The sequence below is a fragment of the Nelusetta ayraudi genome, unplaced genomic scaffold (genome assembly GCF_046127955.1).
Source record: "Nelusetta ayraudi isolate G7.1 ecotype Tasmania unplaced genomic scaffold, CSIRO-AGI_Nayr_v1 ptg000141l, whole genome shotgun sequence".
Taxonomy (NCBI): domain Eukaryota; kingdom Metazoa; phylum Chordata; class Actinopteri; order Tetraodontiformes; family Monacanthidae; genus Nelusetta; species Nelusetta ayraudi.
Genome location: NW_027466191.1, coordinates 230,595 through 300,190, shown reverse-complemented (window position 1 = coordinate 300,190; position 69,596 = coordinate 230,595). Strand labels below are relative to the sequence as shown.

The 69,596-nt window shown below is 53.4% G+C and overlaps 2 protein-coding genes across 4 annotated transcripts; both read left to right on the top strand.

Moving 5' to 3' along the window:
• Nucleotides 1–26,918: 26,918 nt before the first annotated feature.
• On the top strand, nt 26,919–35,606 carry LOC142879691 (serine/threonine-protein kinase H1-like). The gene is made up of 3 exons (XM_076013092.1): nt 26,919–27,275; nt 28,115–28,805; nt 34,281–35,606. The coding sequence occupies exons 1-3, from the start codon at nt 27,007–27,009 to the stop codon at nt 34,680–34,682; spliced, it is 1,362 nt and encodes a 453-aa protein (XP_075869207.1). The 5' UTR covers nt 26,919–27,006; the 3' UTR covers nt 34,683–35,606.
• Nucleotides 35,607–45,246: 9,640 nt separating this feature from the next.
• On the top strand, nt 45,247–64,058 carry LOC142879700 (enhancer of polycomb homolog 1-like). 3 transcript variants are annotated; one of them, XM_076013110.1, is made up of 15 exons: nt 45,248–45,578; nt 46,573–46,717; nt 51,889–52,048; nt 52,706–52,851; nt 52,950–53,156; nt 53,246–53,394; nt 54,373–54,526; nt 55,280–55,438; nt 55,524–55,613; nt 55,751–55,899; nt 56,768–57,183; nt 59,201–59,439; nt 59,827–59,968; nt 60,814–61,219; nt 62,241–64,058. In XM_076013110.1, the coding sequence occupies exons 3-15, from the start codon at nt 51,949–51,951 to the stop codon at nt 62,311–62,313; spliced, it is 2,430 nt and encodes an 809-aa protein (XP_075869225.1). In that variant the 5' UTR covers nt 45,248–45,578; nt 46,573–46,717; nt 51,889–51,948; the 3' UTR covers nt 62,314–64,058. The 3 variants fall into 3 exon arrangements, with proteins under 3 accessions (XP_075869224.1, XP_075869225.1, XP_075869223.1); XM_076013109.1 differs by lacking the exon at nt 46,573–46,717 and having other exon boundaries at nt 45,247–45,578; XM_076013108.1 differs by lacking the exons at nt 45,248–45,578; nt 46,573–46,717 and adding an exon at nt 47,705–48,500.
• The last annotated feature ends 5,538 nt before the right edge of the window (nt 64,059–69,596 follow it).

Genomic DNA, 69,596 nt, shown 5'->3' with positions numbered 1-69,596 from the left:
AGAGAGAGAGAGAGAGAGAGAGAGAGAGAGAGGGAGGGCCTCACGCAGGTCTGGATCGTCACGGCCCAGCGGGAACATTCAGCATGTAAGTTGCAAGTCTCTCTGAAAGCACTGAAGTGTGTCTGTTTTGTCCGCATTTGTCTCCTCCATCCTCCAGTTTGTTTTGCTGGGCGTTTGTGCCTTTAATGTGAGGTGTGATGTAGGACTCGCACGTCAAGAAGGCAAAAACAGCCGAGAAAACAAAAAGCATCCCCCAACCTTGGCCAAGAAGCTTTTCCCTGTGTGAAATCCTTTCGAAAGGCAAATAAAGGAACTGAGGGAAAAAATGTGATGAGAATCTTAAGAGGCGTCCCTGCCGATCCGGCTGCTGCAGGGGTCCTGGTGGTTCCCAGTGCGTTGCTGCGTGGTTTCCATCTGCTGTCCAGCATGGAGGTGGTGGCCGATGACCCTCAGATTGATTACAGATCAACTGCAGCTAATACTAATCCAAGACACTGTGGGTGAAAGCAATCGATCCACTATCCAGTGTGTGTGTGTCTGTGTGTGTGTGTGTGTGTGTGTGTGTGTGTGTGTGTGTGTGTGTGTAATTATGATCATGGTTGGCTCGTTTTGGCTTGTTCAAACATGGACAAACATGCAAAAGGAAAAAGACTTTGCAGTAGAAGAGCTTCAGAAGAGCCAAACATGCATTCCCTGCAAGGCTGCTCGGTGATATGCTAACTAGCATTCAGGGGGTCGGCGGGTGGGCTGGGGGTCAAACCTACCGACATACAAGCCTGGCTGTCATTAGCAAAGAGTGGATGCTCAGTCAATGCTCCACAATCATTGCGCCATTGCAGGTTGTTAACGATGTTGCTGCCGGGCAGAGAGGATTCATCGCTGCAGCAGGCAACAACAACTGGACGCAGTGATGTGAAGACGGCTTTCACGTGGAGGCCTCAGGCAGACGCATCATTGTGTGGGCGGCCGCTGCAACACGACAAACACACACTCCATCCTCAACCTGATAAGAAAGTCCAAAAAAAAAAATAAAATCTTAATTGCGGTCACGCACACATTGTGCTTGTATCCTTCATATTGTGAGATTGAGATTGACTGCGTGCTCTGAGCCAGCCAGGTGTGTTCAATAGATGGAGGGAGCAAGGTGTGAGTGATCAGGTGCTTGACGGGCTGCAGGTGCAGGTGCTTGGTGTTGTTGCTCCTCAGACTCTCAGGGAGAGCAGCATGGACATGTTCAACAGTTTCAAGGGAAGGTTATTCCGAGACGTAGCTTTCACGCCATAACCACGTGACTTCAGAACATTATTTCGGTCTTTCGGAGGGACGGGAGCCAGAAATCAGCACTATCAGAGGTCATTGACCTCTGATAGTGCTGGACGGAGGAGGCTGAGTGGAAGCTGTGGGACCAGCAGAGGTCTTCCAGTGGACGTCGCAGGGGAGGCTGCAGACCCCCGCAGCCGGTGTCGAGGTAGGAAAACAAAGACTGAGAACACAGCTGGCCTGTTTGCTTGTGCCACTCTAAATGTCAGTCAGAGGATGAAGAGAATCGCTGCCGCGGCGCCAGAGTGCACACTGCTCAGAATGCTGGTTGGGGTGGGCTGTTGGTGCCGCCGCTGCTGCCCCCTGCTGCTGCTGCCGCCGCCTGGGGTCACGGCTGGAGGGTTAACACGAGTCACAGAAAGGCCTCAAGCCATAACATGGGTGAACTGTCCCTTTTAAGAGCTGATAATTGTGATGGTGTGCGACCGACCACTCGTTCAATATCCAGACCGTTGGAACGCTGCCACAAATACACACAATGCACACACACACATGCACACTCACATTGATTTTTTTTTTTTTTTTTTTTCTGAAAGTCACGCAGGCCGATCGATGCAGCAGCAGCAGCAGCAGCAGCAGCAGCACAAACAGCAATAAACTCTTTTGGCCTGCGGCTGCTCCTGCTGGCCAGCGCTGGGAAAGGCCAACTTTATTCAAACCACTTTTCTCACCTTCTCTTTTTCCCACTTTAGTATTATTTTTCCCATCCACCAGCAGGACTCAGTGAGTGGTCGGGAAAGGTCTCCTCGGGCCGCAGTCTGTCTCCGTCCTGTCAGCCGCTGACCTCTGTGCTTCCCTGAAGTTTGCGGCTGTGTGTCGCCGTGCTGTAAGGACGCCAATAGCAGAGCGCTGAGCAGACGAGAGTGACGGCCGTGAATCACACGGCAGCGAGGGGGAGGAGTCAGTGGAGGGCGGTGTGTGCCGTTGAAGGACGCCCAGCCAACACTGATTGGCTGCAGCCTGGTGTCCTTGTGCATTCATGGAATTGTGACACGCAAGATTTTTGAGCCTAAATGTGCATTTTACATTTTATTTAAATGACTTTACTCATAATTTACATTCATGAAGGTCAATCTTCTGTCAATGTGGTTTATTTCAAGTAAAATCCTAACTTTAAGAGGAAGGCTTTTATTTTGAAAGGTGATCCTTGGTTATTTCGGGGGCGTGCTGGGTGACCCTGGTGGTGGTCGTGTGGAGCCCAACATTCTTTTGACCTGGTTCTGTTACCCTGAATCAGCGTCTTCGTGGTGCCGGTCGGAATCTTTCCCTCGAAGCCGGACTGGATCCAACGCATCGACGTTGAAGCGACGCACAGGCGAGCGTGGAGAAGTAGTGGGCAACTATGTGAGTGAATATGATGGAGCTACACTAACCCCCCTCCCACCTACCCCCCCCCCCCCTCTCTTCCTTTGATGAAGAGCGAGGGCGGCGGCGTGCAGGGATGGGCGTTAACCTCTTGCCACGAGTGCAGCTCGCCGTCAGGCTCGGCAAACGTCGTCGTCCTGACTGGTTTATTAGGGCCGCATTAATCTCTCCCCCCCTTACCCTCCCTCCTCCTCCCCCCTCTCGTCGGAGGTCAAACATGGCCAACCCCGACCTTGGCGGCGGAGCGGCGGCATCAATCACAGGCTGACGGGGAGGAGATGATGCCGACGACGACGGCTCAGCCACCGGCACCTGGGAGAGGGAGGGCGGGAGAGAGGGAGAGGGGGAGAGGGGGAGGGACTTCCTGAGGATTCATTCCACACATCCGTCCTGGAAAGAGCCCAGAGGAAGCGTTTGCACCGTGGTGGAGGCTGAGCTGATTGGACCGAGCCTCAGCTGTTGTGATGACGGGCAGGTCAGCTGTTCAGTGAGGATGCTGCTGGTGTTTCACACTGGTCCAGTGTGTGTGTGTGGACTGGGGGCGGGGCTTAGTGAGTGCCTCTGACAGGCAGGCAGAGCTGTGCCTTGCCACAAACACTCTGCGCTGTCCTTGCCAGACACTCCGCAGCCTCATTTCACTTTTTTTCATTCCCGCACTGAGGCTGCGTTTCTTTTCTTTTTTTCTCCTCCTATGCTGCTTTTTTTTTTTTTTCCCCCCCTGAAAGCTGTTTTGTCGCTCTCCTCCCCATCCGCCTACTTCTTCATCCGTCCTTTAAGCGGGCCTGGCACGCACATATCCGCTGAAGCAGAGGCATGTCACACATTTGCAGACTTGCGCCCGGAGGAGCGCCTGATAGAAATGATCGGCTGCGGCATTTCTGCGTGTCTGGCTGCCTCGCGCCGTCCCGGGGCGTGTGCATGAACCACACACACACACACACACACACACACACACACACACACACACACACACAGAGGAGCTGCCCACCACATTAGCTCTCTGTGTCTCTCTCTCTCTCTCTCCTGTGCATCCACATGTGTACGTGCAAATTAAAAAAGCACTAACATATGCACACTGGCGCACACGTTGAAAGACGTTAGGCGCCGACTTGCATGCGTGAGCACATCCCTCCATCCCGGCGTGAGCCCTTCACACCACAACACGTCCTCTGAGTCACAAACAAACTGCAGTGGGATCGATTCCTCCGCGTGGCCCACCAGGCGGCTTCGGGCCCACTGGGGGCCGACAGGGATCGCACCACAGCAAGCTGACACTTCACGTGGACCGGAAGTCATGTTTCAGCGAAAGGTGTGCAGCGGGTCCGCGTCAGGACGATCCAAGCAGCTCTCGGCCGTGTTGACGAAGCCAGAGGTGAGCGGCGTCACTCGGCAGGTCGGGTCAAGTCACCCTTGGTGACCTCATGAAAAGCTCAGTGGCTGAGCGGAGAACCAGCCGGTTCAAATCAGTGAGCGTCATGAACTCGGCTGTTGTAATGATTCTTCTTAGGGGAGAGAAAGCGGCGCAGATTGTTTGACTGGCATGTAATTAACAGGAAGTGTGTGTGTGGGACGACTGCACTTCCTCTTGTTTTCTCAAAATATGTTGACAGGAAGAGAGTGAGAGAGGGAGAATTGTGATGATTGCCACTTGAGCCGTGTTTCTTTTTGCCGCTTTCTTTCTGTCTTGATGGCGGCGCTATTTCTGGGGGGAGATTGCTTTCGGCGCGTCGGCAGCATTTTAATGAGCTGAATTACCAAGTGTGAGTCTGGGCGCCCACTGAGATACATCAGGCGGCCACAGCAGCTCCTGTGAGGTCGCTGCCGTCCCGATGCCTGCTCTTTATTATCATCGTTGTAATTATTATCATTGCACCACAGAGGGTGTGGAGTTGGTTTGGAGTCCTGTCGACTGCGTCACTCATACCCCAGTGAGGACATACTCTTCTCATTAGCATCATTATCCTACTTATGGCCTGGTTGCTCGTGTTGTAGTTCAACCTGCTGCGGTTGCTGCTTGGCGGAGTGAGACCTGCGGCCGGTGCGTTGACTTGATTTGGAGGGATGAATGTTCACGACTCGTCGCCGGCCCGTCTTCTCATGCCATTAAACTCTGCAGGAATCCTGCGGAAACTCAGCAGCTGCTGCACTTGATCTGCATTTCATTTCCCCCTGTACCTTCTCCGCAGTGACAGCCAGCGACTCCGGCACTCACTCCGCTGGAAAAGTACATCGTCACACTTGGATTATTGTGTCGCATCACTTTATGCAGATGAGCTGCGGTGATTTGTGTTAAAAGTGGTGGAATGCAGGCGGAACGCCGGGACTAAGAGCTGGGATTGAGCTTGATTGCCTTTGGATGTGCTCGGTTAATTTGAAAGTGTTGTTTACATCATCGGCATCATCATCAACACCACCATCACCATCATCATCATCATCAGAAAAGCCAAAACAAAAGTGTCTCTGCTTCCAAGTGGCTCATCTTCTTTTGTATAAATAGCAGCCGTGAGCATCATCAGGCGACATGGAGCGCAGGGTGGGCGGGTGGAGTGGTGGGTGGAGGGTGGAGTGGTGATTCATTTGGCAGGGCGCTGCAGCGGCGGCGGGGAAGTGAATCACCACTCGTCAGTCATTAACGCTGACAGACCAGTGTTGCTGCAGTGTACAAACGTGTCCCTCAGTGCCACCCGATGAAAGATGAGCCTCTGGCTTTGAACTTGAACTGTACTTGGCCCTTCCTCCTCCTCCTCCTCCTGCTCCTGCTCCTCTCCCACTTGCTCCTCCTCCTCCCTCGCCTCCTCATTTGAGAGTGGTGCTAAATTGCCCGGGCTTTTTTCGTCGATGCTAATTTGCGAAGCGACCCGCAGTTTGTTGCGGGGGCCGAGTGTGAGTGCGTGCACGACCTTCGCCGCGCCCGTCATACATGGGCTCCATCTCCACAATTCCACACTGTAATCTGCGCTAATGGTTATGGATTGATGAAACTGCCCGTCCCTTATTGACACGCTGGGGCGCCGTGACGATCACAGTATTTTCCTCTTCCTCGCGCTGCGGTCTTCCCTCCGAGACGGCACGCACGCGGCCTTTACCATCAGCCACGCCGGGCTAACGAGGCTACGCTAATCAAGTCCGAGGCTTCTGCCATTGGAGGACACGCCCACTGTCGGGGCTTCGGCACCAGCTGAAATGACTCACCTCTTCTCGCCCAGCTGCCGAGCGGCTGCAGTTTGTCCACTGCCACCACTGCCACTTCCTCTTGATGTTTGCTGAGGTCGGAGCTGCTCTGCAAACAAACAGTCCACCTACCGCCCGCTGGTGAGGAATGAGTGCTGAGGTGCATCAATCACACTAACCACAAAATTGTGATGGGTTGTCAGAGAGACGGTCAGACGTGGGAGGAGCTGCTGACACAGTCAAAGTCGTGTGTGTGTGTGTGTGTGTATTTCTACTGAGACTCACAAAGTGATCTTCTGCTTTAATCAGATCATCCTGATATGGACACTCTCTGATGCACCGGCTGGACTTTAAAAGCCAACGCAGAGATGTTCTGTCGTTCTTCTCACTCTGCTTCTTTCACCTCCTCTTTATTGACTTTTTTTCTCTCTTTTTTTTTATGACTCATATTCCTATTGCTTTGCTGTATTTTTAAAGTGCTCTGTTGTTGGGAAGAAACTTCTCGGTGGCTGGAGCCGATGGAACTGCTCTGCTGTGGATGTGACAGAGTGGATCTTTCTCCAGTCACCACCGAGCCGCAATGCAAATATTCTGTCTGTCCCAGTCTGACGTGTCCGCTGACAAAGACTCCGGGAATCAAAACACTTTGCGGAAACATTACTGAATATTGAGTTTTTTTTGGTTGTTTTTTTTTTATCATAAACAACAACAACCTTCAGCATGAAGGAAAAAAAACCCAACAGATTAGCACAGTTTGCTTTGCCAGCTGTCACTCGCAGTCCTCCGGGAGTCCAGAAGCAGGAAATTCAATAGAAGTGTGAGTCAAAGTTGACAGGCTGACTGACGGTGGAGTGCAGGACGAGGTTAGCGCAGCGTCGCCCTCCGCTGCTCCTCCCTGGAAATTACCCTCTTCGCGTGTAATTGCCTTGCCAGGATTGATGTCTGAATTTAGCTGGCAGTGGCACAAAAAAAACAAACACACACACACGCACGCGCGTGCACGCACGCACGCCCTCACACACCCTGCCGACAAACACAAAACGGCTTCCCGACACATCTGAAAAACACAGACGACGACAACAGCGGCGGCAGCAACAACAACACCACCACCAACAACACGGCATCTGGCAACCGAGACGGTTTGGCAGTTTGGGTGAGAGGTGGTAAGTGGCGACTTTAATGAAGATGCATGGAGCCCCGGGGCGGATCTATCTGCCGTCGTATGGCCCCGGCAGATGCTAATGTAGCGTGCGTCTCTGCACGCACACACACACACACACATACACACACACGCACACACACCGGGAGTTGTGTGCTGGGAGTTCACTCTCAACAACCCCGGCTGGGTGTGTGTCTGCTGCACCGTCTTCTCGGCAGCAGATGGTCCTGGATGTTGTTGTTGTTGTCGTCGTCGTTGCAAAGGCTTCAGTCACCTTATCACACGCGGGGCTCTGCACATTCCCTTCCACAGTGTGTCGTACGGCCCATTCGGAGGAGGGATCGCCCTTGTTTCATTTCCATTCTGCAGCAGTGACCCTCGAAGCCCTCAGCCTGAAGAAGTAGCGGCGAGCTCCAGTTCAGACGCGGCCCGTCGCTGGAGATCCAACTTCCATCTGCAGCAGCGAGAGCGAGGGAACGGGTTCTGATGGGAGCATCCGCACAGTCTCCTCCACCTCTGAACCGGCAAACACTCTCCACATCCAAACTCTTCCTCGTGTCAGAGACTGCAGAGCTGCCACGCCGTCGCTGATCTCTCCCAACGCACGCAGCTGACCTCCCTCCCGCCGGCCACCGGGGGCGCATCGGTCACACTCGCACGGCGACCGAGTGCAAATTGGCTGTCAGAGAGGCCCGGAGGAAAGCGAGTGGGAAAACCTGTGAACATATTCCATCTCCAAGGGACGTTTTTCTGTCTCCCGGGCCGGCGGGAGTTTTGCTTTGCGTTCCTGCTGTTTCCCTCTTCTCAAACTCCTCCACTTTGGTGCCTTCCGCTCCCCAGAGTGACACGGCCTTCTGTCATCCGCCGCCAAACTGCTGGTCGCACTCTGGAAAGTTGTTTTTTTTTTTTTTTTGTCCTGCCTTCCTGCCTTCCTGGCTGCGGGTGAATCTTCCTCGCTGAGATCTGCTCAGACTCCCAGCGCTCGTCGGCTCGCATGCAGATGACAGCAGGCTGTGCAGCGAGCGCCGCCGTGTTGGTTACCTTCATTTTTCTCCTTTAGAGTCGGGAAATAAAGGAAAGGAAGATTTAAAAAAAAAAAAAAATCGTTTTTCTTTCAAAAAATTCCTTTCAAATCCAACATCAACCGCCGTCGTCCGACGTGGCCGAGCGACATCAGAGCCGAGCTGGCGCCACCAATCAGAGTGCAGCGAGGCGCGTTGAGCTGCCGGAGCCCCCGTGTTGCTCCACGCATCTTCAAACAACTCCTCGGAGGCTGCCGATTGTATCCCACGCCTGATTTCAGCCGCTAATTCAGGCCTCGCAAGCAATATCGTCGGCGCCGATGCGGAGGTGAGGCGGCGGCGGCGGTCTCAAAGGGACCCTCCAGTCAGTGGGCGCTTGCATATGCTTCTGCTTTGAGCCAATTTATGCCGGCCGTCTCTCTTTAACCTCCCTGTTATCTGCAGCTCGCAGGCATGAAGGACAGAGGATGAAATGAAACGTTTATTGAGTTGTAAATATTGTAAATGGAACGGTGATGCTGTAGATCCCCCCCCACACACACACACACACACAAACACACACCGACCCTCTTCCTCCTTCCAATTATGAAAGGGTAATAGGACTCCAGTCGTCGGGTCAAGAGCGCCACCTGGTTGGTGCGGCGGCGAGCGGCGTGCCGTCGATGAAACGCAGGCGATCCAGTTGTCTGTCCTTTGCAACGTGGTGGTGAGCAGGTGGGCGAAGCCACTTCCTATTCTGGAGGCTCGTCAACGGGCAGCGGCGGCGCCGTCGTGTCGCTCCGGAACGGAGAGATCGCAGAGAGGTTGATTAGCGGCTAGCGCCACCAGCGGCTGCGCCGCAGAGTGCACTTGTGTGTGTTGTGTAGCGTCTCCTCCGCAGAGCACCGCCCACTTTGGGCTCCACACCTGTAGGACAGGATGTGAACAGCAGTATTCATTAGCTTGATTTAATTAACCTTGCAGTAATACGTGTGTGTGTGTGTGTGTGTGTATATATATATATATATATATATATATATATATATATATATATATATATATACATAATAACAAAAGCAAAAAGACTGTTGAGTACTTATGACCTTTAATCAGACGCTTACTGCAGCGTCTCAGACAAGAAATAAAAACTTCATCCCTTCTCTTCTCTGTTTTCTTTCTTTTTCTTTATGCAGACCTACAAAGAAAGTAAAAAAGAACAAATATTTGTTTGCGTCTGGGAAATATTCAATTGGAAACAGTTCAGGTAAAAATCTTTTGCATAGCAAAAAGGTGTTTTTCCACCTGAGATTTAAGATTAAGATAAACTTTGTCGTGTCGTGGGCTCCTCGTCCAAACCTCCAGCAGCCAGCAGGAAAAACTCTTGCGTTATTATTTTGTCATCACGCAAGCAGAGACTCACACTTCAGGCTTGACGGACTGTGGAGGCGGCTGACGGACGCACTGAGAGCTCAATCACCACGGCCAGCGAGCCAGCGAGCCAGCGAGCGGCCGTCCAGCCACCGGCGCCGCCGCACAGCCGCGGGGTCAGTTTGCTTAATGGGCGCTTGTCTCTCGTCCAGTCTGGTCCAGTCCGGCCTCGTCAGCCACGCTGCCGTGTGAGCGGCCCAGCGTGACAGGCGACGGTGTGGGAGGCGCCCTGCTGCACTGACTGTGTGTCACACAGGATGAAAGACTCGCTGCGCCGCCGCTAACAACTAGCCAGGCCGTGTCAGAGATGCAAATCCATTCTGCACAGCGCCAGCGTGAAGGCGGGGGGGGGGGCGTGAACGAGCGCGTGTGCTCCGAGCGGATCTCTCTTCACCTCTGTGGAAGGAAAGAAGGAGAGAAAGGGAAGCGGCAACTGTGTGCCGCAGCGACCGGACCCAGAGAGCCGCTGGTGTCGGGGCGAGGCGCTGTGTCGTGGGGTGGGGCGGTCCTAGGGGGCGCCGTGTTATTCACCCAGCTCCCCGGTAATGAAGTGTAATTTGAATGAGCGCGTGCTGCAGCGCCGCTGCTCTCCTCCACCGGCCCAGATGCAACTGATTTGCAGCTCATTACCCACCGCCAAAAACACGCACGCCGCACTTGCGTAACCGTGTTGACCATAAACACAATACTGCAGCGTATCGAGGGCATGTCCTAATGAAAAGCCCCCTTTTCCAGGGCGGGTGGGTTACTTTTTGATAACTATTTGCCTGTTTTTGTGTATTTGGTGGTGGGTGACAGAGCAGCTGTCTGTCTCAGCAGCCCTGGACCGCTGGCTTCATTATTTCCACGCCACTGCGTGGGGGGTGCGGGTCCGATGCTGCCGCTCCTTTTCTTGTGCGGCTCATCGGCTTGTTAAGTCACTGCTGCGGGGGGGCAGGTGTGAGGTCGCCAGGGTGCAGGTCACACAGCTGCTGCTGCTGCCTGTGGGAGGAGCCTGATCCCCCCAGAAAAAATCCCAAAAAGTTGATGTCCACTCTTTGACTGTCTTTGAAAAGGCTTGGCAAGCTTTCACTAAAAATGCCTTGGTAATGATAAAAATGTAAAAAAAAAAAAAAAAAAAAAAGAAAACTGATTGGAGGTTTGGTTTAAAATAATAAAATCTAATTCAGAAATTAAGAATGTGGCCAATAATAGTACAGCACATAAGTGGTGTATGAAATACTACGAAGGAAGCGGGAGCCAGGAGGACTTGTGCAGTGGACCTTCCCCAGCAGGGCGCAGATCCACGAGGCAGAGGAGCAGCTGGGAGGAGCGTTAGCCGGAGATGTCGGTGAGGGAGCGGCACCGTTAAAAATAACCCTCGGCTGAGTCCAGACATGAAGCGGCGAGTCGGGAGGATCTCCGCAGGCTCAGCGCCGCTGTTCCAGGCGCCGGGAGGAGAAGTCACACGTCTCGTCTCCGCAGCTCGAGACTGGCAGCCCGGGCCGGGACTATAGGTGGCGCCGTCTTACGTGGGCTCGGTCTAAAGCCTCCGTCCACCCGCCCCTCGTGGTTGAGATGCAGCGCACGTGTTGGCGCTGGCGCTCCTGCAGGCCTTCACTTGTCACCACACACGCAGGCCACCACTGCATGCACGCCCGCGCTCATGTTTCCTGCAGCGTAACGCCGCACACTTTGGCACATGGCTGGAATATTGGAGAGTGTCGAGCGCGACAGGATCTGATTTGGAGATTGTCGCAGCCTTTTGCCAATTTCAAAATGCGTTTTGGGTTTTGTTTTTTTTTTGCTGCCGCCGGGTTGGTTGTAAATCTGCAGCTGCAGGGAGATTTGGTGGAGATGAGTGAGGAGAGATCATTCAACCCAGCGGTCCGAGCCAAAGCCGCCTCTCAGAGTCCAGCGGCTACAAGACTCACGCTGTCGTAATGATGTCGTATCTTTATGTAAACCTCGTCGCTCCGACGTTCTTCCTTCATCTGTTTCCTTCTCCTCCCTCTGACTGACTTTCATTTTCTTTGTCAAAGAGGAGAGCAGACAGCCTCTCCCTCTCTCTCTCTCCTTTTCTCTCTCTCCCTCTCTCTGCCTGTCTCTCTCTCTCTCTCTCTCTCCCTCTCTCTCTTTCTCTCCCTCTCTCTCTCTCTCTCTCTCCCCCCCTCTCTCTCTCCCTCTTACCCCCTCTCCCTCTCTCTCCCTCTCTCTGCCTGTCTCTCTCTCTCTCTCTCTCTCTCCCCCTCTCCCTCTCTCTCCCTCTCTCTCTCTCCCTCTCTCCCTCTCTCTGATGCGACGGCGGGTCAGTAGACGTACTTAGTGAAAGATGTATGAGCTGGGCTTGGCAGACAGGAGCCTCGGGGAGCCAAATGTAAAGTGGGAGGAAAATCATTAGCTTTGTTTGCATGTTCGCTCTCAATTACGCTTCTCCCGAGTCTGGCAGAGTGGCGAGGGAGGGAGCGAGAGAGAGGCAGGGGGAGAGAGAGGGAGAGCAGAAGATTCCTGGATAACAAACCATCACTGAGAGTCTGAGCCCAACTTCAAACACCATCCCTCCGTCCCTCTGTCCCTCCGTCCGTCCGTCCATCCAGTGTTGCGGCTGTGTGCTCAGCCCACCTCTCAATATTTTTTAATACTGCACCCCAGGCCACGCCTCCCGACATGGTCCGTTTCACCTGGACAGCAGGAGACGTGAAGTGAGGGATGGATGGATGGATGGATGGGAGTGGGAGGGGCCAGAGGGGGGTTGGTCTCGCTCTATCTACACATCAAAGCAGCGACGGCGCCTGGCAGGTATTTCCGCCAAGGCTCATTTGTAATGTTTTGCGCCGGTGTCCGGCCTTGGTGCTGCCGGTGGCGGTGGGCGGTCCCAGTCCGCCGCATGATCAATGCAGCGACGGGGGCCAAGTTGCATCTCGCCATTAAATGCCTGTGACTGCTGGTATGCAGAGCGCCACCTGGCGTCGTGACGGACGCCTTCTTCCTTGTTTTCTCTTTTGGCACTGGCAGGGGGGGAGGAGCTGCGACTCGCTCCCCTTGCAACAGGAAGGGGGCGCTCTGCCGCCGCCCTGCGTGCAAAGAGAAACCCGCAGCGCCGCCCTGGTGGCGAGGTGGCTTGGTCGCAGCTTGTTATCCATCCACTCGCGTGGCTTCGCAGACTCGCCGTTAATGATTCCGACCTCATCATCAAGTGCCTGGCGGGCGCCGAGCGCTGCCCCCAACGTTTAAATCAGGGTCTAATTGGCCGAGCCGGTCATTTATAGATTGGGAATAAAGAAGTGGCTTTGTACTCGGGCGCTTTATTGTGCCGCTCGGTCCTCGGTCCTGGTCGTCGACGCACTCAGCCTCCTCCTGTGGGTGACCAAATCGAGCCAAACACAATTAGCGCGGCGCTCATCACGATTATTACAGGCTTATTGAATCTTCCCAGGGATTCCCAGGGAGGCGGCGCCATGCTGGGACGTTATTAAAAATTCCACAAGACGAATGGAGTCTGTCAAAGCGTAATGATCAATTACCCACGTTTCCTAATCTGCTCTGACCTGCTCCTTCAACGCCACTCCGACGGGGCTGATGACAGGCGACCTGCACGCGCAACACGTCCACGTCGTGAGCAGGTCTTTCATTTAGCAGCGTGCAGACGTTGGTAGATTATGAGCTGATGATTGGTTGCCTCGTCAAGCCGGAGAGGGAAGGAGACAATCTCATTAGCCGAGCATTTACACCACGTTGATCACGACGTCCTCCACACGCTCAGAAGTTTGCTTTTACGCGGGTAGATAGACACTGGACGGCGGTTGAAAGCTGCAGAGTGGCGTCCTGCGTGGTCGCTGGCAGCAGCCGTCCACTCCTGGCTCTGATTGAGCTCGTCGCGGTGGGCAAATGAAAAGACTCTTTCCATCAGCGGGAGGCAGGTGCCTTCTAATCAGCACACGCAGAGACACTTCAACTACATCTCAAACAGCCGAGCGTGTCGTCATTGTTCGCCGCACAACTCTCTCCCCGCCACCAGGGGTCGGAGCCCCAGCGGTAATCTTAGTCTGATTCAGTCCCATATTTCCCCCTGTCACAAACGTTTTGCCAACAATGGGCCCGTAATTAGGAAAGCCTGTTTACTCCGGTAGGATGATGGTGCAAATGAGGTCGCCGGTGAGTTGCGACTCTGCACTGTTGACTGAGAGCCAGTCTGTTAGTCCTCCAGTCCTCCAGTCCCCCAGTCCCCCAGTCCCCCAGCCCTCCAGTCCCCCAGCCCTCCAGTCCCCCTGCCCTCCAGTCCCCCTGCCCTCCAGTCCTCCAGTCCCCCAGCCCTCCAGCCCTCCAGTCCTCCAGTCCCCCAGTCCTCCAGTCCACCAGTCCCCCAGCCCTCCAGCCCTCCAGTCCCCCTGCCCTCCAGTCCCCCAGTCCTCCAGTCCCCCAGCCCTCCAGTCATCCAGTCCCCCAGTCCTCCAGTCCTCCAGTCCCCCAGCCCTCCAGCCCTCCAGTCCCCCAGTCTTCCAGTCCCCCAGTCCTCCAGCCCTCCAGTCCCCCAGCCCTCCAGCCCTCCAGTCCCCCAGCCCTCCAGTCCCCCAGCCCTCCAGTCCTCCAGTCCTCCAGTCCCCCAGCCCTCCAGTCCTCCAGCCCTCCAGTCCTCCAGTCCTCCAGTCCCCCAGCCCTCCAGTCCCCCTGCCCTCCAGTCCTCCAGTCCTCCAGCCCTCCAGTCCTCCAGTCCCCCAGTCCTCCAGTCCTCCAGCCCTCCAGTCCTCCAGTCCCCCAGTCTTCCAGTCCCCCAGTCCTCCAGTCCACCAGTCATCCAGCCCTCCAGTCCACCAGTCATCCAGTCCCCCAGTCCTCCAGTCCACCAGTCCCCCAGCCCTCCAGTCATCCAGTCCCCCAGCCCTCCAGTCCTCCAGTCATCCAGCCCTCCAGTCATCCAGCCCTCCAGTCCACCAGTCATCCAGTCCACCAGTCCCCCAGCCCTCCAGTCCCCCAGCCCTCCAGTCCTCCAGTCCACTAGTCCTCCAGTCCCCCAGCCCTCCAGTCCACCAGTCCTCCAGCCCTCCAGTCCACTAGTCCTCCAGTCCTCCAGCCCTCCAGTCCACCAGTCCACTAGTCCTCCAGTCCTCCAGTCCTCCAGCCCTCCAGTCCACTAGTCTTCCAGTCCTCCAGTCCTCCAGCCCTCCAGTCCTCCAGTCCCCCAGTCTTCCAGTCCCCCAGTCCTCCAGTCATCCAGCCCTCCAGTCCACCAGTCATCCAGTCCCCCAGTCCTCCAGTCCACCAGTCCCCCAGCCCTCCAGTCATCCAGTCCCCCAGCCCTCCAGTCCTCCAGTCATCCAGCCCTCCAGTCATCCAGCCCTCCAGTCCACCAGTCATCCAGTCCACCAGTCCCCCAGCCCTCCAGTCCCCCAGCCCTCCAGTCCTCCAGTCCACTAGTCCTCCAGTCCCCCAGCCCTCCAGTCCACCAGTCCTCCAGCCCTCCAGTCCACTAGTCCTCCAGTCCTCCAGCCCTCCAGTCCACCAGTCCACTAGTCCTCCAGTCCTCCAGTCCTCCAGCCCTCCAGTCCACTAGTCTTCCAGTCCTCCAGTCCTCCAGCCCTCCAGTCCTCCAGTCCCCCAGTCTTCCAGTCCCCCAGTCCTCCAGTCATCCAGCCCTCCAGTCCACCAGTCATCCAGTCCCCCAGTCCTCCAGTCCACCAGTCCCCCAGCCCTCCAGTCATCCAGTCCCCCAGCCCTCCAGTCCTCCAGTCATCCAGCCCTCCAGTCATCCAGCCCTCCAGTCCACCAGTCATCCAGTCCACCAGTCCCCCAGCCCTCCAGTCCCCCAGCCCTCCAGCCCTCCAGTCCACTAGTCCTCCAGTCCCCCAGCCCTCCAGTCCACCAGTCCTCCAGCCCTCCAGTCCACTAGTCCTCCAGTCCTCCAGCCCTCCAGTCCACCAGTCCACTAGTCCTCCAGTCCTCCAGTCCTCCAGCCCTCCAGTCCACTAGTCTTCCAGTCCACTAGTCCTCCAGTCCTCCAGTCCCCCAGCCCTCCAGTCCTCCAGCCCTCCAGTCCACCAGTCCTCTGCTAGAACTCACTGTGGGCCAGCGGGAGCGCCGAGGCTGAGCCCTCGGTGAAGCTGTCTATTGATGCTGGGAGGGGGGAGTTTTCCCTGCTTGGCCTTCCACAGGGAGACCCCGCTGCCACAGACGGTCACCACTGACACTCATCACACAGCCGTCGGCCCGCAAGGTCACTTTTCACACGGGAGCTTTTCAGCAGCGTGGCTGAAAGGAAGAGCGAGGCAGAGTGTGTGAATCCACACGCGGTTCAGACAGACAGAAATGCTCTTTGTGGTGCCGTGACCTGTGAGTGATGTGGTCTCTCGAGATGCTTGCAAAGATGTCCAAGCTCAGAAAAAAAATTAATTTTGTCGTCTTAAACTTGACTTGTCTGGCAGCTGCAGCGGCTTGAGAAGGTTTTAGTGCTCAAAGGCCGAAGCCAAAACAACATTTTCAGCGGAGCCGGTCGACAAAAAGTCTCTCCAACCTACCTGCTTTTTTAGCACTTGCAATATTGCTTTTATTATTATTATTATTTTTCTCAAGCATTATCAGCGGAGCAGCTCAAAGCTAATGGCGTGAATAGCTTTTCCACCCCGCAATCTGAAGCATGTGGCCTAATGAAATTCAACACTTTTAAGAGTCTTCTTACCACGGATGGTTGCACCGCTTCATTGGAAATCAATCTGTTGTTCTTGTTGTCGGGTTATTTTAATAGAAATACTTTCTGGAGGCGATGACAGTTCACTGTTGTCATTTATTTCTTCAATTCCAATCGCAGACGCAGCTCACGGTTTAAGATAATCACTTCAAGGTCCTGGCAGTCGCACTTTACTTGAACGCTCCAAATGGAACGCCATTAAACACTCAGCTCTGAGCTCCCAGCTTGATTCCTCTCATTCCCCTCCAGTTATATTTTTGATGCCGCGAACCGGCACCAGTCTGCCTGTGCCAAATTGAAAACCAGTTAACATATGTTATTGCAATCAGGCCGATGAATCACACTGCGCTTCAGCAGAGGAGGCCTGCTTCATGCCACTGCCCAGACAGATTGGACTGTTTCTGCTGCGAGGAGGAGGAGGAGGAGGAGGAGGAGGCGGCGCCGAGGCTCCAGCCGCTCTCGGCTTTGGCTGAGCCAATGTTTGCGTTGCGACTCCTGCTGGTGTCTTATCTCCACATGTAAGCGTTAATTAATTGATGATAATCGGCGAAGAGAATTAACGTTGCCTTCCTTCTCGACTTAATTAATTACCTATAAGCCGGGACACTTGGGAAACGCCCAAGAGACCCCCCCCACTACCCCCCAACCCCCTCCACCCCCACCCCCACTCCCACTCCCCACCTTTCACCCTGTGCTTCCCAGATATGAGGGTTTGTCCTGCAGCCAAAGAGGGAGGAAAATATGCGTGGGATGGCAAATGTCTGCGAGGCCGAACGCGTTGAAGTCATCGGCATGCGCGACTCGCACCTGCAGCTGTGATCTCTGCCGTCCGTTCATTTCATTGGTCCTGACGGGAGGGAAAAAAGTCAAAGTAATTGTGTCCTTTGTCAGCGGAACGTCGTCCGGATGGGGAAAACTATTAACTGAATGTGAGCGGCCGAGGTGTCGACCTGCTGCCGTTTAATATCACGCTGTTCTACTGTAAATGTCTGGGGATGAAAAGTGTGTGTGTGGGGGGGGGGGGCAGATTAAATCAGACACTGATCTTTCCACCACACTCCTCCACGTGCCTCCCTGTTTCTCCCCCTCTTTCCTTGCCTGCCCCCCCACCCCCACCCCCACCCCCGCCCACTCAACAGTTGCCTTCCCGAGGCTTCTATCAGCGTCATCACGCTCCGACGAGCCGCACTTGTCATACCGATCCCAAACTAATCAAGACTAATGAATTCGTTTAACTGTGATGATAATAATGTTATTAAAATGCAAATTGTTAATTTCTTTTAATTGCTCGACATCGCATGTAATCAATCACAACAACTTTGCCGCCGCAATTTTTCATTTTTTTTCCCCCTCTCCCCGCCTCCCCTGCCGCTGTCTCTCAGGAGCTTTCTCTCGGCTCGGCTCGGCTCGGCTCGGCTCCGAGACTCCACGCCTGGCGCAGCGCTGCTCCAGTTGGAGACGGCACCGGCCCTTGTATCGTTCATCCCTAATCTCCTTGTTTTGCGTCCGCAGCGGCGAGGATGGGAAAGGGCCGATTGTCAGACTGTAATTGGAAAATGCATGAGTGATATGCGAAGGTGCTGCAAAACGTGGAGGACGGTGGATTATTTCATTTTATTCCATTTTATTTATTTTTTTTTTCTATTTTCCCAGAGCAGCCAAACACCAAAACGACGCTGCAAACGTGACAGCAGCCAGCGTGGCTATTATTAGCCGGGTCCTGGTGGAAGCTAATAAAGCAGTCTGCGGGAATTATCTCCATGACTTATTGGGCGCAACTTCATTAATCACCTTAATCATGTCTGCTAACCTCATATTGCCAGTCAGCGAGCAAGAAGCCGTTTTGTTGCGTCAAATTAAAGTGATGGAAAAGGAGGAGAAGTGGCAGAGCCGGCGTTGGTAAATAACAGAACATTTCCCCGCGACCGGCCGGAGCGGCTCCTTATTTCATTCAGTTTCTTTTTTTGTCCAAGTCGTAATCAGAATCCAGCCAGAGAGTCAGAGCTGCCTGTTTAACTGTAGGCTGACATGCCGTGCATTTGATATCTTTGGGGGGAAAGTTTTTGGAAAAGCTCTTTAAACATCCTGCGTTAGTATGCACAATATTTAAGCTGAGATAAACAACTAGCACTGGCGCTGCATCTCAACAGCCTTCCCAGCTCCTCGGCTCCTCCCTCAAAGCAGCAGCACCTGCTGCAGTTGTGTGTGAGTGTGTGTGTGTGAGTGTGTTGTATGTCAGAAAGAAAAATAGCCACGACGGAGAATCAATCAGCAGACACAATGTGGTGCGCATTAAATCCTGCGGGTCTGCGACCTTCATCCTGGAATATCAATTTATCTCAAACTTACTTTCAGCACTCCGTCCCGGCCCCGCTGTTGTGTTACCGTGCCTTGTCGCACAGTCTCGACAACCCCCTCAGAATTGACCCCTAGACAGAGATGAATTTGGTTCCTATAAGCTGCGGCCCCACATCATTTTACCTCCTATACATCTGATATCGACTTCCACAGCAGCGGGAGAGCAGCGGGAGAGCACTGATCACTGGGGGGGACAAAAACTGCTTCAGCCTTGAAACCGCGTGTGTTCAGAGTCTGAAGCCAGCTTCTGCTCACATTTCTATTGCCAGGCCGTCTTTTTGTCGCGCCATCTTCTCCAAAAGCTGCCGAAAAACACACTTCTTGTGGGATTGTACACAGGCGGAACTCGCTGGGCTAAAAATCCATCAATTGTGCAATGCAATGCGGGGGTGGTCCACGTCTGTCGGTGCTGCTGATTAATGGGGAAAGTTGCGCAGTGGAATAAAACTCTTGTCAGTGGAATTTGCCAGTGACAGAAATGAACCTTTTTTTAAAAACTTCAGTGCTCTGCAACGGCCCTTGGAGAGTGGGGGGGGGAGGAAAAAAAAGGGTTTAATTGAAAAGATGAAAAATGCCCTCCGGTCGAAGCCAATCCTTGTCTTAAATTATCTTTCACATTTCAAAGAGGAAAAGAGGACACTCTTTGGCATCTGGCCATATTGAGGAAACATGTTTTTGCTCTTTTTCTGTGGCTTGTAGCTTCTCTCGTCCTTCCATCCCCAGCGGCATTGTTTTTCTCTTTCTCTTTTTTTTTTTTTTTAAACCAGTGGCAGGAGAGGATCTTCCATCTCCATCCTCCATCCCCTGTGGTCCTGCCATCCTTAAAGGTTAGTGCTCGCCCCCCTGACTCTCTGAACGGTGGATTGCTGGTGTGGTGCGGTGGCTTTGAAAAGGTCGCGGCCTGACAGTGCTTCAGGTCGCCGCCGAGCGCTGCTTTTCTTCTTCTTCTTCTTCTTCTTCTTCTCGTTTTCAGCGGTTCTGCCACCGCTCCACACGTGAACTCATCTTCCAGCCTGCCTGAGAAGCGGCAAAAGCTCAACGCTTGGACAGCTTGCGGCACCTGGGGGAGGGACTTCAGCCGCACCAGCTGCTGCCGGGGAGTGGCGCGCGTGGCAAATGAGCGCGTGTCCGAGCGGAGCCGGTGACCTGGCAAACGATGCCACCTTGACTCTGCTCTGAACCGCCGCTCTCGCGCTGACCCAGATGGACGACTCGTCTCTGCGGTCCGTCAGCTGCCTGCACGGGCGACGAGGCTCAGCAGTCGGTCGCAATCTTTTGTGGCTTCAAGAGACTCATTCAAACTTTCAGACGCCTGATTGGAACTCGTTTGGGAAAAAAAATCACTTGAATAAAAAAAAATAAAAAAAGACTTTTAGGTTTTAGGCACACAGATGTGTGCTGTGCTTAAACCCACCAACAGGGGGAGTTATTTGGGGGGGGGGAACCACTTTGAAATGACTTGTCCAAGTTACACCTCGGACTTTGTACTTTGTCCGGTGACATCTTCGGGAGCGTCGCCGTGGCAACGCAGTCGAGAGGAGTTTGAAACTGGTTTTTCAGAAGCAACACCCTACTGTTGTTGTTGCTTCTGAGCAACTCACAAAACAAGGAAAGAAAGCGAGGAGCCGGCGCACAGATGTGCCAGTCGTTCCCGACGTGCACGCCCGTCAAACGTGGCAGCTTCCATTCATCGGCATGTCAGCCGAGGCGCCGCCCGACCCACCGATCCAATTGTGAAGCAACAGAGGGGAGGAAGACGAGCGCTAATTCCTCCGATAGCTCCAGACGCTGCCAATTAGCGGCTCCCGACACGTCAATCATGGCCATTATCAATCAACTGGCTGCCAATCGCCTTTATCTTCCCCAACAATTGGGGAGAAGCGCCGGGTGTTTGACGGGCGGTGCGGGACGCGACGGCAGCTTCGGAGGGACGGTGAAATAAGTCTCTCAGCCACTCGGTGCCGCTCGGCAGGATTCAAACATCGTGCCGGACGCCGCGTCCTTCCAGCGTTCAACTCCTGCAACATTCCGGACGCCTGCATCCTGCATTCCTGCTGAACAAGCAGCCGAACAAGCACCACGTGCCAGGGTCGCTCGCCGCTGGAGGTGGCGAGAGGGGTGGAGCCAAAGGAGCGGTTTTGCTCTTCACAGGAGTCAAAGGGAAAAGGGTGACGATGGCGAATTCATAAAGTCCTGACTGGCAGAATCAGGAGGAGGAACCCCTCCGCAGCTTTCTGCTGTGTCACCTTGACCATGTGGCGCACTGGAACATATGGCCAGTAGAAAACAGCGACGAGACGGCGGAGAGGACTTTATTTTCTAAAGTGATCATCAAAGGTTCCCTTGAAGCGGGATCCTTCTTGATCTTTTCAATTCTCAGCTGCACTGCAGAGTTTTGCAGACGATGTTGTAATGCTTTCAGTTCTTGGAACAGAGAAACTTTGAATTTGGTCAAAGGCAAAAACATTTGCATAATTTGTGCGGTGTTGCTGCATATATTCAGTGTTCTTCTTAGGATACAAAACGCGAGTTGCTCTTGCAGATTTTCCAGAAGGTGTTTTTGGCCCCTCGGGGCACAGCAGGTGCAGGAGCCGCTGCACTGGCTGCTCTGCTCGCTGCCTCAATGAACTCTTTTATTGTTCCTTAGATGCTTATTTTCTGGACCCAACAATATTTGGAATATGTTTCTCTTGACAATTACACAATTGGAACATGGAAAGAAACTGAAAACAAAGAGAGAATAACTATTTTATGCAAATGTTTTTTTTCCCCCTTGTTGCACATCCATGCTCATTTTGAATAGAAACATTGAAAAGTTACTTTGCCAAACACAACGCTATTGTTTCGACATCAACGACATGCGGACCGTCCTGTCGTGTATTCTGGGACTGGAAATCATTTTTGCATCCTCACAGAGGCGCCTCTGGACAATCAGATGCAATCTGCTGCATGACTCGCACTTTCAATCCTCTTTAAACCCACTCATGGTGGCTCCGCCCCAGCAACGGGCCGGTGGGCAGCAACAGATAAGCAAATGATGGAATTAACGAGATCATAAAAAATGTAACGTTTGCAGCGCTGAAAACGTCCCGCGCGGCTCCGCCGTGCGCCTCCGGAGAGGCGAGCGTGCGCTCACTGGTAATTTTCTCCCGCCGGGGAAATACAGCGGGCGAGAGCGATTAGCGAGTGGCCCTGCGCTCGTCGTCACCACGGCAACGCTGAGGCGGCTCCTCGTGTTGACGCGTCTTCATCTCGCAGACACGTGCGTCCAGGGGAATCTTGAGTGTGCAAACGGGGTTGTGGGGTAAAAAGGAGTGCACACCCAGAGTGAACTAACGGCAGGACAGCGGCAGGACAGCGGCAGGACAGCGGGGCGAGAAGCCGCCGGCCCCCTGCCGCTCCTGCTCCTCCTGCCAGGAGTTTCAGGAGGAAGGGAAGCGGTTTGTGACGCCGCACCTTCAGCCGCGCGCCTGTCTGCTTGTGCGTACGCAGCACACAGTTGCCTCTGGTCTTGTCGAGCTGAAGCTTCTTGCGATGGCTTCAGGATGTGGCGCACAAATCAAACGTGTCATTACACCTTTTCCTGTGACTGCGTTGCCTTTTTTTCTTTTTTTTTTCTTTTTTTTTTCACTTTGTAAGAGGACCCACTCTTGTTGCTGCACTTTGAATGAGTGGTAAATGAAGACGGCTGTAATTTCACCCATTGACCATGTTTGTGTTATTAACTGCAGCTAATAAAAGCTATGAATGTTGGCTTGATTAAACTCCTGAGCGGTGGCTGTCTGAGTGGGGCTGGGGGGGGGTGGTGGAAAAAAAGAAAAAGGCCGAGCTCTCCCCTGGTGCCCCGCCATGTAATTGCAGCCACTCGCACATTTCTGTCTGTCATTTAAAAATGAGTGTCTGGGAGCGGGATAATGGAAATAATCCTTCTGCCCATTTTCAAATTAAATTTCGCCGTCCACAGCGGCGGCGGTGGGGCCCCGTCTCTGCGACGAGCCAATCCCGCGTCACAGTTAGTCTCCCCTCAAGGCTTGATGGATGCGATACAGATATTAGGCCTCCATCACTCCAAAGTCGGAAGTTTGCGCCACCGGGTCGCTAAATAATTGACGACCGCTGCCATAAAAACGCAATATATATCTCTTCAAGAAAAATGTTGCGGCGTCAAATTTATCAGTCAATATTTCAGCGGTGGCGGCGGCGGCGGCGGCCGACTGTGTCTCTCCCCAGCAGCGCTCGCCAGGCTCGCCCAGCACCGGCCCTAAAAACGGAGACGCTGGATTCAGAGCTGCCAGCCACGGTGGTTTTACCGCGGTAATAAAGCTCTTTATTCACATTGTTACGGCTCTATCTGTTATTTCCTTGGCTAATATTTGTTCCCCATATGAAACTTAAATAATTGATTTTCTACTAAAGTTAAAGAGTAATTGCTGTTTTTTTTGTTTTTTTCCCCTCCCTAATTCTGCTCAGCACTGCCTCGTGAGGAAAGATCACCAAACAATGTTGTGTTGTTTGGTTGTTGGACACACACTGACTGATATAATATAACACATTTTCCTTCATCCTTCATTTGCAAATGATCTGATTGATTTGCCCAAATGTGACGCTTGTTTTGTCTCGTCACCTTGCCAGCGATGTGAAGGTCGCGGGCGCCCAGGTGCCGCCAGCCACTTCCACACCATTTACCTGCTGTGTCCGTCCGTCCGTCCGTCCGTCCGTCCGCCTGGAGGAGAGTAATTAGGACTCCAGTTCATCCATCACTCCTGAGAGCGTGTGGCCCGACATCAGAGGAGGGGCTCGACGGCAGGTGACTGTCTGTCAGCTCAACCCTCCTCCTCCTCCTCCTCCTCCTCCTTCTTCTTTTTCTTCTTCTTCTTTTTTGTGATTTGTTCAATTAAGACGTCTGAGGCAATTTGTCCGCTGGGTCTCGTCCTCTTCCTCCGCCGCCACCTGGCAGCAGATCCGACACAAAAGAAAATGAAGAGAATCCGTCAGCCGTCCCACCGGCTGCCCGCCCCACCCCCCCACGCCCCCCCCTCTTCCTCCACCCACCCTGCCACCACCCCCACACCCCTCCGCCCCTTCCCGTGTGGACGGACCTGCCACCTGCCTTCATCGTCACTGTAATTGGTTCAGTTTGGCGGCCATTGTGCTCCAGCAGCCCTGCTTTATTGCAGCCGTGCAGCTTCTTCCATGGCGCTGAAACCCATCTGAAAACGAGAGGGCGGGGCCTTGAAAAGCCACGACGTGGGGGACGAAGCGGCGTTCCCAGGATTTGCGAGTGGGATGAGTGTGAAAGTTGTCTGAGCAGGGCAGGGCTGCTCTCTGGTGTCGGTCTTCTTGTTTGTTGTGGACAGTCAGTAATTCCACGGAAGCTCCGAGCCGGCCCAGAGGTTTTTAGCGGCATGAAAAAAGGGAATGGTGCCCATGATTCCTTGCAGGACGTAGGAACTGTGCAGTTCTTGGACATAAGTGGCCTGCTGCCCCCAGTTGATGCACTGCAGCTCTAGAAGCCAAAGCCAAAAAGCAAGGCAGCTGAAAGGAGTCTTCAGACGCCTCCCCTCCTCCATTCAATCCACCTCTGGCTCCCCCTGGGGAGTCACAAGTACCTTTGATTAGCTCTTTATTTCCAATTTCCTAAGACCTTTTATAGCAGCTAAAAATCCAGGGCTCTTTCATGGTGTTCCATTCAGCACTCTTATTTCACTTTCAAGTGGATGTTGCTTATTGTGAAGGAACAGGATGTGAAAAGCCTCTTTACCGTCGCACTCACGCTTTCCGTTCAGTGTGGAATCATTTCCGGTCTACCAAATTCACACCGACATCCAAGAGCAGCAGCGTCTCAGTGAGTCGGCGATCTGTCGCCCAGTGTGTCTGTGCAACAAGCCCGACGTGGTGTCGGCGAGTTCAGCCGAGCGCAAGTCAAACTGGCCCTTTAAGACCATCGACACCTTTTATTCCATTCAGTGGGTAATGGCTGCTGTAAGTGGCCCCTGCTGTGGACTTGCGTGTACCAACAGAAGCAGGCAGCAATTGTGCCATTTCCTGGAACATCATCTTCTGTTTTTTAATGCAGCTGAACTTTTCTTTTCTTTTCTTTCTCTCTTTGTCTCTCTCTCGCTCTCTCTTCAACACACTTACTTTTCCTCAGCCGTGGCGACGCTGTGGCGGCGGCGGCGGCGGCGGCGGTAATGAAGTGAGTGGCAAGTGGCCGCCGCCCCCCCCCAAGCGCCCGCGTCCTTGCACGGCCTCAGCTCATTCAGCGCTAGTGGCCCCGTGATGGCTCCTGCTCCCAAGGCCTCCTGCATTAGCGAGGGCACACACGTGTTGTGGGTTCATCTGTGAGCGAGGACGGACTCAGTAATCAGATAGCTGGTTGGATAGCGCTGAGCCTCCAATCCCCTGGGGGTGGTGGTGGGGGGGGGGGGGGTGTCTTCTGAAGGGCGATTTACCACCTCAGCGCTGATGGGATGTTTATCCTCTCTTGCCGTCTCTTTGTTTGCTTGTTTGTTTGTTTGTGTGGGGTTGTCGTGCGTGCGGTTGTGCGTCCGCCTCGTGTGTCCTGTGGTGTGTGTTGCAGCAGACTGTCGGGTCCCAGCGTCCCCTCCTTGTCTGCGACAGACACATCGCTGCATCATGACAGCACAATTTAACACCTCCTGCAAATGGGGGGTGCGGGGCTAAAAGCGTCTCTGACATTTTTCATATAAGCAGTCTTTTCAACACGAGCGATTAAGCTGCTCCTCATTTCTCCAAAAAGCCTCAGGTTTCTCCCGCCTAAAAAAAAAACACTTTGACGGCAACAATCCCGTCCACGCGCGCGGAACGCAGTGTTTACCCCATGCCGCTTGCGGAGGCCACTGTCTTTGAAAATGAAAAGGAGGATGAAAAGGCACCGGTGGAACCTCCACACCCACAGGAAGCCGAGTCTGAAAGCAGGTTCTGGAGGACTGCCTGACTGCCTGACTGACTGACTGACTGACTGGCAGGCAGGTGTGTGTTGCGTGAGCGTTTAAGGCGACGGAGCCTCAGGTGGGAGAAGAAAGAAAAAGGCGTCTTGTAGCATGATAAGTAGCTACACTGAGATTACTGTTTTTATTTTTCATTAAAAGGCATAAAGACGAGGCGCTGCAGGTACCCAACAGTGTAAAATGTAGAAACACTGTTGAGCAGACCGCAGCGCTCGCATATTAAAATGATGCTTCTTCTTTCCCTCTTTCTTTTCTTTTTTAATCCCTCGCCTGCAGTTTGGCGTGAAAAATACATGCATGTGCGTGCCTGTTTTTTTTTCCTCCCCCCCCCCCCTGCCCCCCTACACACAATTTCTACGAGCTTTAGCTCTTATAAACAATTGAGCGCAGCAGAGGCAGCCACGAAGAAGAGGGGGAGGAGAAGCAGGAGACTTTTTTTCCATTCCTCAGCCTTCCTCTGTTCTCAGAAGATTATGGACACATGATGACAGAAGCGGAACATAATGGCGGAGATTGAAAACGGGAGAGAGGCGGGAAAAAGAAAAACAAACCGGCGGCGGCAGCTCGGCGCAGGCTTGACAGGAAGGCTGCGCTCGACAACGCGCTAGACAATACCGTGCGCTGGTTGTGCGTCAGCTCATGACACAAAGAGACATATTGTGCGAGGCGGGTGGAGGGTGGAGGGTGCGGGGGGGTTGTGGTGGGGGAGTGTGGGGGTTGCAGGGAAATGAGTCCATTACACAGGAAGCTGCGCTGCTTTGCACTCACGACAACGTGTTAGTTTGCTTCAACGCTACAAGGTGCGAGTTGTGTTGTCAACGGGTCAAAGGGGCAGCAGGTGGGCTGGTGGGGGGGGCGGGGTGGGTACCTGCACCTGCACATGCACATGCCTGACTTGGCACACAGTGGGAGGCTCGTGAACTTTGATCTATGATGCGTATGATGCAGGAATTGACTGAGAGTGTTTGTGGCACACCCACCATTGATTTGCTTTGGTTGCTTGTTTTTTTTACAGCCTGTTGTCAGGCAGATTCCATATGAAAGTGCATTATTAAATATGACAATAGCCTTTGTTCTGCTACGAAGCAATGACTTATTTTAGTGGGAAACTTCACTGTGTTGTCTGTCTCTGCTGCACATTGAGCTGGAGAGCAACAGGTGGCAGAAAGACGCACCTTGAAAAGTGGGATTATCATCGTCTGCTCTTCCTCTTCCTCTTCCTCTCCCCACCGCCACCGCCACCATCTATATCACAGCGTTGTCATGCGTGGCGGAACTAAAACGCTGCAAGTGCAGCAAAGTGTGACCGTTTGTCCCGACATGCCTTTAAAGAGAGAGAGAGAGAGAGAGAGAGAGAGAGAGAGAGAGAGAGAGAGAGAGAGAGAGAGAGAGAGCGAGAGAGAGAGAGAGAGAGACCACCTGGAAGTGGAGAAACAATGGCGTCAAACTCACACTCGCCTGCCATGTGGGAGGAGTTTGCTCCACTTTGGTCACACTGGCTAGCCCCGCCCCTCCAACCACCAGGCTGCAAACCGCAGGTGGGACCAGTGCGGTGCCGCCTGGAGCCGGACCATGGGCTGCGGGAACGGCAAAGTCCTGCAGGACGCCTCGGTCAAGGGCTGCGTCAGCGTGGTGCAGTCGCTGGTGGCCTTCGGCAGGTCGTCTGACCACCACCGCCACGACGACGGGCCAAAGACGAAGCAAAGGAGCCAATGGTTCTCCGCCGCCGCCAAGCACCCGCCGCCAGGCTCCGGCGTCCAGCCGCAGGAGGCGAGAGACGGACGGCGACAGGAGAGAGTTGCCAAGTACAAGGACACGTTTGACCCGCGAGTGACGGCCAGGTAAACGCTGCAACGCCAGACTAAATTCTTTAGTTCTTTTGATTGAGCCACGGTGCAGAAAGCTGCTGACAAATACACACAGTTGGATCAAGCTGGTCGACTTTGTGACATCGCAAAGGGCCCGGCTAACTCTCCCAAGCTGGTTTACAGAACCCTCAGAACCCCTGCTGAGGGCTATGCCTTCAGTCAGGAGAGCAAAAGAAGCTGAGTTTCAGCAGGCAGCCGTAAACAGAGGGCTAAAGACATGTGTGTATTCTGTAAGATGAAGGGCGTTCTTAGAAAAGGCCTGATGCTGCATTGCTGGGGTAAAAAACATGGCCGTCAACAAGCGGTTTTAATTTGACTTCATTACTCAGCAGTTTTTTAAACCACCTCTGAACTCAACGAATGGGAAGGACGAAAAAAACTGCAAATCTTAAAACATCCAAAGGTAAACAAGCAATATTGTGTTGACCTCCCGTTGGGTTGAATGCGTGATTGCTGGAAGCTCAGAGGCTGAAACTGCGTGTTGCACCATCACGCCTTTCCTCTTCTTCTTCCTCCTCTTCTGTCTGAACCCGCCTCCGCCACGTTCTCTTAACGTCTGGCTAATGCACCGCCGGGTTGACGATTGCCATTCACTTCACCTGCCAACACCTGGAGATTTCCGAGACGACGAGTGCGCGAGTCGTAAGCGGTCCTCGGTTCCTCCATCGACCTCTTCGACTTTGCCTGCAGATGCGGGCCTGCGACGGCCGGCGGGAGATCCTGCCATACATCAGCGCCGCCGAGCGCCGCCGCCGTGCATCAGGGGACACTTAGGAGGCAATGAGTCACAGTTTCTCCTCTGCCCGCGACAGATACGACATCAAGGCGCTGATCGGGCGCGGCAGCTTCAGCCGCGTTGTGCGCGCCGAGCACCGTGCCAGCCGCCAGCCCTTCGCCATAAAGATGATGGAGGTGGCGGCGGGCGGCGGCGGCGGCGAGGCCTGCGCCGCCTCGGAGCTGGCGGTGCTGCGGCGGGTGAGCCACCCCAACATCATCCAGCTGGTGGAGGTCTTCCACTTCCCACGGAGGGTCTACATGGTGCTGGAGCTGGCCACCGGGGGCGAGCTGCTGGAGCGCGTGGCCAGCAGGGGGCGCTTCACCGAGAGGGACGCGGCCCAGGCCCTGCGGATGGTGCTGGCGGCCGTGGGGTACCTGCACGGCCTGGGCGTCACCCACCGGGACCTGAAGCCCGAGAACCTGCTGTACTACCACCCCGGCGCCGACTCCAGGCTGCTGGTCACTGACTTTGGATTGGCCGCTCTGGGCGGCCCGGGTCACGGCGGGGACCGGGACCAGACTTGGTGCCTCACGACCACCTGCGGGACTCCGGAGTACGTGGCCCCCGAGGCGTTGCTACGGCAACCCTACTCCTGCGCGGTGGACATGTGGGCGCTGGGTGTGATCTCCTACGTCTTGCTGAGCGGGTCCATGCCGTTTGAGGACGAGAGCAGGACCAGGCTGTACCGGGCCATCGTCATCGGCCGCTTCAGCTTCCACTGCAGTGTAAGTGACTGGATTTTTCTAGTTTTTTTTATAATAACCTAGAAGCAGCCAAGAATTCTATGAACAGCTTGGCACCCAGTGATCCAACTGTCAGGAACTTCAATAGCTCCAATAGGTGAGTCACTGAGCTGAATAGAAACATCTGAACTGAGTCTGAACCAAAGAAACTCTCCTCCGGGACTCCATCATCAACCCCAGCATTGCATGTCTTTCTATGTAGATGATGATTTGCTTTCTCTTGAGCCTGAAACTGATGAATGATGATGAAGGAGCGAGTCGTCACGTCACTGCTCCCCACACGAGAGTCGACCTCCGCATCTGCCTGCACTGTGTTGACAGTGTTGTGACAGTCTTGCAGTCAAACTGCATGTCTTCCCACCCCCCACCCCCCACACACACACCCCACTCCCTCTGCTGAGACACAATTTCAGTGGGCAGCAGCTTCCGCTAGGAAACGCTAAAAGTAGGTCTTGTCGGCTTGTTATTGCGTGGGCGGACGAGCCTTCAGCCAATGAGTAAGACTCTTTCTGCTCCACTGGCTCTGAAAAAGAAAACCCGATTCGAAAAAGAAAAAAAAAAAAAAAAAAGCTGCCATCTGCTGTTTACATTTCATTTCATTTCCCATACTTCTACCAACGGCGGGTGCAATCTGCCGCGCCGTGCCATACGACGTGAGCGTCCTTTTGTGCGGCAGCGCATACCTCCACATATGGCGTGCGTTCTTTCCTCACCGCCTCTCAAAGGAGCCATTCAGGCCTCCATCCAAGCAAAAGTGGCTGCAGCGCTCCGTCTCTCTCTCTCTCTCTTTCTTCCCCCACCAACCTGGTGCAAAGTGGGTTTTCAGCGACCCTGCATGCCAAGGTGACCCCCCCCCCCGCCTGTCAGTCCAATAGCACACGTGCATGGCAGCACAAACGTTGCGGTGGAAGTCTAGCGGCCCTTCCTGCGGCCGTGGGGCAGGCAGCGAGAGCCTCGTCTCAGGCCGTCATGCAACCTAAGTGGGTATTTTTAACGGCGGCCGCTCCGTCGAGCTCGCTGGTGGAGTTCGGGCTTGTTCTTTTCACGCTGATTACACCCAAGGCTGGATTATTCGCCGGGCTTTGAGCCCAGCCCCGTTCTCCGTTTTTTGCGAGATGCAGCCTGACACTTCTTCAACCCGTACGCATAAAGAGAAGCTCCCTTTACACAGGGCCCCTGCACTATTATCCCTGTGTTTACCGCAGCGCTGACCAGCGAGCGCACAATAGCACCGCAATCCTTCCAGAGTTTATGCAAGAGCTTATTTCACTTTTTCTTCACGGCGGCTTTGGACACGGCTCATATGTAGGCCACGGCGATGCAGGGGAAGAAGAAAATGGAATAAGGAGGAGGGAAGAAAAAAAAAAAAAAAGATCCAAGAGGCGCATTTTGCAGCAGCATCGCCGCCACATTGAAGACGTCAATCTGTGAGCTGGCGTCGGGACAGAATGGAGACATCATGCATGGCTGAGTGGCAGCCGAGGACTCCGTGGATCGGCCATCAATCACCCACTGAGTTCCTTTAAATCTTGACAAGATACTTACTCTTACTGCCACGCCACAAATATCCCTCTCGACGTGATCGACTGACAAAGCGACCACACACACACACACACACACACACACAAAGGGTGATAATGACGATGGCAGCGGCCAAGTGTCCACAGACGACCATCGTCTGCTGTCACAAGTGTTCTTCACGTGGTGCAGAAGTGCGCTTCTCTGCGGGGGGTTGAGGGGAGTTTAAGCAGGCCGAGTCCAAGCGTCCCTCCAAGCGTTGAGCTTGACTTGAAGAGTTTCATTTGAAATTAGACACCCGCCTCGCACACTACTGACACGGGCACCTGTTCAGAGCGCCTGGCTGTGCTGCAGCTGCTACAGCTCAGAATGCATCACGAGAACAAAAGGATTTGAGTAAAGAGGGGAGGAAGGAGTTGTTTAAGTTGCACATCAAATGCAAACGTGGATGAGAAGCAGCGGCAGATTTCTCACACGAGGCTGTAAACCTGCTGCTGGCCCGAGCTGAAGTGCACAACGTCCCTGCAGAATGGCCCGACTTCACTCAAACACTCAAGGCTGAACGGCTGAATCGAAACACTTTGAGAAACGCAATCCCTCGCTTTTTATATTTGCCGGCCGTCCAATTTCATTTTGCTTATTTATTTATTTTACGGGATCAGGGTGGTGGGGAAAATGTGCGCGCTGAAACAAGATTGTAGGTCTGGAGAGGAGGAGGGTTGAATACCGGCTGAGTGGAGATCCAGCAGAGTCCAGTCAGCTCACCATCACCACTGACAATTAGATATTGTTGGAATTAAGTGATCAAGAGAGAAACTTTTGGAATACGTTGATTTTTTTCCCTCCAGATGGACTCAATTTACTTCCTCTGTATGCAAATAAATTCACTGGGGCTGCAATTAGCCAAGTTCTGTTTACCCAAGCAGAAACGTGTGTGTGTGTGTGTGTGTGTGTGTGTGTGTGTGTGTGTGTGTGTGTGTGGGGAGGGGGGCGGGGGGTAGGTGTGTGTGAAGGTGTGTGTGGTCTGGGTGTTGGTGCTGTTAGAAATGAGGTGTGAGACTCGCTGTAAGAAATGCAAACGACCTGCGGCACCTCTCCACTGCCCAGCTCCTTCAGCCTCTGCCTCACACACACACACACACACACACACACACACACACACACACACACACGCACACACAGGCGCCATAGCCTGTGGCCGCAGGCCCAGCGCTGCAGACACACGTTGCTGTGTTTAGTCAACAACAGCAGGGCGAGGAATTGGAAGCAGAGTCGGTTGATGGTTTGGGGGGGTTGGAGAGGGAGGGGGTGGAGGCGGGGGGGGGGGGGGGGGGGACTGTAGCCCGGAGATGCCGAGCGTCCTCGTACCTTATCACACTAGCTGTGCTCAACACATGTAGGGCGGAGTCACCCAATCAGGACATCTCCTGTGTGTGTAAGTGGATTTCTCCCCTGCCGGCTGTGTGTGTGTGTGTGTGTGTGTGTGCGTGCGTGCCCGCCTGCCTGCCTGCCTGCCTGCCTGCCTGCCAGTGTCCTGGCACCCCCCACCCCCCTGTATGTAAAGCACAAATCCCCTCAGTGGTGGTGAGCCCAGTGAGCCCAGTGAGCCCGGTACCGTATCGCCCAGAGCAGACTTCCTCCCCGACCTGGCCCAAACATCTGCTGCTCTGGGAACGGTGAGCCCACTCTGCCCCCTGGTGGGCAGCAGCAGCAGTAGTCCGCAAACAGTAGCCCTTCCTTCTGTCTGCACATCCATGAGGGGGGGGGGGGGTTGCACCCCAGCCGACCAGGCTGCTGCTGATGCAGTAGATTTCAGTCCAGGGTTTGCGAGGAGGTGATCAGGCGTCCGATCCGAGACGCTGAGCCTTGCTTCACTCCCCCAAACAGTGCGTTCTGCTGCTGATCACACAGTGTAATCCCTCCTGGCGGCGGCACTTCCTCCACGTGCTGCTAACCATGGCTCAGTCAGGCGGAGACGTCGCAGAGACGCAGTCGTCATTCCGGCTCCAACGCGACGACAAGGTCTCGGGAAGTCTTTGCACCGCTAGCGCCGTATCTGGCCGCCACCCCCTTCCCCCCTCGGCTAGCTCACCTCTCAACACAGTGATGTATCACGGCGGCTCTCACCTCCACCACCAAACCCAATAACGCCTTTGTGTATTTTGACGTGAAAAATGTAGGAAATAAGGGGGGGGGGGGCAGATAAACGTCCTGCCGGTGGCTCCGTTCCAGGAAAACAACGTGTCACTTCCTCTTCAGGTGCAGCTCCATGATAGCGGAGGAGAGGCAAACCTTTGCTGCCTCTTCAGCGATGTCTTCCTCCTCCTCCTCCTCCTCCTCCTCTTTCTCCTCCTCTCCTTTTTCTTCGTCTTCTTCCTCTTCCTTTTTCCTTTTTTTATTTATTTTTTTTCGCCGCATCATTTTCTTTTGCGCTTCTTGTTGGTCAGAGTGCAAAAAAAAGTCCCTCCTGGATCAAGTGCAGGAGGCAGTGTTGCGCAGGCTGCCGTTAAATGTACACATTCCCAGGCCACGTTAATGGGGATTGAGTCAAGGCAGGATTGTCATTCAAGCCGCCGCTCCCTGCCTCCTTCCTGCCCAGTGACACTGCCTGCTCTCCCGGAGAGGAACCACAACACAAAGAGAGGAAAGTTGGACCTAGAAGATGTGTTTCCTCTCTCTCCCTCTCTCTCTCTCTCTCTCTCTCTCTCTCTCTCTGTCTCCAGTCAGTGCTCCGTGTGAATGAGCCCGTCCCTGATCTCTGAATTCCTCTCACCGGCAAACAGTCTTTGCAATTGTCAATTTCACGCTTGATTAATTGTCATTACTCGGCGAGAGACACGGTGGTTGGTGTGGGGGGGAGAAATGCATTTCAGGATTAAAATGGAGGGCGAGACCTCCCTAAAGAGGGAGATTTAGCCGCTGCCAGGTTGAGGCAGAGACTGCGAGGACTGTGCAGCGGCAGCAGCGGTGGTGGCAGCAGCAGCAGCGGCGGCGGCAGCGGCAGCAGCGGCGGCGGCTGTGTTTAACTCCCGTCCTCCTCCGCCAGTCACGCTAGAGAGGATCGGGGCTAATTGCTGGCTGATTGTGGAAATAGCTTCGCCTGTTACAGAGGGACAGGACTGCCGTGTGTGTGTGTGTGTGTGTGTGTGTGTGTGTGTGTGTGTGTGTGTGCGTGTGCGCATGTGTGGGCATGCCAATACCTGACAGCCATCCAATGAAGAAGTCATGTCAGGGGGGAGGGGAGGGCCGAGGGAGGGGTGTGTGTCGGCTCTTCACCAGCCCCCCTTCCCCTTCCTCCACCCCCCCCCCTCGTCCCCCCCACCTCCCCCACTCCATCAGTCAAATCCATCGCTGTCTTTAATGCTGAGACCAGGAGAGCGAAGGTCATGGACAACCGCCACAATGAGTGGAGTGGACGTGAATAACTTGTGTCTGGCGGTGAGTTGCAATCACGATGGCGGTGCCTTCCCCACCACATTTCAAAGCGCTCTCTAACATTAGCGCAGGCCGCCGCCGCCGCCGCTTGAATTACAGAGCAGAAGATCCCGACGAGCCTCATCTGCTCTGGCCTGTTACTGCGAGGTTAATGCAAGAGGGGAACGAGCGTGCACTCCAGTCCCACACGCATGCTGCCGCTCCTCTACCTCACAGCCGTCACATCCTTTCACCCAGGACGGCTAATGCTGTTTGCCGAGTGACATTTGGCTTTGCTTTGAGATTACTTTCTGTGCTCGTCATCCCAGAACAGAACAAAGACTCCACTTCTGTTTTCTTTTCTCGTTTTCTTTTTTTTTTTTCACTATTTATTAGAAAGAAATCATGCCTTCTCCTGTGTACACCTCCTTTGACTCTTCATCGCGGTTAACGGCTGGTTGTGTGTGAAGCGCCCGCCGCTGGAATAGCCTCTCATCTCCTGCTTCTCCTGCTCCCCGCCTGCAGCCGTGGCCCTCCGTGTCCAACCAGGCCAAGGACTTCATCCAGCGCCTGCTGCAGACAGACCCGGCTGCCCGCCTGACGGCCCAGCAGGCCATCCGTCACCCCTGGGTGCTCACCCTGGCGGCCGGTTCCTCCACCAGGAACCTGCATCGATCCATCTCCCAGAACCTGAAGTTGCGGGCGTCTCGCAGCTCCTCCCGCTGCCCCAGCAGAGCCACCAGCGCCGGAGAGGCCGGAGAGGCCGGAGAGGCCGGCGACCGTGGCGGTGGGAGGCTGCACTCGCCACTGGAGAGAAAACCCAAAGCAGCAGCGGCAGCGAGGCAGAGCATCTGGGCTGAGCCGGCCTCAGAGGGCAGTGCAACTGCTCGCCAAGGGCCGTCGGGAGCCTCATCGCAATCTAAATGAAGCCAAAGATTCATGGGAAGGCTAATGAGGGAGCAGGAGCAGCTGCCTTCATGCCTCAGTCTGTGCTGCAGTGCCTCACAAGTCAGTGAGTCAGTGAGTGAGTGAGCGAGTGAGGCTGCTGCTGTGCCTCTGTGCTCAGTCACCATCAGCCAAAGTTCGATCCCTCCGGCCGCCTCCTGCGATTGGCTCTGGCTCTTCTGACAGCGAGATAACTCTTTGAGGTGGGTGGGTCGACCACGCGGCTTCAGCGCACATCACATAATTGCTTGTCTGCGAAAAAAGAGCCCCCTCCCAGTGCGCGAGGAGGCCGCCTGTTTCAAAATGTGATGCGTCAGGACCCCAGACAGCGCAGCATTTACATTTTTCACCAGTCTGAGGCGGAAATGAGCAAATACTCTGCAGTCTTTTGTCATTCCTCCTACGTCCGGAGCGAGCGCTGAAAGCACAATTCGCATATTTAGTGACAGGCCTCTATTGCATTAAATGGAAGCTTTGGGTTTTAAGAGCCCTCGACTACTCCCCCCCCCCCTCCCCACCAAAAGATTAAACTCCGCTGTAAACAAGACCCATTTTCAAACGTAGCCTTTTATTCGGGGAGAAGTTTTAAATGAAAATGGTAATATGAGTAAGCACGGGGAGGGAGGAAAGTTCTGAAAGTGCATTAAATTGCAGAATATAATTGCCGATGAAGTTCAGCCAAGTTTATGTGCTCTCTATAGTAACTTCTGTCCCTTTTATGCGCTTTAATCATTCAGGATTAATGTCTTTGCTTATGAATGCAGAGTGTTAGCCTGTGCCCGTGATTTCTGTCTACCTGCAGAGATGCACCACAACGCATCAGAGAAGCTGACAATGAGAGTACAGGAAGCACTGGGAAATATGCTTTTTTTTACATAAAGATGAAAATAAATCAAATGTTTAACTTCACTTATTTGCGAGCATAAATAAAACAATATTCTCTGAATAACTGCGGTTGCACGTCTTTTTTTTTTATTGGCCCTCAAACTGCACCTGGGTTTCCTGCACTGTGCAAAGTGTTTCCAAGTCTGGCAGCGAGAGCACATTTTAACCAAAGCTTCATCCGGCTCAAGGCTTTTTATCCCTCCGGAGGCTGGAGTCAACTGTCTTGGGTCAACCACATTTTTTTTCACTCCAGCTGAACTTGTTTGCCTTTGCTGCAAGGCTGCAAAATTTATAATAAGAAAAATCCCAGAGTTTGTGCTTGAGCAAGAGAGTTGAGCAAACCTGCAGGTGCACTTTAAACTCCAGTTGAAATCCCCTTTTTTTTATTTTATTTTTTTTCCCCCGCCACGTGGTTGTCATTTGGAGGAAGCTTGTGAATAATTTCTGCAGGAGAGGAACGCTGAGAGTTTTTAAGGAGTCCCAGCGGCCGCCTGCAGCCACTGACCTGCCAACCGCGTCCCGCTGGGCGGCCCGGCCGGCCCACCAGCACGGTGACGGTTATTTCAGGAGCCACGCTAGCGGGACGTCAGCGGGGTGTTAATGGACCCTGGAGGAGGAGGGGGGGGGGACCACGCACGCTCCTCTTCGCAGCCGTCGCAGGCCGGCCGGCCGGCTGGCACAGCTCTGCGCACTCAGCTTCACATCAGCTGATATCAAATGATGTCTGACACCTCATGCATTTATATTTCCAAAACCCACAGACTCACAGCCTGATAAAAAGAAAATTTGAATTGAATTAATCCAAAGACAATTCGAGCAATAATGGAGAGTGGAGCTTTTTTTTTTTTTTTTTCTTGCTCCTTCCTGCAATTTCATTTGCAGCGCCATTATCTCCCAAATTGGAACGGCGAAGTGACGGCCGCCTCGTCCGGCTGCGCTGCCACAGTTTCATCTTAAACTTTTGCCTGCTCGCTCGGGCGGCGGTCTCACGCCCGGAAAAGCAAACTGGTGACGTGATGCTGTTTGCTCTGCGGCCCCCGCTGCTGTTTGCACGGCAGCAAAGTGTCTGTTCCCGGTGCTTCCTCTGCAGAAATCCAGGGGCCTTAGTCTCTTTATCTTTGGCCTTACTTGAAGAGATCATTTGCTGCTCAGCACCCTGAAACATAAGCCGGCAGATCCACTTGTGGCCGCTTGCAGGAGCAGAAGGATAACAGAGAGCGAAGCGGCGGTTGACTACACGGCAGGATGTGCGGAGGAGCCGTCTGCTCCCCCACCCTCGAGAGGACACGCGTGTGTTTCTTGGCACCGCTGGATTATTTGAGGTATCGCTTTGGTTCTTTTCTCCTCTGTCTTTTCTGTAGGAACCAAACTCCCGCTCCATCAAATGGAGCTCCCGTTTTGTGCGCCGCTCGCTGTAGAAATGATTTTCCTTAAACACCAGTTGCTGCTGCCGCTCCACTCTGAATGATTTGAGAGCAAAAGAGTGGTCCTAATTTTGAACCCGTAAATTGCTTTCCGTTCAGCCCCTCCCCTCCCGTCCCCCCCAGCTCCCTGACGAGCCCGCTGCTCGCTGCCGTCCTGTTATTGCGCCGCAGGAGCGCAAGGTGGGTCAATACTTTTCTCATTGAGGATGCAATAAAGGTAAAGCGTCTCATTACTCTTCCTACTCAGAAATTCTCATTTAGATGGTAGCCTGGATCCTGGCGCTGGTTCGCCACTTAGAATTTGCACCACTCATCTCCTGCAGGCAAAGCGGCCCCGGGTGGTGGTGGTGGTGGTGGTGGTGGTGGTGCTTGTCCTTGTTTGTTTGTCTTTTTCCAAACGGCGCCTACGTTGGGCAGAGCAGACGGACCGCCTCGTCGCATCAGTGAGGCCTCTCAGCCGGAACAGATTGGATTCAAATTATTAGTCATAAAGAATGCGTTTGCAATGGCGCTTTGAGGAGCGGATCGATAGCGGCGCCACGCCTGTCTGCTCGGTACCGACGCCGCAGCTGGCCCGGTTGAACTGGCGAGCAGACGCTCCTCATCGTTCGGTTGTAAAAATCCCTCCCAAAAGAAGCTGAGAAAAGTCAGCAGTTGGCGTCATCATTTCCTCATCTTGTCCTACAAACTGAGCCCGACTTCCCCTTCTTTGTTGTTTCCAGTCCTTTTGCGAGTACTGTTGGAGTCGTGAGGAGGCTTTGTTCTGCTCATCTGTCTCCTACACTTTATCAAATGCGAGCAACCACCGCACAGCAAACAACAGAAGCAGCCGTTTGCAGAATGCGTCGGCCACTGTTGTGTTTCTATCACGCTGCCAGCGGTGAGCTTCCGCTCGGCCCCCCTCCCTGCTGGGCCGCCATCAGGAGCAAGCAGAGGTTTGCAGACGTGGCTTCCACGAGCACAAAGAGTTGCTTTTGCAAAAAAAACAACATCAGCGACAAAGTTGAGGAGCCGCTGTGGTGAGACCCTGGGGCCTCTCTCGCCGCACCCAGGGATAAATTATCAACACCGCAGGGACGTTCAGCCGTTGCCTGCAGCGCCGCGAGGTCGAGGACGTGAGTCTCCGTGCGGCTGCTCGGCCCTCTGACTGCGAACGCGGCGGCGGGAATCAGATCACAGTAGCCGAGTTTTATATTTTTTTGAGATGTGAAAAGTCGAGCGCAGGAGACGCAAGGCTGTGCAGCGGGCGTTGCTAGGAAACTGCCAACACAAAATATTGGGCACTAACAACTAACAGTTTCATATACACATATATATATATACATATATATATATATGTATATATATACATAAAAAAATATATGTATATACATATATTTTTTTATGTATATATATACATAAAAAATATATGTATATACATATATGTGTGTGTGTGTGTGTGTATATGTGTAAAACACCTGTTGCTTATGTTGCATTTCATTTCTTTCAGTTTTCTGCTGAAGGAACGAGAGATGAGATTTCCTCGGCTCCCCAAAGTGAAATCTCAACAAAGCACAAAGCCGGATGTGAGAAGACACGCAACCGAACGTGTTGTTTTTGACGAGGTGAAAATGTTTCTCACCGCTTCCCACCGCCCACACCACTGGAGGGGGGAGGAGCCACTGGGGGAAAACCACATGAATCCCTTCCAGCAGGAGAACCTGAGCACTCGCTCCATCTTCCAGTCATCGCACACCAAATCTTCATGATGATGATGATGATGATGATGATGATGATGACCTCCAACAGACGCGGCCAGACATCTTGTTGGCATTTAGTCATGCGTGGATTTCTTTTTTTAGCAGCTGAAAACAGAGTTGTCACCTGACCTCGTGCTTCCATTGCCACAGCGCGTCTTCAGATTTTCTCTCTTTTCCACTAAAGTCTAATCAAACATTGCGTCTCTCCTCCCCCCCACCCACCTTTTTTTCTTTTTATAAATTTAAAGACCCTTTTTTTTTTTTTTCTTTACAGTTTTACCCTTGTGTCACATTCACGCTCTCACGCCACCTGGGAGCTGCCCGGTGCGATCATAATCTGGCTGCCGGCCGCCGAGCAGCACCACTGGAGCGACGGCCAATTAACTGCTGAGCTCAAGGACAACTGGCCACTTTCTCTCTTTTTTTTCTGGGCGGAGGGCATTAGTTATTCATTTTCCACCCTTCAGTCACAGAATCAATTCTCCAAACTTTACGCTACCACTTACTTCCCCTCCATTTGTTGGAGCGGCGGCGAGGCAGCGGGATGAGACAGGGAAGTGGGTGGAGCCGCCGCTGGCCGTGGTGCTGGAGACTCGCTCCCCTGCTCGTCTCTTCCACAAAGCCGCAACATTTTGAGGCCCGGGCTGCCCGGCCCGAGCTCTTTATATGATATTTATTTCTGGGCACCTGGGGGCGCTGAGGCAGTCTGCAGCCGTCAGGGTAATGTAAGGAGAGCCGGCAGGGGAGCAGGCCTGCAATATAGCGATTGTTGTTTTGGTGGGCGTCCTGTGGAGGAAGTGGAAAGACTGCAGACAATAGCTCAGACGGGCTTCTCCTTCTTCTTCTTCTTCTTCTTTCTTTTTTTTCTTTCCTTCTTGGTCGCGAGCTCACTTTTCTTTTGGACACTGCGGCAGCCGTGTTTTCGACTCCTTGCAATTTCAAAATAGGAAGAAAAGAAGCGATTCCTAAATGGAATTCCTTGGCTGGTGCAGACGAGCTCAGAGATCCTCAAAGCGTTTCTATCCCGCACAAAGGTAGAGAGGTAATTCTTTCTCAGACGCCTGTCGGAGATGCCTACGTTAGTCACGCAGCTCTATTTGCTGCCAATTAGCATTTCATTGCCTGTCAGATGTTCCTCTGTTGGAGGAGCAGATCTGCGTCTCCTCCGCCGGGCTGTCAATTTGTTTGGCACCTTCCAGAAACGGCTCCTCTTTGCTTTATTTTAGCTCAGCGTCTCTGGTCTGGCACTTGATTGTTTTAAAGCCCTTTTTTTCCCACTGTTCCTTCTTCACATTGTAATACACACTGTTTGGATTGCAACTGAGACTCCCTTTGTTCTGCGAGTGCTAACTTGTGATCATTAGTTACTGGAGCAGGCGGAAAACATGTTTTGTGCAGCGCTTCACAAAGACCTGAGAGAGAAACAGCGGCTTTGTTTGCTGTTGGCTGGTGCACTTTGTCTTCCCCTTTGTCTGCCAATATGAGTTTCCCTGTTGAATGAAGTGGGGGGAAAAGTCAAGATGCGTGTTCCTATGCGGTTTGTCGGGCTCCTGTGGGGGGCCGGAGGTACTGCAGCCACGCTGACTCCCACCAGGTGGCGAGGTGGAGGCCCAGGCCGAGGGAGACGGCAGTCAAAGGCAGAGACTTAAAGGTCAGAGCAAACAGCCGTGCCTCCTTCTCTTCCCTGGTTAAAGACGACGCTGACTGGCGCACCCTAGTGGCAGGCAGCCGCGGTGTCTGCGGACTAATCCCACGCTTTCATCTCTCAATCCCACTGAGCTGCAGTCGCAGGCGGCCGCTTCGATCCCCACCGTGCGGGCGATTTGTTCCGTGATGGCTGGTTTTCCGTCTTTGTCCCGGTGATAAACATCCATATAGTGCTTCCATCATGCTTTATGGGAATGAATGTGACCTCATTGCGTTACAGGCACTTGACAGGAGGAGCGGAGGCATTCATCTAATCCGGCCGGGGTAAACCGCCGGCGGCTGCCAAGGCGATGCCCTGGATGCAGGTGTGTTTTCGCCGTCTGGAAAAGTACTTATTTATCTATTTGGAGGAAATGGGGAGCCAGACAGCGATCCGGCAGCGTCGATAAAATGAGTGATGGAATGACTCGTTAAATGGGAGCGAAGACGGAGAGCCGGCTTCCGCGCTGATTACGCTTATATATCCTCATCTGGTGTCATGCGCTGCATTTTGAGTGCGGCCCTGTTTTCCCCTGACGGTCCTCCAGTGGTTCGCGGCCCTCGGCGTCGCAGAGAGAGGACGACTAAACTTTACTTGTGCACAGAACTGCAAAAGAAACGACTCTTCCATCCTAATTCCTCACAGCAGTTCAGTGGCAAACAATCAGTGATAGTAAACACTTCATATTCTGCAAGGGTCTTTGTGGTTCTTACATCATTGCACTGCACACTTGTGTCCGTAACCACAACCCCAGCCAGGTTGTGCCCTGCTATCAGTGCACTGTTTTTGGTTCCCTTTCAATCAAGTTGATAATGCCTCCTTGTTAACAAGAAACGTAGCATTTGTTCCACGCTATCAGATCACTTCCAACTCATCACTTCTAAAGTACACCGGTGCATTCATTATCTGTTGGCGTTGGCAGGGCACCGCGTCTGCATGCCGTCACATCCAGACTGGTTGATTTGCAGCCGGTGCAAACACTCGAGCGCAAAAATCAATTTGTCTCCGCTACCTTAACTGCTGCAGGGTGGAAGGAGGGCAGGGGAAAAAAGGGTGTTGTATAAATCAGCCGAGGCGCTGCCAATAAGTGTGTCTTCATTCATCCGTTCATCACAGCGGCTTCGCTGCAGGGCCTGTCGAGGGTTCTCTCCCTGCGAAAAACCACCGCCTCCCGGTCCCTCCCACTGCACCGTGCACAGGAGGCCTGCGGTGGAAGTGGGCCGGAAGAAAGAAATCCCTTCCCACAGAGGTCGTTAGCTCGGCGTGCGCAGCCTGCTGACACCTCCTCATCTTTAAGGGGTTAACTGCTCTATTGACCGCAGGCACTGACCTCTGAGCTTGTAGCGAACAACACGCCGCCGCCGCCGCCGGGCTATCACATCTCCTATATTTCACGCTGTAAGGGAGGTGAGGCGAGGCGCAGCAGGGTTCAGCAGGAAGTGCTAAGCATCGCTGGGAGGAGGAGTGGGGGGGCGGGGGGGCGCAGCTTGGCATTAAGCTGACTCTGTGTGTGGTACCTTCTGTAAGTGTTGCCGTTAGCACGCAGCCACTGAAGGTAGTGCTCATGATGATTGCTTCATTAGGGGCGGCATTGTGATGGAGCGCCGACAAGCCGCCGCCCGTCCCCGCTGCCGCCAAGACCACCACACTATTATTATTAAGTGCCGAGGCTGCGAGCGGAGTGGCCGGGGTCCCGCTGAGCCGCTATGCAGGCACTTGTGTCAAAAGGATGTGGTCGAAACTCGGCCCTCCACGTAACCATGGCAACGGCACTCTGCAGTTTGGCAGACGTAGGTAGGGTGAAGTGGCTGGATGGCGAGCGACTTCTCCACCGAGCTCAACTTCAGGCTGTGATTGGTTCGACTGGTCGGCCTTTGCAGCTCCTGACTGGGAGGTGCAAGTTCACACGCAGCAGAGATGGCGAGAAGGAAGAAGGAAAGCTCTGCTGCTCGGCAAGGCTCCACCCATCCATCCATCCATCCAGCCATCCGTTCATCCACCCATCCATCCACCCATCCGTTCATCCATCCATCCACCCATCCATCCGTTCATCCATCCATCCACCCATCCATCCATCCATCCATCCATCCATCCATCCATCCATCCGTTCATCCATCCATCCATCCATCCATCCATCCACCCATCCATCCATCAACCCATCCATCCATCCATCCATCCATCCACCCATCCATCCATCCATCCATCCAGCCATCCGTTCATCCACCCATCCATCCACCCATCCGTTCATCCACCCATCCATCCACCCATCCACCCATCCATCCACCCATCCATCCACCCATCCATCCAGCCATCCGTTCATCCACCCATCCATCCACCCATCCGTTCATCCACCCATCCATCCACCCATCCACCCATCCATCCACCCATCCATCCATCCATCCACCCATCCATCCATCCATCCACCCATCCATCCACCCATCCATTATTCCATCCATCCATCCAACCATCCATCCATCTATCCATCCATCCACCCATCCATCCATCCACCCACCCATCCATCCATCCATCCATCCATCCATCCACCCATCCATCCACCCATCCATCCATCCATCCATCCATCCATCCACCCATCCGTCCACCCATCCATCCATCCATCCATCCACCCACCCATCCATCCATCCATCCATCCATTCATCCAATCCTCCTCTACATTGGATACAATACATTTGAAATACATTTATACATTTTCCTTTTTTCCATCCGGGAAGTTAGTGAGGCTAGCCAACAAAAACCCCTCTGATTACAATTTGCTGCCAAACCCAGTGCTTTGTCAGTGCCCTATGTGACATCACAAAGTCCTGATTTCCAGAGGGACACAACGACTGAGATTTGGAACAAAGCAAAACAAATAGTGTCTATATTATATGCTGCTGCTGCTGCTGCTGCTGCTGCTGGAGACGCTGGAACAGTCGGGTCCTGCCCTGACAAACACCTCTGCAGGGACAGTTTGACAGAGAACACTGGAACATGCTGGTACAACAGGCCCGGAGGACACAGAACAATATGTGTGTGTTCACTCTGGCGCTGCTCCTAACCGTCTGCTCGTGGTCTCAAGCATCCTGCAAATCCCGTCTGAGCGCTCACAATATATCAGTAATAGCGCAACACTATAATTGATTTTCTAAAAATAATAATGCAGAACGGCTGTGTGATTTGTCAAGGCGGGGCTGTGCAGGGCGTTTGGGGGGGGGGGGCATCGCTCCGCTGTCATGACAACTGGAAGTTTGAGGCGCGGTGACAGCAAGCCACTGAGAGGGATCTGCCTTCTTTCCATCACGGGTTCCTGCTGCGAAGCACAATGAGACAGCATCCCACCACTGAACTGCTGCCAGCGGTCGGTCCAAACGTGTTTATCCCGGCAGACAGGAGAACGCTGATGTCTGTCATTGCCCCTGCAATCTGAGAACAGGTCCTCGGACCCCCTCCACGTCCCCTGGATGAGCTGCACTTTCCCCTGATGTAAACTGCTTTGTGGACAGTGAGTGTTCTGTCTGGGGCACGTTATCTAAAACCCACACAGTCTAATAGTGGTGTGTTTTCTGAGGCTTGTACAAAGGGAATTACCCCTCCCCCCCCCCCCCTCAAATGCTGACGGTGGGCCCGGTTGTGTAATTTGGGTCTCAGAAGTCTCACAAGGCAAAAAGAAATGTTGGTGGAGTCTGCATAATGCATCAAGGTCCCAGCTGGATCACGCGCCAACTAACATGGGACTCCGCTGCCCTCTAGAGGAGAAGATGACAAATTGCCATCCTGCAAAATAAAAGAAGATAAATAAATACAGCTGCTTCACATTCATCACTTGGGTTTTTTCCACAAGCAGTGAAGATGAAACTGACGTTGTTGTCGCTTTGATGTGCTGAGTCATTAGCAGCGCAATAAACCCTGCAGTGGTTGCAATGTAGAGTGCGATGTGACCGCCACTAGGATGCTGCATCAGGCTAAAAACATGTAAGAATAGCATACATCAATCTGTATGGGTCTCTCCCATTCCTCTAACACAGATGGATGCAGGTGATGTTGCTGGTGGGGTTGAGCAGAGAGAGACAACATTAATCACCAGGGTACCCCAACCCTCCTCCACTGCAAGGATCGGCTGAAGGGCCTGCAGCTTTAACAGCAGTGGGAGGTGGAGGTGGAGGTGGAGACAATGCAGCAGCAGCAGCGGCAGCAGCAGAGGCAATGACTCCGTATGCTTCCACTATGAGGCTTTCTCTTTCATCTACGTCTCATCACACCATGCTCACACAGAGGAGTGGTGGTGTGTGAAGAGCAGCAGAGGTGGAGCACAGATCATGGTGGGGCTTCCAGCTAGTTACATAACGAGTGCTGCAACCATGCTGGCCACAAACAGTGTGTGTCTGTCGCAGCCTGTCACTGAGTGAGTTGTGTGTTTTCATTGGAGGGGCGATGGTGCTCGGTCTTATTTGTCATCGTTTCCAGAGAAAAAAAAAAGAGAAATCCTAAAGACTGAACATTGCCTGTTTTAGGGTGCCGCTCACAAGAGCAAGAAGCGTGCTGCTGTCTCTAATGATAATTATTATACCTGTTATTAAGAAAGATCATCATAAACAATAACCATGGCAATTAATTATATGAATAATAAAGAATACCACTGAAGAGGATCGTTTTTGAAATAATGAACTGAATAACATCATTATTATTATTATTATTATTATTATTATTATTATTATTATTATTATTATTATTATTATCGTCAGGGGAGGCGGGCAGTGAGCTCATCCTCCCCGGGCTCTCCACAGGTGATTGGTGGCAGTCACCCACCAATCACAATTCGCCTGCAAAGTGGCTTGCTGCTCAGTTTGGACGTCTGTCTCTCCTTCTTTTGGCTGAAGTCACCACAACTAATTATGGAAGTTGGCTGTCAGCGGCTGGATATACACTTTCCGCCTCCGTGCTCGCGCGTCCGGGGACGCCCGGTAGATGATCTGTCGTATTTTGAGGAAAGGGAGCCGTTGAGAGCAGCGCTTCCTTGTGAGGAGGCGTCCTGAGGGCTGCTAGCCACACTTAGCACAGGGCTACTAGCATGAGAGCCGGGAGAAGCAGCAGTGCCATGGTGTCCAGCCTCCCTCCTCCCCTGGGGCTCTGCCTCTGCTCGCCGCAGGTAAGTTGCACTTGGAGCCGGGGCTGCTTCTCTGCGCCGCTCAGGCTGCAAGGCACACATGTGGTTGGGTGTGTGTGACGCTGGTGTGACGGGTGTCACTTGTGGACCAGTTGGTGTCGAGTTGAAGGGGGGGAGTGTTGTCATTGTGTGCTGCTCAAGTGTTAGCTGGCTGCTGCTAAATGGCGCAGGGAGGTCAGCTGTGGAAGTGGGGCTAAGGCTAAGCTAACGCTAAAGCTAAGCTACCGTTAGCGGCCAGCGGCAAGCCTCGGTGTCGCTGCCCCCTGCCTGGACACAGCCGCTGTGTTCCAGCTGGCGTCAAAATAAAACACCCCACCGCCATGTGAAACTGCTCCTCCGCAGTCGCCTTCCTCGCTGTGCACAGCATCAACACGCTTTCAATCTGAAAAGGCGGCTTTTGGAAACGGTTTGTGTCGCGTTTAAACCCACTAACATCTTTTTTCACTTCCATGTTTTTCCACCTCCAAGATGCCGCCTGGGTGTTGAAGCAGCAAAACTTCTCAACGCTCCGCGGAGCACGCTAGAAAATGCCCTCTTTATTAAAATATCTGCACTTTTGATCCTTCACAAGGTGTTGTCAACAGTAGTGTGTGTGTGTGTGTGTGTGTGTGTGTGTGTGTGTGTGTGTGTGTGTGTGTGTGTGTGTGTGTGTGTGTGTGTGTGTGTGTGTGTGTGTGTGTGTGTGTGTCCGACCGCCCACACATTTGAGCGTTAGGTTGTCACTCGAGGCTCCTCCAGAATGCGATCATTTAAAAGACTAACGTCTGTTTTGGGCCAATAAATCACATTTCATCAAGATTCTTTTTATTATAACATGTAGTCTTCTCAGAATCAGAAGCACACGAGGAATTTGCTTTGGTGTCGTTGGTGCTTGAAAGACAATGCAAAAAAAGAACAGCTAACTTTACTTAATATCTAAAATTAAAAAAAAAAGAATACAAATGCTGCCTTCCCTTCTACCCTGGTTTCCCCACAGATCTGCATTATGGATTATAGATGTCAACCTATTATTCCCAAATGGATGATGATGATGATGATGATGGTGATGATGACGACCATCGTGCCAGCCCTGCACATCTATGACGTCACCTGGTGTCAGCAGCTGACCTCCGTCTCCACAGGTTGTTCCTCATTCTGTGTGTGTGCTCCTCCAGCAGGTGTTGTGCCTGTTTCATCAGAACATTTCCAAGTGTTCCAAGTATTCAACACACAAATGGTGCATAAAGATTTTTATTTATGTCCGTGCATATTTTTTTTAATATTATATTGTCATGTTTTGTACTTCCATAAGTGTAGACATTAGCATTAGCATTAAATTCATTACTTTCTGCAAACCTAGCCAAAGAAGTAGTTCTGGGGAAAAAGACCGGTCCAGTTTGTTCTCTGCTCTATTTCTTTCTCTGTTTGACCCATTTGCAGGTTCCTCAGCCCGGCTCGGTTTGCATTAGCTTACCACAGCTCTGAGTGAAGCCATGAGAAGAAGATCCAGAGTTCAAAGAAGATAAAAAGTTATTTAATGAAACTTCGATCGACATGGCAACTGTGTCCGTCTGACAGGAAGTAGTCGTGTCTTTCGCGGTTAGCATTTCGTTTGTGGTGTTAGCGTAGTTAAAACTAGCTGGGGGCTGATTAGAGGGGAATTGGCTGTGCTTTGATGGCTCCACCACCACCACCACCCCACCAAACACTGCTCCAGTACAGTCGTGTCCAGCATTTACCGGGAAAAACACCTGAATCAACAGGAGGTTGTGGCACATGCAACATGGAAAGAAGAAGCTGACAGGAAATGTTTTTTTATTTAAACCTCCAGTCTTAAAAGAAACACTCTTATTGTTTTGTTTTGTTGTTGTTGTTTTTTTTTTGTTTTTTTTACTTATTTAGGTTGAAAAATAAAAGTTGACTGTTTTAGTGGCAAAGGTGTAGTGGAGCGCCATCACCACACGGTGGCGACATTTCTCAGACGATTTGAATGAATTGACGAAACGCGTCCACAAAAAAAAAACAACAAACGAGGTTCTATTGTTTCTGCATTTTTAACTCGGGAACTTTTGAGCGCGCCGCCTCAGCTGTCTTTGAAATGTCCCGGAGCGGAGATTAAAGTTTGTGGCTGTTCTGAAATAAAACAATCGGCTTTAAAGCGATCTCCCTGTTCCACCGAGCGAGTTTGACGGACGTTCTGATATTTAACGCGCTCGCCGTCCAGAATATGTCAGCGCACGACCGACACTGTGGTGTTCCATACGATGAGAACAGCGCGAGCCGGGGGAGCGAGTTCGCATCACCTCATCAGCATCCCGCACCTCGCCCCCGCCGCCGTCGTCAGACCCCGACTCCGACTCCTCCTCCTCCCCCCCCTTCTCACGCACCCCAAGGGCCTCGCGAGCGCGCACGCGTGCGAAGCTGCGTGGGAATGGCTGTTTGCGCGATCGAGGGGGCAGGGCCGCGCGGAGCGAGCGGAGAGCTGCCTGCATGAGTTTGTAATGTCCGCCATGTTGGCCATGGCGTATTGAACCGGGGAGGGACCGCGGAGCCGACCACACCACACACCGACACAGAGCCACCGACACCCGGGCCCGCCCGGCTCTGCTCGCGCTGCTGCTACGGACCCCGCGCTTCGCCTCGATCCATCGATCGATCGGCCGCTTTTTCTCCCGGACGCCGTCACAGACTCATCCATGAGAGCGCCAGGCAGCCGCGTCACAATTCCTAGCAGATCGGATAGATTTGTGCTGCACCTTTTCATATAAGAAAATGAGTAAATTGTCGTTTCGGGCACGGGCGCTGGATGCTAGTAAGCCTCTGCCCGTCTTCCGCTGCGAGGATTTGCCGGACCTGCACGAGTATGCGTCCATCAACCGGGCCGTGCCGCAGATGCCGACGGGGATGGAGAAAGAGGAGGAATCGGTATGTTTGTCTTTATTTGCTGCCGATGGCCGCCGGGACACTTTTCTCTGGGTGTTTAGCGGCGGCGGCGGGGCTCCGCTATGTTGCCTGCGCAAGCTGCTGCAAAATGGCCGCCATGTCTGCTCGGCGGCGAGCAGCACGACGGAGCTCGACGCACACCGAACACAGCGGCTCCGTTCCACCGCACACGGCCTCCTTGGCTCGCTACGGTTCGATATTTTATTCCTCGGCCCGGTTGTGCGGCGTACTTTCGCTCCCAGCCGCGGCCGAAAGCACAAAGAAGTCACGTGACTTTGATCCGCGCCACCATTTTGTTGACTTTCTCGGCGGTGAAGGCGGGCGGAGGGGAGCAGGCCTCGCGCGGGGCTGCGCCGCGCCGTCCTCGGGCGTCCGCCAGAGGGCGCCGCGGAGCGCCCCTGGGATTGACAGCTCGAGCGCCGCGTGTTGACAGCGGGCCCGGCTCGGCCATGTGTGCCTGCGCTCGAGCAGACACAGGATGGAAACACGTTGCTGTTGTCACCGGTGACGCCTGCGTGTGTAGTGATTGTGTGCACTCTGGCGAGGCAGTGTGTTGGAGTTGACTGGCTCAGCAGGGCTCGCGCGGTAATGTGTAGGTGCGTTCAGATGCACTGTTATTGTCCTGTATCTCAGTCAGTCTCCATTGTTTCTCTTTGGGATTCATCCAAGCCGCCGAGGTCAGAGAGAGTGTGAGTGTAGTTGTGGTGAGGGTGTTGTAGAGTTTTCCATTGACGGGTCGCTGCACCGGGACTTCAACCTGTTGACTCAGACTTGTGGATGTGCTTCGTGTCCGTGTTGTGGACTGGATCCTAGTGATTTTTAGTGTCCTGTCAGTAAATTCTCTTTAGTTTTGCCACGCTGCTGCTGCTTCCTCTTCGCTCCGCTTGCATTTATTCTCACTTCTCCATTCAGGCAGGGGCCCCTCGGTGCCGCCGCCGTCGCCTTGTCGTCACCTCAGCACACAACACAAGCACATGCAGGGGCCAATGCAGCGCCAGCCCATCCCACCGCCTGCCAACTATACACAGTCACACTGTGGTGTTACATAACCCAGTGACAGGAGAGATAAAGGGGGCACTTTTACTACGAGGCTGTGTGCAGCTTAGCTCCCTGACCCACATCCCGTCCGCCCGGCAACCATGCGCTGTGGCTTTGCTGACCAACCTCACACTTCCTCCCGCTGGATGTTGTTGCTTTTATTGTTTTAGGACTTCACGGATTGAACAAATGCATCCGTGTTTTATGGCCGCCTTGTCTTTATGCTTCAGAGTTTTATTTAGCTGTTTTGTTTTGTTTTGTTTTGTTTTGGAGCGTGTGACAGGCTCACAGTGAGCATGCTGGCATAAAGCAGTAGAGGAAGAGCTGAGAGCAGCAGTGGTCTCACCAGACGTCACGTCCCTGGGTTTTATTAGCCGGCGTCTTTGAATGAGTGCCTTATTAGTATGCATAGCATCAGACCGTCCAAGAATAATTCATGTGTAGAGCGTTGGTCTGCGTGCTCTCGGGTGCGGCAGTGGTAAACACGACTCGCTGGTGGTTTCCTTGCTAATGCAACACGCACCATCAGTCTTCCTGCTCAACTTTGTGGCAGCGCCATCCAAACAATGCAAACAATATTCTGCGACAACTTTGAATGCAGACTGTCTCTGTGATTCATAGAAAGCTTTTTTCCTCTTTTTTTTTTTTTTGCTCTGGCTTTCATGTGCTGTTCACAAAGCCCTTCATCCTCATCCTCATCCTCAGGAACCAGTCTGCAGACTGTAGCCCAAAAGCCCTGTACTCTCTGTAGAAGCCTGCTCATTGAAATGTATTGGGGGTTCGTTAGCGTGTCACGTGACCGAGTGCACGTGTTGGACTGCTTGCACAACAGAAGAGACTCTGCACCCTGTCAGTGTGCAGTCTTGAACCTAATGCAAGATTGTGTTGAACTCAGTGACAGCAGGTGGCCTGCAGGGCCGCTGTCTGCACCGTGGAGCAAACCCATGCTGGATTAAGATACAGGAACACAGGCGGTGTGTGAAGCGGCCAGTCAAGTGTGTTTCTTGGCACCATTGTCACACTTGTTAACAGGCCAGACTTGCTCTTTAATTTTGTCAACTTTAGTTGCTTGGCTGCGTGTGTTTTTCACTCTCTCTCTCTCTCTGCGCTCACTGTCACGATGATGAACGCTGCTGGAGTGACGTCAGTTGATGTGTAGCCCTGCCACCCTGGAGGATAGGATGGGGTTACTGAGAGGTGTGGACTTGCCCGTGGGCTCCAGGGCAGATGGTTGTGCTGTGGACTCGCACTGTGCATGCTCACAGCTCTGATAGGACGCTGCTGTCCGTCCAGGCCGGGATCCTCACCCAGGCTGTGGAATACAATAGCAACTAAAGTCCCCAGCAACTGAGAAGTCCCACGCGGAGGTTGCAAGTTTGCAGAAGGTGGACTTTACCTTTTACCCTGCTAGCAGTGGGCCAATATATAAAGTGTCTCACGTCCTAAAAAAGAAATCCTCAACACACTGTGAGATGTGAGAAAACGTGCAGGGTACAAAATGAGTAGGAGCTGTTGTGAAACGCCGGTGGAAGCGGGATTGGCCATCTGTTGCATCAACCAGCAGGCTGCGAGGTGGAGCAGACACGTAACAAACTGCAACCTTGCTTGATGTTGATGTCTTCACTACGCTCTCTGACGGCCCGCACAGCTCGGCTACGTCTTCATTATCCCGATGTCTATTCAGGGGGGTGAATGGCCCGTGTTTGCGTGTCAGTCAGAACCAGGGGGCTTCTCTGACAACACTCTTGCTCGTTCTCTCCTGACCTTTGACCTGTGACTCACACGCTGCTTCGTGAAGGCCGTATGTTCCTCCTGACTCTGCGACTCTCGTCAGCTGAGAGTTTGCGGCGGGTGTAAACACAGTGAGTCGGTGTGTGTGACAGCAGGGTGAACTGTGCGGGCAGGGCCGGGCCGGGCCGTCCACTCGCACCTGGCTCTGAAATACAAACCCTGCGAGCGTCGCCGATTGGCCGCCATGCTGTCACAGCGTTAATGTTTATCTCTTGAACTTTGATTGTTTCTGTCGTTCCTCCATCCCTCCTCTCTCTAAACGTGCTCTTTCAGAGTAACCCGGAACACATTGTGCCGTCTTCCCACTCAACGGGCGATGCTTCACAATGATAATTGTCTCTCTGGAGGTGACGTTTGCATGCAATTGTGGAGGAGCTCTTGTGCGGTGTCTTCAGACGGTGTGTTTGCCACACGACGCTGCTGGCCTGCAGCAGCCGCTGCTTTCTCAACTTTGCTGTGTCCTACTTTCAAGTGTGTGTGTGTGTGTGTGTATAATGTATAAAGTGTGGTGCGTTGTCAACACGTGTTCTCTGTCCTGCAGGAGCACCATCTCCAGCGGGCCATCTCGGCGCAGCAGGTGTACGGAGAGAAGCGGGACAACATGGTCATCCCCGTCCCCGAGGCGGAGCGCAACATCACACACTACGAGTCCCTCTACCCCGGGGAGTTCAAGATGCCAAAGCAGCTTATTCACATACAGCGTGAGTAGCCACTGGCTGGGATTATCCTCTCAGCTGTGTGCAGCCTGCCCGACGTCGCCGCGGTGGTGCCGGGTTGGCTCTGCCGCTGGAAATGTTTAGTGTATTAAAGTCTGCTTTTTGCTGAGTGGTGAGTCATGAGATGAGAGGAGAGTCAGGCCAGTCTGTCTCAGAGAAACAGGTTGGGTAAAAGACTGTTTGCAGCCCTGTGTTGTTTTCCACATTCTGCCCACGTGCACCTCTGCAACAGTTGAGCCCCGGTGCTGCGCTGGAGGACTGCTGCCTCGCTGGTTTGCACACCCTGGGCTTTGGCAGGTTCACCAGTCAACAAGAACTCACTTCTGGCTGCAAACATGTTGTTGATTTGATGCAGGAGCGACGCAGACACCGACTCCATGCTTTAGAAAAAAGGCCCGAGACAGTGTTTGGTGGTTTGGATCGATGCAATGGTGTCGACCACTTGAACTGATTGACTTTGCCTGGGATAAAGTGCGACTGAGACCCACGCCACTGTCTGCCTGCTACTTAGTGAAAAGTGAAGGCTATTTCTCAGGAGTTGCAGCAGACTTTGTTTTTGTGAAGTGATTACTATTGAAGGCTCTGGTGCGTTGCTTCTCCAACAATGCCTTTTCAAAGAACACCTCTGTGTCCCCTCGGCAGCTTTCAGTTTGGACACGGAGCAGCCAGACTACGACCTGGATTCAGAGGACGACACGTTTGTGAATAAGCTGAACAAGAAAATGCAAATCACAGCCCTGCAGTTTGAGGAGATGATAGACCGACTGGAGAAAGGCAGCGGACAGCAGGTATTTGTCAGTCTGCACGTGCACGGAGGGAAGAGCGGCGCTCGCCGCCGCTCGTTGTCTGCCTCGTCTCATTGTCTCCCTCACCCTTTCCCCTGCAGCTCGTCAGTCTCCAGGAGGCCAAGCTGCTGCTGAAGGAGGACGACGAGCTCATCAAGGAGGTGTTTGATTACTGGAGCCGCAAGAGGAAAACCTGCCGCGGCGGCTCCCTCATCCCCAACGTCAAGCAGGAGAAGCGGGACGGCTCCAGCACCAGCGACCCCTACGTGGCCTTCCGTCGACGGACGGAGAAGATGCAAACCAGAAAGGTGGGAACGTGTCTGTGCCCCTTTCTCACTCCGACAATGTTCCAAGTGGCGCCGCGGTGTTTTGACCGAGCTCGCTCGCTGCCTTCCAGAACCGGAAGAACGACGAGGTGTCGTACGAGAAGATGCTGAAGCTGCGCCGTGACCTGAGCCGAGCCGTCACCATCCTGGAGATGATCAAGAGGAGGGAGAAGAGCAAGAGGGAGCTGCTGCATCTCACGCTGGAGATCGTGGAGAAGAGGTAGGAGGAGGAGCTCTGCTCAAAACCATCATAGACATTCAGCGGCGCTGGTCCACCTCTCCATCCAGAGGTGTTTGTAAACAGCTTCTGATGAGGCTGCAGTTGGCGACGGTGAAGCCGAGGGGGGCCAGGCCAGCGTATCAGATCCCCCCCACTCCCCACCCCCCACCCCCTGCACACTGTGTACCTTTTAACAGATTATGTGGCTAAAGCCCATGTTTGATGAAAGGCTCTTTGCTTTTGGTAGAGCTCCCCAGTTAAGGCCCTCAGCAGCAGACTGGAGGGATAGAAGTCAGCCCGACATGTTGTGTGGAGTCAGGCTCTGCTGCTCGTGTTAATGGGGGCCACAGTGGTGCACTGTGTTTGCATGAGTTATCAATCTCTGCACCAGCCGCCACTATTGGCTCTGCACCATCCCAGCAGCTGCTGCATTCCTCACCCTGAACCGCGCAGCTTCCTTTTAGCTGGGTCTTTTTTCATTAGTTCTCCTCCCCCTCCGCTCCACTCTGGAATGATTCTTCCTCTTTGTTTCCTCCCTCGGCCGAGACTCTGCGGGCCGTCTCTGTCTCGCTGAGACGCTGCCAAAATGAATTTGCCGTGGAAGCGGCTGTCAGTGCAAACTCAAATTGGAGGCCCTCTCCTTGAAGTGCCTTTGATTGGTGGGGACATTTCAATTTCCTCTTGTTACACCGGCCCGGTTTGTGGCCCGCACATCAAAGCCAGCGTCCTCTCCCAGACTGGAGCGCTGCGCTCTCCCTCAGACAGCAGCGTGCGTCCCAGCCGCTGCCTGATATGATGACGGTGGAGTGACCCAGCTGTGCAGTCAGAGTGCAGAGTGCTCCACAGGTTATTTCCTGTGTTTGCCACAACCCAGTTGATACTGGCGCTCCAGTATTGCGCATGTCAATGTTTCCTTGTCATTGTAAAGCGAGGTGACTGTGAGCGTACGGCTAAACTGCTGTTTCTGCCTCCCATCAGGAACACAATGCCGGACTTTGGCAGCGAGGTGATGGCCGAGGCTCTGGCGCAGCGAGCGCTGGTGAAGCCCGTCTACACCATCCCCGTCATCCCGCTGTCCAGCAGCAACCAGTACCGACACCAGGACCACCTGGACATGAAGGACTACAAAAAAGTAAGCGTCTGTGCGAACTGTTGTTGTCGTTCGCCTGCTCAGTTGAACCAAAGAAATGACTGCTGCACATTCTGCTGGTGCAAGAGAACTGTTGTGGTTGTTGTGTAGTTGTGAACCTGGTCCCCATACGAGAGCCTCGGTGTCCCTGAAGTGGTTCTCCTTGTTTTCAGGCTCCTGCTTATTTTGATGGGGTTTTAAACATCTCTCCAGATTAGTGCCGCTCTGACCTCCGTGTCACCTGCACTCATTATAACTTCATTAGCCGCGGTGTCCCACCTCCAACCCCACCCCACCCCCCCCACCAGCTGCTGTACTTCCCCCTTTTGTTTCCCACCGCTGCTCTTTCTGTCCTCTCCGCCCCCCTGCCTGCCTCCGTCCCCGGCAGTCTGACACAGCACTTCCTCCCGCCCACCCCGGGCCACTGAATGGGATCGCACTAATCCGTGTGGAGTCGGGAGCCTGTTGAGACAGGGAGGGGTCGCGGTGGCACGAGTCAGAGGGAGGGAGGGGGGAGGGGGAGGTGTTGGGGCCATCTGGCAAGGCGGCAGCATCATCTGGCACATGTTGCCATCTGCATATCAATGCCTCCCACTCACCACGCGGGAGCATATTGCTCTGTATCCTGGAATGTGTGTGTGTGTGTGTGTGTGTGTGTGTGTGTGTGTGTGTGTGTGTGTGTGTGTGTGTGTGTGTGTGTGCGAGGTGATGATAATGATGCAGACTGTTGTCTAAACATGCCGTCTACCCTGGCAGCCGGAGAAGGCCGAGGTGGTGCGAACCAAGAGGAAATACGAGAAGAAGCCCAAGATCCCTCCGCTGTCGGCGCCGCAGCACTCGGGTCCCTCCGTCTTCAACCCCAAGGACCTCAACCAGTACGACTTCCCCAGCTCGGACGAAGAGCCCTACTCTCAGGTCGCTCCCTCCCTCGGTGCCATCGCAGCAGCCTGCTCTGTGAAGCACCAACTGATGTTAACTGTGCGTCTCCATCTTCTTCCAGATCCATTCAGGTTCCTCGGAGGCAGAAGAGGAGAACGACCCAGATGGCTGCTATGCGTTTCGGAGGAAGGCCGGCTGTCAGTACTACACTGTGAGTGGCCTGCTGTGACTCTCTGTTGGTGCTCCCAGCAGCAGCAGCAGCAGGACAGTGGCTCTGCTGGACACAACACGGCAATAAATGGAGACAATAATGTTTTCTCCTCCTCCTCCTCTTCCTCCTTCCTGCAGTATTGTGGGGACAGGAGTGGCAGCTGGCCCTGGGCCAGCCCGTCAGAGGGCGGCTTGGGCCATCCGCGCTTTCGCTACTGTCTGACCTCGCTGAGCGCCCCCAGGCACTGCGTGGGATTGGCTCGGCGCCGTGTGGGCAGAGGAGGCAGGTGAGTGTTGAAGGTGGAGCCTGGGGAGGGGAGGGGAGGGGGAGGTGCTCCTACTCTGACTCCTTCTCTGAAGGAACTCCTGCCATTCTGGCGGCTGGGTTGAAATCTTGATTGAGCATTGCAGCCACGAATGATGGCGGTGCAGAGTGTAGGAAGACTGAGCCAAGCCTGGCGCTGCTGAGGGATGTTTACCATAGCACCTCTGTGGCAGCTCACCAGCCCTCCTTTTATTATCAACATGGAGCTGGCTGCCATAACACTCAACAACATGCCGCCACGGCTTTTCATAAACCAGTCAGAGGGAGGGAGGGAGGGAGAGAGGGAGCAAGTGAGCATCTGCTGAATTTCAACTGAAAAACGTCTTCAGTGTTTTGGAAAAACCCAGTTTGTGTTGTTGGTGTGTGTGCCATAAGTTGATCAGCTGGTTGGAGACGAGCGTGTCCACTGAAGTCACCCCAACCAGTGATTTCAGAGAACATGCAGTTCAAGTTTCCACCACTGTCCGGCACTGCATCCCTCCTGCTTTCCTTATTTACTGGCATTTCACACCTTTTTTTAATTGCGCAGCAGAAAATGTCCCAATGCATCAAGTTGGAGACGTGACCTTTGTTGTGGCTGAAGCCTCGGGGCCAGCTGTCCTTGTTCTGCTACTGTAACAAGTCTCCGCTTCTGTTGCACCGCCTCCTTTTCTCAAATGGAACAAGCGAGTGGAAGCTGACAAACCGACCGCTGCATCCAGCAGCTCTGCTCCCAGAGCAGCCTTGGCAGTCGGGAGAGCTTTTTACGTAGTTGTGCACCACTGTCATGTGATTGAGTGGAAAGCCAACAGGCTGTGTCCTCACGCTGGTGTTTTCTCCCCCTGCTGCAGGATGTTGCTAGACAGAGCACACACAGCAGACCCCGTCTGTCCCGGCTCGGACTCGGACCCGGAGCCGGGACTGCTGGCCGGCCCTCCACTCCGCCGCTCCGGCACCAGTACCTCACAAACCAATACCTCGGACCTGACCGGCTCCTCCCACCTCCCCTGCCACTCGCCGCCCGCATCATCGCCATCGTCTTCGCGAACACCGTCGGACCTCAGCCAGATTCTGGTGAACATTAAGTCTTGCCGCTGGAGGCACTTCCGACCACGGACGCTCCCCCGTCAGCCCTGCAGCGGAGCAGACTTGGCGCGCAGAGGATTGAGGGATTTTAGCCGCGCTGCGTCTGGACTGAACGGGACGCCGTCGGGAGCGGCGGGCTCGCTGGGCCGCGCCGGTCCGGCACCGATGCCCCCGGTCAACGGTGAGTTTGCAGCTTCCTCTGCTGCTTCCTCCGCTGTTTCCTCCGCTGCTTCCATCCTGGGAGAATCATGGCTTTCTCCTCACTCGCTCTTTTCATCATCCTTCATGCACTCTCAGGTTTCCTTTCGTCTGAACTTTTGAGTTTTCAAACTGTGTTCATGTTGGAGCCTGCCTGGTTCCAACGGCTGGTGTGGGGCGTGATGCTCTAGTCTTGGTTAAACTTCACTGTTTGTTCACCGTAAAGTTTGACCAGTAATTTGGCCCTCATCATGCTGTGTATTCCTCTCAGGCCCTGTTTGCACTTGGTCATTTCATGCGTTTTTCGTATTCCGATCAGCAAAAAACACACAAAGTAACCAAGTGCAAACAGTCCAACTCCGTTTTGTCATCGGACTACGTTTTGGTAGTCGCATCGCATAAAAACGCATTTGTCACGGACGTGCGAACAGAATGCGAGCTCAGTCCACATTAAGGACCGTCCACTCCACTCACCTCTCCCGTGTACGTACTTGGTCGGCGCCCCACCTCCCTGCGTCGTCATTATAAAGTTACAAACAAGAAGCCAAAACAAATCATTTTTGTTAGACTCGTTTATTAGGATGCTAATAAATTTCACTCCGCATTAGCGTATTTTGTCAGCGGAGCAGCGGTCGCAGTTTCCAACATATGAGATTAAATGTGCGACGTTGCATCCGAAAATTTGCCAGCCACCGTTGATCCGAAAATAAAGTGGTCACCACTCTGTCCCACCAGTCGTTACTCCTCGTTCGGATCCATACGAGCTGCAGTAGAATTAAAACCAGTGACTTGATATAGTCCGCAAACAGGAAGTTGGGGGGGGGGGGTGACAAATGGCACGCTCGAGACCGCATGTTAAAGCTAAGTGTGAACAGATGCTTCGAGGTCCGTTCTCGTGATCCAATCCCCCAAAACAGTTACAAGTGACCAAGTGCAAACAGGGCCTCAAGCTGATTTCAAGTCCCTCTCTTCCGTCAGTGTGTATTGCAGCAGCAGATCAAAGCTGTTGGAAAGCATGTACAAGTATTTGGGTTGTCTGTCTGCTGCGCGGTGCTGCAGCCTGGTGTTGGGGTGTGTGTGGTGCAGCCAGGGGCCATCAGACTTGGCCCGGCTCTGGCCTGTGTGCAGGTGATGCTGTGACTCTTAGCTGGTGAAGCCAGACCAGGACAGAAGCCCTGCAGTGGGCAATAGCAGAGTGGCTCAGCTCTGCATCTCTCAGTTTGATATTAAAAAGAGATGATGGGCCCTCGCCGTTCACGCCACAGCAGCGCTTCCGCTGTCGGGACTAATTGGAAAATGACTCCATGCATAAATGATTTGAAGGGCTGCTGATGAATTTGTTTTGCACCCTGGAATATTCAGCAGTGACAATTAAAGCCAGACTTGGAAGCAGTTGTGGGGTTTTGAAGTCGAGCTGAGCTGCGGCTCCTCTTCTGATGAATTAGCCTGGCGAGTCATGTGACCCCATTCCTGACAGCCCTCCCATGCGTTTGGAATGCATTAAAAATATACTGAGTCCTTCACCAACGGACCCGAATGAACAGACCGACTACAAACAGATTGAAATCTGCCGCGATTAGTTTGAAATCCATCTATTTATTTTAGAAAAGCTTCTTCATTAATTATTATTTTTGGCTGTTTTCCTTATTTTTTGGTCTCAGCAGCTGCTTGAAGATGAATCTTGAATCCATTTCTCAAATGCAAACATTAGGATTTGATTTGGCAGGCGTCTGAGCTGCTGCTCTATGATGAATGGCACCACTTTCACAGTCTTTGCAGTTTTGATCGAGCTCAGATAGAATTTGATGTTGTGATCAATTGGATTTCTGATGGATGGCCGTAAAGTTTCTGAAGATCTTTGCTGTGTGCTTGGACGAGGAGCAAAGACTTGTCAGCCTTCACCGTGCTTTATTGATAAAGTTCTAGCATCGATTGGTGAACGATCTCTAGACTGTGTGTGTGTGTGTGTGTGACTGCTGCCTCTCCTCTCTCCCATCCAGTGTTCACAGCTGAGCAGTACCAGCAGCACCAGGAGCAGCTGGTCCTCATGCAGAAACAGCAACTGGAGCAGAGCCAGCAGCAGCCGCAGCAGCAGCCTAAGCAGCAGCCCAAGCAGCAGCAGCAGCCACCGCCGCAGAAGCTGCAGCAGCAGCAGCAGCCACCGCCACAGAAGCCGCAGCCGCAGAAGTTGCAGCAGCAGCAGCAGCAGCCGCCGCTGCAGCCAACCACCAACACACAGGTCAGTGAGGACCCTGCATCCTTCCAGTCTCAGTGTGAGTGACATGCAGAGAGCTGCTGTGCATCACCAGTGCACACTCTCAAGCACTGGGAGCACGGCCCTCTGGAACTGCTGCCCCTGGTTACATCACAGAGGGCATATAGCTTAAGAAAGTCACCTGTTATGCTGCACACTGAGTATCTGCTGCCAGTCAGCACTGACCCGGTGCTCAGTCACCGTTGGGCCGGTGTAGCAATTGTGCAGGGTCAAAGGTCAGCGTAGTCCTCCCGGTGGAAGCGGGAAACGTCCTGGTTCCCTGCAGCTGCTGGCTGACTTCCAGCAGCTCCTTCCATTGAGACAAGCTGAGCTTCCTCTGATCTCAGCTCATCTTTGGTGCCGTCCATGCAGGCGCTGGTGTCCAAGACGCTGGACCAGGCCAGTGCTCAGTTTGCTGCCTCGGCCCTCATCACCACTGACCAGCTGCTGGCCTTCAAGTCCAAGGAGGAGCAGGTCCTGCCCAGCGGAGTCAACGGGGTCCTGTCGGGGACAGGTGGGTCCCCTGCCCTCGCTCTAGAGGCTCATTCACACTCAAAGCGTCTGCACAGCGGCTGGATGGTGCCGGGCCACGCCAGAACCGCACGGTCACGCCACAACCCAGGAGGCGGTTTGGCGAGTAGTCAAAGAAAACAAGAGTGGAAGAAACTCTCTTGACCGTCTGAACTGTGTCTCCACTATCAGTGTGTGCACATAAGAAAAATAACAACACCGACTGCTGATATCATTCACGCTGCAGCTATTTCAAGTACACATGCACTTTGTTCATAGTTCATAGTTTCATATTTAAAGTGAAGTCTTGTTTTATTATTTGACAGCCGAACTGAACGGCATTGAAGCTGATCTGTTTCACAGTCAAATAAATACAGCAGCACATCTAGAAACAAAGTACAGCCACATGGTATATTATGATGAAAATCAACCAGACCCACTGACTTTTCACATCATTGACTTCCTGTCTGAACCATTCGACCTGCTGCAGATGGATGGATGGATGGATGGATGGATGGATAGATGGGTAGATGGGTAGATGGATAGATGGATGGATGGATACTTCCTGTCTGAACCATTCAACCTGCTGTGACTGATGCAGTCAACATGTGAAGTGGGAAAAATGGGACCGCTTCATATTTGTTCAGCAGCTTCCTGCTTCTGAAAGGCGCCCACGCCATGCTGCCCCCTGGTGGGAACCTGAACGCTGACTTTAATTGCCGCGGATGTTTTTGGTGTGAATTGGGGGTCAATGACCTCCTCTCATTGAGAGTGAATGTGTGATGCAGTGTATCCATACAGTGGCACCGGGCTCCAGTGGTGACGTTTGCTTGTGTGTGTGTGTTGCAGGTGTTTTCAAAGGCTTGCACCTCCCCACCACCACCACCACCACCACCACGGCGCTCCACCAGCCCAGCCAGGCCGCCGCTCCGGCCTTCCTGCAGCCCAACTCCAGCGCTCCGTCGCCGGCCGCCGCCGCCGCGCCCTCCTCGCTGGCCTCGGCGCCCGGCGGCCACACGGCGGCGCTGGGCATCCTGGGCTGCGGCGCCAACGCCAGCCCCGCCACCACTCAGGTCCTCATCGGGAATAACATCTGCCTGAGCGTGCCGTCGGCGCGGGCCGCCCCCGCCCTGGCCGGCCGCCACATCCCCCGCACGCTGGCCAACATGCCGCCCGCTGCCTTAAAGCTCTCCGCCTCCGCCAACCTGCAGATGCCCAAAGTGTCGGGAGCCTCGTCCATGGACCTGGGCGCACGGTAGGAGGACGCCTGGAACACCACATCTGGAGCAGGGGTGGCAACACTCGAACACTCAGTGGGGCCAACATTTCACATTTGCTTAGAATTTGGACAAAGTCTCAGTGCAACAGTGGTATTTATTGGGAAAAACATCTTCATCCAGATAGAACAGTGAAGCTGTTTGTATGCAGCCAAGCACATTCTGCTGAATGTGGAACAAGCAGAACTTAATTCTACATCATAAACTTAATATTGCACACATGCAAAATCCAATTTCTAATAAAAAAAGTAAATCAAAATTGCATGGCTGTTTTTCATTTCCACCCTTCTGATTGAAATTGCAACAGTAACATTTTTCCACTGGCTGCTGTTAATTTGAACAATAAACCAATGAAGTCATAATGATAATATCTTGCCCGACACGCTGGCGCAGTGGTTAGCGCTGCCGCCTCACAGCGAGAAGGTCGTGGGTTGGATTCCGGGGCCCGGGACCTTTCTGTGTGGAGTTTGCATGTTCTCCCTGTGTCTGCTGGGTTCTCTCCGGGTTCTCCGGCTTCCTCCCACACTCCAAAAACATGCACGTCAGGTCAATTGAACTCTCTAAATTGTCCATAGGTGTGCGTGTGTGTGAATGGTTGTGTGTCTCTATGTGGCCCTGCGATGAACTGGCCACTTGTCCAGGGTGTCACCCTGCCTTCACCCTAAGACAACTGGGAGAGGCTCCAGCAGACCCCCAGGACCCCGAATACAGAAGATGAATGATAATGTCTTTGAATGAACGTCCTGTCCTGATTGACTCACCAAAATTCCAGCAGAGCATTCTGGGATTTGTAGTATCACGACTGCATGTGCAGGCCAGCAGCTCCAGTAGTGATTTCCATTGTGGGCCAAACTCTGGCCACCTATGATCTAGAGCAAGTTGTTTAGCGTTTTGGGACCAAGTGTCTGCAAGAACTGGAGACTAGAAATGTGCAACCAGATCGTGCAAACACGTGGCCAGCGCTAACTGTGCCGCTCTGCTCTGCTCTGCCCCCTGCAGGGAGAACCACGACGAAGACAAGCCAGCACTGAACAGTATAGCAGACAACACGGTGGCCATGGAGGTGACGTAGTAGCGGCGGTGGTGGCGGGCCGGGACTCTGCTGCTGCTGCGGCAGCTGCGGCTGCTGCTGCGGCTGCTGCTGCTGTGCATCGTAGCATCAGGAATGCAAAAGGGACGGCAGTACTGACAATGGACAACAATGCTCATCTCTCATACTTTTTCAAAAGAAAATCCTATTTTTTCCTCCTTTTTTGTTATTTGTTACCGTTTCAAAAAAAAAAAAAAAAGTACAAGATTGACACCTGTAAATTATGACTATGGCAAAAATGAATATCTGTACAATAACTGCATATTTGTAACACCCTCTCCCTCCCTCCCCCCCCCCATGCTCCTCACTTTGTACATATATATATGACTTGAATACAGAACTGTCCATTTGTGATGTTTTGCACTTGGAGTCAAGAGCATAAAGGTTTAAAAAAAAAAAAAAAAAAGAAACTAAGGAAGCCAAGTAAGTTGTGGAGATGTTGGAGTTGTATAGCTGAGAGTTTTATCACATCATGTGCATGGTGCGGCGCCTGCTGTTTGGGTTGTTTTTTTATCTATTTATTGTGCTGTGTTTACAGGTTTTTTGTTTTTTATTGCAATTTTTTCTTTCTTTTTTTCTTTTAATTTGTACACTGTACCTTTGTTGGTTCCTGTGCTGTAGTAAATGTTAGGTAGCTACGGACTCCTGGGTATTTTTGTATATGGTGAACGCACTGCAGGCCCCACCCACCCCCACCCAGCCAGCCCCGCCCCACCCATGCTGACTTCTTTTCTTCTTTTTTTTTATCGAAGTCCCTGTGCTTTTGTGTGGGGAAGGGGAGGAAAAGCAACCGACGTATGGTCCCGACCACCAGGAGGAGGCGCTGTGTCAGTGGTTCGCTAGAGTGGGGGGCGGGGCTTGGAATCACTCCTCTCTTCCCACAAGTCACAACAACAGGGATGAGCTCTCTTCCCAGAAGCCTTTGCTGCTTCTAATTAAAGCACTATATATTGTTTGTGATGTTTTTGATTTTTTTTTTTTCCTGTTTTTACTCCTAGTTTTGATAAAATATCAATGCTGCTTTTATATTGTTTTTCAACTGGGGTTCATCATCATTTTCATGCAAGTATCATCCCCAGCCATTTTCTTTGTTTTATGTTTTTTTTCCCCCCACAGACTTTTTATGTCAAACAGAAATCCATTTATTTTTGTATTTTTATTTCTTGTGGTAAAGCTGAGTGTCGGCTCTTTGTTTCCCCGCTGAAAGGCTTCACACTGTGGGTTTGTTCCGTGTCGGTCCATCAGGTGATGAGGTGGGAGGAGATCAGGTGGGCGGGCGTGGACGTACGCGGCTCATCATTCCAGTTTTTAATGACAAAAAAATGCTAATGAAAAAGGATGGAGGAGCTTTCTTCTTGTTTTTTCTTTCTCCCCTCGTGTCCTCTCGTTCATTTGATTTGATTATTTTTTTTTCGTTGTTTCTTTGAAAAAAGAATCTCCAGACGGCTGCAAGGCCAAAAACCACAAGTATTGGGTGCCTTCCTTTGGGGAATTTAATGTTCTCTCTTCTGTGAAGAGTTTGGCACAAAGGCAGCATTACTTAGTAGTGCTTCTGCTCTTTGTCACAATCTGAATGCCCAGTCCAATGGCAGGATGTATCCTTGAGGTTTACTTGTCCCACCTGGAGGCTGAAAAGACTAAAAAAAAAAAAAAAACAAACAAAAAAAAAAACTGTGGCAGAACTCTCACTAAAATAAGACAATAAAGCCCAGGGCATTAAATGTGAACCGTTTGCTGTCTTCACTGCACCGTGTGTGTGTGTGTGTGTGTGTGTGTGTGTGTGTGTGTGTGTGTGTGTGTGTGTGTGTGTGTGTGTGTGTGAGCAGCAGAAGCATCAGGTGAGAGGATGTGCAATGAATGTTTTTCAGCTGAGCAACTATAGGCAGGTCCATCGAGCTCACAGCAAGTTGGAGAAGAAGAGAAACGTGCAAGCTGGTCTGCAGAGACTGGAGGCCACTGGAGCAGGGACAGGAGGCCACTGGAGCAGAGACAGGAGGCCACTGGAACAGAGACAGGAGGCCACTGGAACAGAGACTGGAGGCCACTGGACCAGGGACAGGAGGCCACTGGAACAGGGACTGGAGGCCACTGGAACAGGGACAGGAGGCCACTGGAACAGAGACTGGAGGCCACTGGAACAGGGACTGGAGGCCACTGGAGCAGGGACAGGAGGCCACTGGAACAGAGACTGGAGGCCACTGGAACAGAGACTGGAGGCCACTGGAGCAGGGACAGGAGGCCACTGGAACGGGGACTGGAGGCCACTGAACCAGGGACAGGAGGCCACTGAACCAGGGACAGGAGGCCACTGGACCAGGGACAGGAGGCCACTGGACCAGGAACAGGAGGCCACTGGAACAGAGACAGGAGGCCACTGGACCAGGGACAGGAGGCCACTGAACCAGGGACAGGAGGCCACTGGAACAGGGACAGGAGGCCACTGGGACAGAGACAGGAGGCCACTGGAACAGAGACTGGAGGCCACTGGGACAGAGACTGGAGGCCACTGGACCAGGGACAGGAGGCCACTGGACCAGGGACAGGAGGCCACTAGAACGGAGACTGGAGGCCACTGGAACAGGGACTGGAGGCCACTGGAACGGAGACTGGAGGCCACTGGACCAGGGACAGGAGGCCACTGGAACAGAGACAGGAGGCCACTGGACCAGGGACAGGAGGCCACTGAACCAGGGACAGGAGGCCACTGGAACAGAGACTGGAGGCCACTGAACCAGGGACAGGAGGCCACTGGAACAGAGACTGGAGGCCACTGGAACAGGGACTGGAGGCCACTGGAGCAGGGACTGGAGGCCACTGGAACAGGGACAGGAGGCCACTGGAACAGGGACTGGAGGCCACTGGAGCAGGGACTGGAGGCCACTGGAACAGGGACAGGAGGCCACTGGAATAGAGACTGGAGGCCACTGGACCAGGGACAGGAGGCCACTGGAACAGAGACTGGAGGCCACTGGACCAGGGACAGGAGGCCACTGGAACAGAGACTGGAGGCCACTGGGACGTAGACTGGAGGCCACTGGAACAGGGACAGGAGGCCACTGGAACAGAGACTGGAGGCCACTGGACCAGGGACAGGAGGCCACTGGAACAGAGACTGGAGGCCACTGGGACGTAGACTGGAGGCCACTGGAACAGAGACTGGAGGCCACTGGAACAGGGACTGGAGGCCACTGGAGCAGGGACAGGAGGCCACTGGAACAGAGACTGGAGGCCACTGGGACAGAGACTGGAGGCCACTGGACCAGGGACAGGAGGCCACTGGACCAGAGACTGGAGGCCACTGGGACAGAGACTGGAGGCCACTGGACCAGGGACAGGAGGCCACTGGAACAGAGACAGGAGGCCACTGGGACAGAGACTGGAGGCCACTGGAGCAGGGACTGGAGGCCACTGGAGCAGAGACTGGAGGCCACTGGAACAGGGACTGGAGGCCACTGGAGCAGGGACAGGAGGCCACTGGAACAGAGACTGGAGGCCACTGGGACGTAGACTGGAGGCCACTGGAACAGGGACAGGAGGCCACTGGAACAGAGACTGGAGGCCACTGGACCAGGGACAGGAGGCCACTGGAACAGAGACTGGAGGCCACTGGGACGTAGACTGGAGGCCACTGGAACAGGGACTGGAGGCCACTGGAGCAGAGACTGGAGGCCACTGGGACGTAGACTGGAGGCCACTGGAACAGGGACTGGAGGCCACTGGAGCAGAGACTGGAGGCCACTGGGACGTAGACTGGAGGCCACTGGAACAGGGACTGGAGGCCACTGGAACAGGGACTGGAGGCCACTGGAGCAGAGACTGGAGGCCACTGGGACGTAGACTGGAGGCCACTGGAACAGGGACTGGAGGCCACTGGAGCAGAGACTGGAGGCCACTGGAACAGGGACTGGAGGCCACTGGACCAGGGACAGGAGGCCACTGGAACAGAGACTGGAGGCCACTGGGACAGAGACTGGAGGCCACTGGACCAGGGACAGGAGGCCACTGGAACAGAGACAGGAGGCCACTGGGACAGAGACTGGAGGCCACTGGACCAGGGACAGGAGGCCACTGGAACAGAGACAGGAGGCCACTGGGACAGAGACTGGAGGCCACTGGACCCGGGACAGGAGGCCACTGGAACGGAGACTGGAGGCCACTAGAACGGAGACTGGAGGCCACTGGACCAGGGACAGGAGGCCACTGGAACGGAGACTGGAGGCCACTAGAACGGAGACTGGAGGCCACTGGACCAGGGACAGGAGGCCACTGGAACAGAGACTGTTCCTGCTTCTCAGTGAAACAAATGATTTCCCAAGCTCCACTTGCTGGCCTCTGTGTGGGGTGAGATGAATTAAATATCGATCCTGGACCAAAGTGTTCCAAGGCTTGCTTAAAGTTCTCTGCTCTGTTTCCAGTCGACAGCCTTCCAACTTTTTACGCCATAAAATAGCAAATTAACTCCAAATTGATCCAAAAAAGAACAATATGAAAACTTTGAATGATGACCTGTTGACCCCAGGAAGTGAATTACCATGTGATGTTTGCAGCCAATCACTGTGGAGCTTGTGGACACTTCACCCTCATGCTGTGATGGAAGTGGCTAACAGAGCACCGTCAAGTCAGACGTGTGCAGCACAGCTCGGGGTTCTACACCAGGACTCAAGGGCTCCGCGCGTGGGCGGTCCTGTCCAGTGGGTGGCGCTGGAGTGCAGAGCAGAGAGCTCAGCGTGTTGAGGGTGAGTGCAGCTTCCACTTGACTCAGAGGGAGGAAAGAAAACAAGAGTGTTTTGCAGCACACACCTGCAAGGACCTTTAAAGGTCACTGTGAATAAAAGCCAAACTAGATGTTCAACTCCGCCCACTTTCCAGGACACGAGCTCAAACACCCTCAATCTGGAGACCAGACCTTCTGTATGGTCCACCGTGACCTCCTCTGGGTCAGTGAGCACACCCACAGCCAGGGGGCGACTCCGCCTTCCCTCATTTTGCCCCCTCCCACCTCCCCAGGCACGATGAGGGTGACACAGGCTGTAAACAGAGGGCTACCGCCGCTGTTGGAATGACTTTGCTGTGACTGATCATGTGGAACCGCTGATGGAGCGCCAGCCGGCCAGTCAGCTGCACTCTGCTGCTGGTTACCAGAGTGACACCGGGCGTTCTTTCCTCACAGATCACCGTGTTTTGCTGAGCTGCTGTGTGAATCATTTGAAAGAAGAAGGAAAAAAAGAAACAAGAAGGTATTGGAGCAAAACAGGATACGGAGGCGTGGCATTTTCCAACACACACCAGTGTGCAGTGTGTCAGTGTGTCAGTGTGTGTTGGCAGTGATTAGAAGCGCAGCCCATCGTCCTGGTGAGCCGAAAGGTTACAATTCCAGTTGTTCCAACACGTCTAGTTAGGCTTTCACTCACATGCTGCCCTTTTCTCTGTAGTGTTGCTGTGTGTGTGTGTGTGTGTGTGTGTGTGTGTGTGTGTGTGTGTGTGTGTGTGTGTGTGTGTGTGTGTGTGCGCGTCCTCCATTGTGCGCTTTCCAAAGAGTGCAGCGCTGGAAGTGAACCTGAAGTTTTGAGATCTCCTTGGAAGTGTTTGTGGCTCCTCGCGGCTCTCAGCAAGTCTGACCCAGGTGCAGTGAACCTGACCCAACACACACTCAGTGACCTTTCAATCAGCCGCCAGGGGGCGGAGCTTCTCCCCTCTGACATGAGATGGGGCGTGGGGTCTGGCTGGATGCTGGATGGTGTTGCTAGGCAACCACGTCCCGCAATGACACAGCGTCAACAATGAGACACGCATGGCGGAGAGGGAGGCCCTGTGATTGGCCACCGCCAGCTTCCTCTCTCTCTCTCTCTGTCTCTCTCTCTCTCTCTCTCTCTCTCTCTCTCTCTCTCTCTCTGAATGGCTGCGATGACCTTCAGACTTGTAGGGCCTGACTCATCCCCAATATGGACAAACACAAAGAACTGAGCCACCTTGTGAGTGAGTGAGTGAGTGAGTGCTGAGGGGTGCCTCGTGGAGGCGTGGCCTCTTCTGGATGCTCCGCCCCACTCCTTTATTTTCATTTGTATGGTGAATAATGCTGCTGAAAAGAAAACACTTTGATGGTCAACACTGCAACACACAGCTGAGGTCAGCTCAACACGTTGTCCGGTGTAGTGTTGTGTTGTGTTGTGTTGTGTTGTGTTGTGGTGATGAACGGGTGACTGGTGCTCACTAACGAGCGTCTGTGTCTTTACTTTCTTGTTTGCTGAGCTGCTGGGAAAATCTGAGTGTGTCCTCAGCTTGATGTTCTGAGAGGAGAGCTGGAGTGATCAGACCCCTCCCCCACCCTCCCCCAGCCTGGTGGGTGGTGGGTGGTGGGTGGGTGGGGGGGTTATTATGTGCTGCCACGTCCTAAATGGGAGTTAGATGACTTGTTAATAGTGGCCGCCTCCTTCAGAGGCCACTACCCTGGAGAGAAGTGCAGAGGCTCCTCAGCCCGGCAGCTTCACCATCCTCACCTGACACACCTGACACACCTGACACACCTGACACACCTGCACGCAGGAGGACTGGCTGAAGCTGCCGCCCGCTGCCGTGCACTCACGCCTTGGTTTGCTGTCCTCTCAGCCCAGGCGTTGGCCAAGCTACGGCCCGGGGGGCCGTGTGCGGACCGTTAAGCTTTTTAATCCGACCCTCAAGCCCAAGTTGAGGAAATGATGTTCACAGTCGGTCAGCCATGAAATATCTCCATCTGTTTCCACTCTTTTCAGTCATGAAAACAACAATCAGAAAGCAACGGGCACTGTGTTTAGTTTTAGTTTTTTTTTTGTTGTAGAGTGTGAATGCGCCGCATGCACGCGTGTCTGCTCTGCTGCTCTGGTTTCTTCCTCTGGGCAGCCTATCAGCTGGCCGGCACCTCACAGGTGTTCTCCAGTATAGAAGGCTGAGGCGACCAACCAGCAGGCTGCGCTGGTGCTGCACCAAGCCGCTGTTGCTTCTCAAAGACATCCAAACAAGAAGAAAAGTGCAACAGATTCCAGTAACATTTCGGTGTGTGTGTGTGTGTGTGTGTGTGTGTGTGTGTGTGTGTGTGTGTGTGTGTGTGTGTGTGTGTGTGTGTGTGTGTGTTTGACTGGAGGCTGAGAGTTTCTTTCTTTCAAGGACAAAAAATATGATGAAGACGGCTTGTTGGAAACAGCGTGAAGGCATGAAGTGAATGCAGAGGGGGGGGGGGCGGAGTGGAGGGGGTTGGGGGGGGGGCAAGAGCAGAGAGACACTCTGAAGAG

Bases quoted from the DNA above. Each gene is read 5' to 3' on its own strand.
- LOC142879691 (XM_076013092.1), top strand. From the start codon at position 27,007: ATGGGCTGCGGGAACGGCAAAGTCCTGCAGGACGCCTCGGTCAAGGGC. The intron at 27,276-28,114 runs GTAAACGCTGCA...TGCCCGCGACAG, and splicing joins GACCCGCGAGTGACGGCCAG to ATACGACATCAAGGCGCTGA. The intron at 28,806-34,280 runs GTAAGTGACTGG...CCCCGCCTGCAG, and splicing joins GCTTCAGCTTCCACTGCAGT to CCGTGGCCCTCCGTGTCCAA.
- LOC142879700 (XM_076013108.1), top strand. From the start codon at position 48,348: ATGAGTAAATTGTCGTTTCGGGCACGGGCGCTGGATGCTAGTAAGCCT. The intron at 55,439-55,523 runs GTCGCTCCCTCC...ATCTTCTTCCAG, and splicing joins ACGAAGAGCCCTACTCTCAG to ATCCATTCAGGTTCCTCGGA. The intron at 59,440-59,826 runs GTCAGTGAGGAC...CCGTCCATGCAG, and splicing joins AGCCAACCACCAACACACAG to GCGCTGGTGTCCAAGACGCT.